The sequence below is a fragment of the Chinchilla lanigera genome, unplaced genomic scaffold (genome assembly GCF_000276665.1).
Source record: "Chinchilla lanigera isolate Chin_1 unplaced genomic scaffold, ChiLan1.0 scaffold00002, whole genome shotgun sequence".
Taxonomy (NCBI): domain Eukaryota; kingdom Metazoa; phylum Chordata; class Mammalia; order Rodentia; family Chinchillidae; genus Chinchilla; species Chinchilla lanigera.
This window is the reverse complement of record NW_004955403.1, coordinates 23,532,813-23,604,901: the sequence shown is the minus strand read 5'-3', so window position 1 is coordinate 23,604,901 and position 72,089 is coordinate 23,532,813. Positions and strand designations below refer to the sequence as shown.

Below are 72,089 nucleotides of genomic sequence, written 5' to 3'. Positions count from 1 at the left end.
CTAAAAGCAAAACAAACAAAACCAAACAAAACCCCTGAAAAAACAATTCTAAAAGATCAAAGAAATAAAAAACAGATTTTCTGACAAGAAAAATAAAATGGGTAGAATTTTAGCTAGTTTACCTCTCTCTCTCTTTCTCTCTCTCTCTCTTTCTCTTTTTCTCTCTCATGGAGGGAGGGAGGGAGGGAGAGTGAGAAGTAGCCAAATAAACAAAATCTGACATGAAAAAAAGGCATTTCAACTGAGTTCACAGAAACACAAAGAAACCTTAGGAATTAGTAGAACAACTATATGTCAACAAACTGGAAAACAGGAAAAATGGATACATTTCTGTTAAGATCAATATCCCTGATGAACAGAGATGTAAAAATTCTCAAAAATACTAGCAAATCAAATTCAACAGCTCATCAAAAATATCATTCACCACATTCAAGTGAGATTTATTTCAGGAAAGCAAGGACGGTCTAATATATGCAAATTGATAAATAAAGTAATTATATCAACAGAGTCAAAGATAAAGCGTTATCAACATCTCAATAGATGCCGAAAAAGCATTTGATAAAATATCAGCACCCAAAAGCGCCTGCCTGGCAAGTGCAAGGTCGTGAGTTCGGTTCCCGGTACCGGTGAAAAAACCAAAAAAAAAAAAAAAAAAAAAAAATCAGCACCCTTTCATGATGAAAATATTTTAAATATTGGGTATAGAAAAATGTACTTCCACACAGTAAGGCTATGTGTGACAAATTCAGAAGCTACATTATACTGAGGGAAAAAACAAATCAATTTCTCTAAGATTAGGAACAAGACAAGGATATCTACTTTCTCCACTGTTACTCAATATAATGTTATAAATCTAAGACAAAGAACGAAAGAAAGAAATAAAAAGAAATAGAAAAGACTCTAATACAAGACTCCAACACTTCACTTTCCAGGCCTTCCAAACAGTCAACAAAGTAACGTTGGAATTAAACTAAATAGTAGATCAAATGGCATTAACAGATATGTTTGCCACAGCTGTGTATTTCAAATAGGGAAGGAGGAAACCAAAATATTGTTTACAGATGACATGATCTTATATACAGAAAAACATAAAGATGAGAATGAATGCAGGCAATTTGCAAGATACAAAGTCAGTATAAAAATTCAGTAGCTTTTTAAAGGCACCAATGAAAAATTACTGAAAAATAAATCAAGAAAACAACTCCATTCATAAAAGCTGTAAAAACAAACAAAAAGACCTATAAGTACACTTAGCCAAAAAAGTGAATAATGTCTATAATGAAAATTGCAAAACACTGATAAATTGAAGAAGACACAGAAAAAAAAGCAAGACAATCCATGTTCATTGATTGGAAGAATTAATACTGTTAAAGTGGCTATACTCCCCCAAAGGAAGCTACAGATTCTGTAATGTTCTATCAAATACTAATGACATTTTTCACAATAATAGGCAAAAATTCCTAAAATTTGTATGGAGGAACAAAGGACTCAGAGTAGTCAAAGCAATTCTGAGCACAAGGACAAAGTGGTAGCATTACCCTACCTGGCTCTAAACCATGCGACAAAGCTCAACAGGAAGCCAAATAAGGTGGTGCCAAAAAACAAAGACCAACCAACAAATAAATATACAGCCCTACCCCCAAAACTGGACATTTAGACAGTGGAGAAGAACAGAGAATTCAAAAATACAGTCAACTCATTTATAACAAAAGCAGCAAAAACATATGTCAGAGAAAGGAAAGATTCTTCAACAAATGGTGCTGGGAAAACTGGATATCCACACAAGAAAGAAACTAGACCTCGGGGCTGGGGATTTAGCTCAGCGGCAAAGCGCCTGCCTTGCAAGCGCAAGGTCGTGAGTTCGGTTCCCGGTACCGGAGAAAAACCAAAAAAAAAAAAAAAAAAAGAAACTAGACCTCTTGCTCATCATATACAGAAAAATCAACTTAAAATGGATCAAAAATTTAAATGTAATATGCAAAAATATGAAGCTATGAGAAGAAAATATACTTCAGGACACTGGTTTGGGCAAAGCGTTTTGGTTATGACCCTAAAAGCAAGGCAGCAACATTAAAAATTGACAAAAATGGCATTAACCTAAAATGCTTCTGTGCAGCAAAAGAAATAATCCACAGAGTGAAGAGATGAGCTACAGAACAGGAGAAAAATTTGTAAACTACTCAGCTGACAAAAGATTAATTTCTAATATTATTAAGAAACTCAATAGTAAATAAAAGAGAAACAAACCAACTAAAAAACAGGCAAACAACTTGAACAGATAATTCTCAAAAGGAATTACAAATGACTGATAAGGCATATGAAAAATTGCTCAGTGTCACTGATAAGCAAGGAAATGAAAATCAAAATCCAGAGCCTAACCCCACTGACTATTGTAAAAAAATGCTGGCAAGAGTGTGGAACTCACACACCATTGGAGAGAATATAAATTAGTGCACCTTTTATAGAAAACAGCAGTTCCAAAAAAAACCAATCAAGACTAGAACTACCATATGACCCAGCAGTCTCACCACCGGGCATACACGGAAAAGAAGTAAATACACTGAGATACATCTGTACTTCATGTCTACTGTGGCACTAGTCACAATAATGAAGAAGTTAATCAAACTAAGTGTCTATCAACTGATGAATCGATAAAGAAAATGTGATATATATGTGTGTGTGTGTATATGTATATATGTAAATATTTTGCAGCCATAAAAAGAATGAAATTCTGTCACTTGCAGCAATGTGTATGGAACTAGAGGCCACTGTATTAATTGGAATAAGTCAGGCACAGAAAAATAAATGCTATATATTCCCATGTTGTTATCAAAAATGTAGAAAATAGGATGGTTACCATATCCTGGGAAGAGTGTGAGGAACAGAGAGGGATGCTAGGAGGGTGGTTATGGATGCAGGGATGTACTTGGATAGGAGGAATAATTTCTACGCTCTGTGTAGCATAACAAGATAACTATGAGGTAATAACTAACTGAATTTTCAAAATAGCCAGTAGACAAGATTTTGACTACTCCCAGCATAAAGAAAATATCTGAGGTAATGGACATGTCCATTACACCACTCTAACTATTACACATTATATACATGGATTGAAATATCATCTGTACCTGATAAATATATAAAATTACTGTGACAAAACTAAAAAATACTCAAAAAAGAAAAGATAGACCATGGAAAGGATTAAGAGGTTTGAAGCTTTGTTTTTAAAAACATACATTTCTATTGTATTCAGTTTCCATTTACTCCTTGCCAAGAAGATGAGAAAACTAGCATTCTATTTCCTTTCACATCCACTCCCCACTTTTTATGATATTTGCTATTCATATTATTTTCATATTGCAGTTTTACAATGTTTACTTTCTGTTCTGTAACCAAGACTCCCACAAAGCTTTTCATTTAAACACAAAGATGGGATATTCTTCTCAGAAATACTTTCGGCCTGAATACTTTACTGTTAATGGTGTCGCTGTTCAACAATTTTATCTGTATTGTGCACCTGCGGCAATAACCTCCCTGTTCAACTCATTGAGACAACTTCCAAATTCAAAGCTGAAATAGGATTCTTTCTGCTAACACCAAGCCAGAAATATGGATCCAAAGGAAAGCTAAATTTAGTAAAGTGATACAGTAAATAAAAGAATCTTAGGAAAGAATGATGGGATTTATGTATTTTCCATTCTCCATCGCTTCTTGCTTTGGCCACAGTATACTTGAGTAACTACTGTGCTTCTTCTTGTCATACATACGGCTTGTGTTTCGCTGAGCAACTTGTCCAGTTTCGCGTGCTCTGACACAGTGGGTTCACATCCGCTTAGAGGACAGTGGATCTTTTTGCAGTCCACACAAAAGCACCCTGTGGGGTGGTGGCAGCATTGTCCAAGACCTCTCATTTCCTCAAAACAAGTTTCTGTGACACAACCTTCAGGTTTGTCCATCTCTTTCCAACAGACGCTCCTCCCTCCCTACCCTGAACATAGCCATAGAAACACATAGGCATTTCCTAGGTCTTTTCGTATTTACATATGGACTGGGGGGAATCAATAAGTATTTTCGGGATTTTTACTTACTTCATTGCTTCTGCAAGTCAGGGGCAGAGTTAGGAGCCAGGCAACAGTTTACCTTGTCCACGCCTTCTGTTTGTATTTTTGGCTCCCACTTTCCTATTGTACGATTTAAGGTGCCCATTCCTTTTTTCTGGTGTTGCCGGTGATGTTTTTGTTCATTTTATAGCATGTTTGTTGTTATTGTTGTTGGATTCATTTGCTACTCGGGAAGGAAGTTCTGGCATATCCTATTACTCTCAAAATCTTTCCCTGAGAGTCTGGAACAATTTTTATAACTTAATAGTCCAGCCTCTTTGTTATTGCTATTGCTGTTCCATGTGTTAGTGGTTTATTCTTTCAACAGCTTCATTCCTTCAACTACTCAGCGTCTCCTTCCTAGTGTGTCCCATTGGAGGTGCGACAGACGCAGCAGTAAATAAGACAGACAAGACTTCTGCTTTCACAGTTCCTACACTCAAGGAAGTCAATTAAGAAAAACAAAGGAATCAAACAAGATTCCTTTAAAATAGTGATAAATAACACAAAGAAACAGGTGCTGGGGACAGTTTTGGAGGGGGTGAATAAGAAAGCCACATCTGTTTAGATAAGGCTTTGCTGAGAGTCTTAAGAGATAAGAAGGGCCAATTGCCTGGACACCTGTGGGAAAGATTCTGCGCAGAGAAAACAGCAAGGTCTGGAAGCAGAAGAATGGCCTGCGTCTGAGGAACAGAAAGAAAGCTGTAGCTTAATGAGTCAGTGGGACTCAGTACTAGAAGAGGATGGACCGGAAGAGGAGCTGTATTATGAAGGATCTCAAAGGCCAGGCTGAGGCGTGTGACCAGTTCTTTAGGTGAAGTGGGAGGCTTTAGAGAGTGTCTGTCATGAACATGATTTGATCTGACAAAAAATGTACAAAAGTCAAGCAATCACATAAGAAAGGATCCTAAAGGGGGCGACTGTGAGAGATGAAGGCGTCTTGGACTACAGTGGTGGGAGGGATGGAGAACAGTAGGGAGGATTCAGGCAATATTTTGGAGATAAAGCCAGCAGCATTGCTAGAGGACCTGATGGGTCAGAAGAGAGGGAAGAAGAATGTTTCCTTGGCCTTTGGTGGGAGCAGATGGAAGAATGATAGCTATTTACTGAAATGTAAAAGAATGACAAGGGACACTTCTTAGGAGAAAAAGGTATTTTTGATGTTTTAAGATTAAGTTGTCTATGTCCCTCAGACAAAGGACTTCTATCTACAACATACAAAGAGTTGAAAAAAAATCAGGCCCTCCAAATTCAAAGACCCAATCCAAAAATGGGCATCTGAGATGAACACACCCTTCTCAGATGAAGAAATATAAATGGCAAATAAATACATGAAAAAATGTTCAACATCATCGGTCACTCAAGAAATGCAAATTAAAACAACACTGAGATTCTATCTCACCCTGGAAAGAATGGTTATCATCAAGAAATCAACCAATAACAACTGCTGAAGGGGCTGTGGGGAGAAAGGAACCCTACTCCACTGCTGGTGGGAATGTAGACTGGTGTAACCACTGTGGAGATCAGTGTAGAGATTCCTCAAAAAACCAGGACTGGAGGTCCCATTTGACCTTATCCCCCTTCTCAGTATCTTCCCAAAAGAATTAAAAACATCATACCACAGAGATATTTGTGTACCCTTGTTTACATCAGAGCAATTTATAACAGCTAGACCTTGGAAACAACCCAAATGCCCATCAACTGAGGAATGGATAAAAAGATGTGGTATTTTTATATAATGGAGTACTATTCAGCTATAAAGAAGGATAAATTCATGGCTTTTATAGGTAAAGGTATGCAACTAGAGATCATACTTAGAAGTGAAGTAAATCAAACTCTCCTCTGTAAACACTGTATTGTCTCCCTAGTGTAAGAAACTGAAAAATTAAATAAGAAACTGAAAAAATAAATCTATAGCAGATATTGGGAAAGGGAAAGAAACTCAAAAAGAAAGAACAACTGGGATGGGTGAAAGGAGAAAATAAGGAAGGGGAATGAAAAAATACATATACAAAAGATAGATAAGACAGTTATACTACTGACTTCTTTTAATTCATTGAAAAAAATGGTTTGTGCTTATATTGTTTGATCAATTATGCATGCCTATATCTTGAATCTGAGCAACTACTTTGAAGATAACACTATACAATATATTAACCATTGCTAATCTCCTATTATCTTGCTTTGAAATTCTGTATTTTTTTCTCTTTAGAAAAGATTAAGTTGTCTACTGGACTTCAAAGTAAAGATGTCAAATAGGCAATTAGATACATCAGTGCCGAGTTCATGGGAGTTACAGTGAACCCTTTACTGGCCAACATGACGTCACTGCAGGGCTGGATAAAGGCAGTTTCTGTGGGAAGACAAGCACAGAAGCCCAGTGAAGTATCTTGGGTGGAGAATGTGAAGAATTGCAGCCACTTTCTCTAGTTTTATTGGGAGGTCATAGCATGCATACTAAGGTTATACGAGGATTGGGCGCATAGAGACAGTTAACAAGGACTTCTTTTTTAGCCATGGTAGACTGCAAAATGCTTATTTGCTGTTGGAATTGTACTTTAAAGAGGGAGTAACTCTGGAGAAAGATGGAGGCTAATTACAGAAGGTAAGTACCTGAGAATTCCAGAAGACATGGGTCTGGAGGAACTGGTTTTTGGTTGAGTAAGGGCACTCCTTCCATTGGAACAGGAGGAAGGCAGACAGTGTGGCTACCTGCGCAGATGGTTTGCCAGTGTGGAGGTGGAAGAGGAAGGAGGTTTGGTCTGGTTGCTTCTACTTCTTTTTGTATAGTATAAGATGATAACCAGCAGGACAAAATGGAATTTTAACATAAATTTTTTTCATTAGAGACTAACAGCTTATGCAAACTTCCTTAGGCCTGGGGTGTAAACTGCCACCCCCTCCTCAGCTCAGCGCAGATGAATGGATAGAATATGCAGGTGCTGGCCCCGGGAGCTTGGGATTCAGCTCTGTTTCCAGAACCTAGGGAAGAGAAAAGGGCTGGCAGCGACAAGCCAGCCTGCAGAGGTCTGTTTCTTGTGTGCTCTTTGTTTCTTACTATAAAAGGCCTGTGCACACCTGTACAAGGTGAGACTGATCTGTGGCAGTGAGACCCCTCCATCTCTGAGGAGCTGGCTTTGAAAAAAGCCTTTTCCTTTTACACTGAGATAAATGCCTGAGAGTACGGATCTCAGTGGTCAAAAACAAGACCATGTTATGAGTTGGGAAATCGTGCTGGGAGATACTGGAGGTTTGAGGAGACCAAGAAGAGTGAAACAATATCTCTGAGAGACAGACGGTGTGGGAAACAGTCTGTTGGGGTAGTAAAGTGCCAAAGAGCACTGGGTGCTCACGTAAGTTCACAGTATGACTCACAAGTGACTTTTTTCTTCAGCAATATTCAGATGATTCAACGCAGAGAGTAGGCAGAGAGCTGGATTCACCTATTTTTAAAGTCATTAAAATAACTTGTGTTCTTTCTTCAGCTTCATAGTCTTTGGCTGCTACGTACTTCTCCAAAGGAAAGGTAATCTTAAAATTCAACAATCATTACAGAGAATTAAGTTCTTCTTGAAGCAGAAGGGAAATCTTCAGAAAACCATGAGACGGTGTATAATCATACTTTATTAAGCCCCTGCTAAACATATCATATTGGGAGGCATTGGGAGAAAGTGAAAAATGTGGTTCCATAACTGTCTATTAGGAATGTAAGAAATGCTATTCTTTTGTTTGTTTGTTTGTTTTTCCAGTATAGGGAATCGAACTCACGACGTTGCGCTTGCCAGGCAGGTGCTGTGCCGCTGAGATAAATCCCCAGCCCCAAGAAATGCTATTCTTATATTTGACTTAAATTCTCTAGCCATGTCATATTTAAGTGACTAGGAAAGTTAAAAAAGAAAAAAAGATCATTGTCAGTGGAATGGCTTTTGAGATAATTAAGGTAGAGATAAAGAAAATTTATTCCTGAGCCTGAAGAAAATTATGTCGTGTTCAACGTACACAGAAAGTATTAAGTGCACAATGTGGTAACAGATCTGGGGGAACACGAGTTTTTAAAATGCAGCATGCTAATGACTCTCGGGTTCAAGGATTTGTAATTTCTCAGGCTGAAACACTGACTGCTGTGACAACTTGGCAACTGTTTCGAAGCTGTGTGAGGTGTGGTACGATCTGCGTGAGGCGTTACCATGAACGAGGGATGTGAACTATGGGTGTGAACCCTGCCTTCACTGCAGTTGGACGGTCTTCGTTGCAGGTCAAGTGCTTACAATACACGGCACAGTACACGGCCATAGCAAATGATCCAAAAATATTTAGTCTAATCGCTATTGCAGAGGTGATACGATGATGATTTGGTGACTTTAAAATTTCTAGTTAAGATGGAGGGGAAAGACCACTGCCCAGAACTGTCCACTGCTTCCCTGAATGAAACACAAACCCATATATGAAGAATTTCCCCGATTTCCCTCAGATCCCTTCTAGCACCCTTCTCTGCTCTCCTTTTGCTGCACTAATTGAAGGGTTCCTCAGGCACGCAGGGCACGCTCCCTCCTCAGCGTCCTAGCACTGCCGCTTTCTGCCTGCATCATTCTTTCTCTGGAAATCTGCAAGGATTCCTCCTCTACCTGCCCTGCTCTTTGTTCAGATGTGGCTTGCTGAGTCCTGCTGAGTGAGGTTTTCTCCGATCACCCACCCTATGAAAACTGTGCACTCTCCACCCACCTCTGATGCCCTACACACTCCTCAGCCTCTTTCCTTGCTTTACTTTTCTCCACTGGTTATTCCCACCTTGCCCACGGTAACATCTTGCTGTCTGTTCCTCCCAGCAGAAGGTAACTTCATGTGGGTCGGATCTTACATATGAGAATTCTTGGATCCCCAGCACCTAGAAGAGCACTGGATATACAGAAGGTGCCAGAAACATTTGTTTGGTACATGACCTAGTGAACGAAGGCCTGGTTTGAACCGGGTGATAGAAACAGGACACCGGTCATCCTCATTTTCAAAGGCACCTCTCATGCAATTATGTTAACTAACCACTCTTACCTACATAAATAATGTGAGCAGGGGCTGGGGATTTAGCTCGGCGGCAAAGCGCCTGCCTGGCAAGCTCAAGGTTGTGAGTTCGGTTCCCGGTACTGGAGAAAATAAAAAAAAAAAAAAAAAAAAAAAAAAACCCAAACAAACAAATAAATGATGTGAGCTATTTATGCCAATGGAGTCAATATTCTGATGGTTAGTGCTCAGAATGGATCACTTGTAATAGTCAAGGACAGCAGAACAGCATGAGGAAGGCACACCTCACTGCCTTTAGTTGTAGGCAGGGCACCCTTACCACCCTTGGCCGCGCCTGTCTTGGGTCACCTAGCTCTTTTCAGAGAACCTGTCCTGTGCCAGACCCTGTAACTCCCGCTCTCTAACAAGAAAGACTGCAGCTGACAAACACATATGTATGCCGTTTTGTAAGTAACTTCATTTGCTATAAATGCTGGCATTTCTCTCCTGAGCCTTAGCTCTCAATGTTAGAAAACATACTTTACCAAATTGAGGCATTTCCATCCCTTTTTCCCTCAAGTCCTCTGAGTTTAGAAGTAACTGCGGGCCTATTTCATGTCTAAGCTCTCTGTGAAGACTCTTCCTCCCTCGTCCCTTCCCCTCCCAGCTGTGCAGCGAAGCCTGCAGGTCCCCACGAATGGAGAGGGCAAAGCAATGGTTCTGGGACTGATCTGCTGCCCCCACCGAGATGTTTCTCATCCTGGTGGTGACTGAGTGTCCAGCTGTCTTTTATCTGCTGAGGTGTGGCTGCTCTGGCCTCGTTCAGGGACCTTGCTGAGCCGTTTGCGAAGGGTCTGGATGGGTGAGGGTCCAGAAATCCTGTCTCAAGTCCCGGCTTCTTCTAGTTCGTCCCTTTCCTCCGACCCTCTCTGCTCTGCACTACTGCTATGCACCCACCTGGCAACCGGGCTACTCCTTTGGCTCATCAGTCTAAATGCCACATCTGCTGACATGCTCTGCACCCCCCTGGCGTGCCCTACTGTACACCAGGCCACGCTGACAGGTATGCAGCTACCTTGGGCTTCTCTCAAGGAAATGAGACTTCTGCTTCAGTGTCCTCAGATCCCCCTAGCTGAGGATTTACACACATCTTAGTCACGGACGTGGAGCTTCAAAACTGAAGCTCTCTGGTTTTTCCAAACACCTTCACATACACTATCCTACTGTCCTCACATATTTACTGTAAAAGTAGTTTTCAGTACATACCGTTTTAGTGGCTTTTCAAAAACGAACAATTCTTACTGGGCATCCCGAGAAGCAGTAAAGTGGTTAGGATCTGTGCCCTAGAGAACCCTGTTGAATGCTGGCCCTGTCCCTTGCTATCAGTGTGGCCTTGAGAGCTGGTTACACAACAGGGCCTGTTTTTTTTCTTTTGTAAAATGGTGGTACCATTGCCTGGAACTGTTCTGTGGATTACACGAGCGGTCCATGCACTGCTTAGAACAGTATCTGCTAAGGAGTACGCGTCCTGTTGGCTGTTGTTGGCACGACAGTAATGGTTACTGGAGGTGCCAGTCGGGCCGGTGGGTTCAGGCGATGGGCCAGTGGCCTGTATATTGCACAAGGCAGAAAAACACCACTGCGTGGGAGCCGTGGCCTTGGAGATTTTACCTGTCTCACTGCCGCCACTCTCCTTTACACCCTCCGAGGAATTTAGGATCTTGGACGCTGAAAGAAGAACTGCGTCAACGTCATCCTCCTCCTCGGGATGCTTTTCTGTAACAGAACAGAGCGGGCTTCTGGCTCTGCGGGGAGGAGCCCTGCGGAGCCGCTCACAGCGGAGAGGCCAGGTGCGGAGTTTCGGGTCGCCACGCTCTCGACGGCCACCCGAGGGCGCGCTGGAGCCACGCAGCGCCGCCAGGGCTGACAGCCCCGGCCGGTGCTCCGCGACTGAGCAGGCAGCGCCGCCCCTCCGGAGGGTCCGCGTCCCCGACGACCCGGGGAGCCCCGCGGGCCTGGCCTCCTCGCTGCCCTTCGTCTCCCACGCGTCCCCACCTCGAGGGACAGCTCCTGGGCCGGCTCTTACCAGGGCTCATTTCTGCTGCTCAAGGTCTATCAACTGTCCTGCCCCACGCATTCCGCTCAGTGGCTTCACTCTGGGGCATCCCGTTGCCTGGTAACCGGGTGCCCCCCCCCGCGCGCCTCATCCCCGCCCCTCTGCGCGCGAAGGTAGGGGTGGTGAGGAGGGGGAGGGGCGGGGTGCACCCCAGGGTCTAGGTCCGCGGGCTTCAGCTGTGCGAGACCCCTTCCCACCAGAGCTGAGCCTGGGACAGGCTTGTCCCTCCACCCCAACCCGGCCACAGCTCCTCCTGGGCACCCCCCGCACCCTGCGCCCCCCGTAACGTCTCTTGGTCATTTAAGACAGCGCCTGTTGGACAAGAGCCTTGTGGAGAAGGGGAACGCCCCCATCACTTCCTTATTTCATTCCTCTTCTTTCAACCCGACCTCAGCATTTAGGAATTTGAAGCTCACAAGACCAATACTGTCAAAGGGCTTGTTTGCCGTGGTTAAGAATCCTGGATTCCGGTGAAAAACGTGCAATAACAGTGCATTAACATATTCACGTTAAAGCTGCCTTCGAGTAAAGTCTTTCATTCGTCCTTGATCTCCTGTTTTCTTGAGTAAACTGCTTACAAAGGAGGGGATGTCGCGTTAGAGACCAGAGCTTCCCTTAAGTGGTCGGCTTGCCCGTATCTAGGCCTGTGGCAAATGAGTATTTGTTATTCCATAGAAATTACCTGTGCATTTAAATGAGATGACTTAGTCACGCTAGGTAATAGAATATGAAAAGCAGATGACAGGTGTTTGCGGTGTCAAATTCAAATTTAGCTGGTATACTTTAATTTTAAGATACTTTTCAATCAGTTCATCAGTCAGAAAAGTGTCTCCTCAGTAAGGACAGTTTATTCTAGGTGTTACATCAACATAGCCTTTTGATTATCAAATTCATTTCTGTTTTGGAAACTAAATCAAAGTATCAGTTAAACATAATTTATTTGTCAGAAAACTATGGTAATTAACATATAAGAAGCTCATCTATGAAAACAGCGAAGTTGTAATATGAGTACATTTGGAAAACTGTTTTAAATCACAATATTGCCTGTGAGATGGATGGCACGCTTCATAAGGGTCCCTTGTTATGGGCCGCACCGGAGTCTGTGTGGTGACCCTGTTATTTGGTGAGAGAATGTGGACATGGTGAATTAATATGTCTCCAAAACAAATGGGCCCAGACTCAGGAGGCATTCACTGCACTTGTGAAATGTGGAGAAGTCTTATCTGATTACTTACGGCCACTTAAAACCCTTGTCACCTAGTACAACCTGTGCTTGACACTACCTCTCTTCTGAATTTAGTAACAGTGACCTAATGACTTGGCCTCGCTCGGCAGCAGTTTACTTCCGTCCAGCCGGAGAGCAGGGGTGGGGAGGGTGAAAGCAGGCAGGACCGGCCTCCGGCCTGCGCAGTAGTTACCCAGATGGCACCGTGAGCAGCCACGCTAGATCCCACACATTCCAGAGAGATTCCACTAATCGTGTTGCCGATTTTTCCTGTGGTTCTTCCTTAATTTAAAACATTCAACTATTCAAGCTCAAATATCAGGCAAAGGGATATATTATAAAGAGATGGCAGGACAGCATATTGTCTCATTTGTGTATCAATTTTGTTGATGAACTTGGGAAACTTCTAAAAGCAGAAGAATTTTACAAGCTTTCTCAGTAAATGCAAATAGAGGCGATTTATATATTGTGAAGTCCTCACTGTATTTTATTTATGAAAGATTCTGGGAGAAATTTAACAACAATCAAAAAAGTATAAAGAATGATTTAACCTTGATTCCATTTTTCAGAATTAACAGTGATTATGCCATTAGCATACTTGATTTTTATTTATTTAGAAAAAATGAAGTATTACAAAGAGTTGGACTCCCTACCATCTCTTATCCTGCTTTTCTTTCCTGAATTCCTTCCCACAAAAAATCATTTCACAAATTTAGAATACAACTTTCCAGCCCATTCTTGTGCTTTAATAGCTATTATATGTGCATTCATGGATAATGTATTGTTCTTGTCTATTTTAAAAATTTTCATAAAAGGTATAATTTGTTTTGCTCTATAATATCCTCTTTTTAGTTAATATTTTCATAGATATTTAATTCAGTCATACAGATAAGCTTGAGAACTTTCTCAGTTCTTCCATTGCCTTTTGGTCTTCATTTTTATTTTTTTAAATCTTGAAATGATTATCAACTCATAATAAAGTAGGAAGAAAAGTATATGTTTCTTTCCCCCTGAACTACTAAGAGTGAGCTGCTGACATGACATCCCATGGCTCCTGAATATTTTGGTGTGTTGCCTGAGGAACATTTTCCAACATGAACACAATATAGCCACCAAAATCCAGAGATTAGCTAATGCTCAGACCCCATTCAGGTTTCACCATTTCTACCAACAATGTCTTGAATAGCAAAAAGATCTAGCTCAAGATCTTGTATTGCATTTAGCTGTCATGGCAAGTCTGCTTCAATCTATTTCAGTCTGAAGAATTTCTTGGTCTTTTTTTTTTTTTACTTCATGACTTTGACACTTTGGGAGATTTTAAGGCAGTTATTTTGTAAAATGTTCCTTCTTGTGACCTTTGCTGTTTTTTTAATGATTAGGTTAGGATCATGCATCTTTGTCAAGACTGTCAGAGGGGCTGCATACTGTCAGTGGCCCAAGACTGGGATCTGTACTGTTAGTGATGATATTCACTTCATGATGCAGCTAACGTGGCATCTTACAGGCGTCTCCTCTGCAAAGCTAATGTTTTCTTCCTTTGCATTAAATAATTACTGTGTAAATATTTTATTCCTTACCAACTTTCAAATTGTTTGCTTATTTGTAAATATCTGTGTGGTTTCCTGTGTCATTCAATAGGTTTCTACAGATTATCCTATGTTGCAAACGTTGTTTACATCATTGTTCAAATTCTCCTAATTTGGCCTGTGACAGTTTCCCTAGCTGACTTCTATACACTTTTGACATGTCGTCTTCATTACTGAAGCATCTCTTCGTTTCCTTGACTCAACCACATATTCCAGGCTCCTCTTACACTTTCCTTGCCCTAGCCCTGTGATCAGCCGTTTCTCCAAGGGCCTCATGTCCTAAGAGGGGAACGGTATTTAGAACCCACGGTGTGGGGATATGTTGCTATTGGAAGGTAGCTGCAGGCCATCTTTGTTGCCAGGGGCAAGGGTGTGTGTGTGTGGGTGGGTGCATAAATATACATATACATACATTTGCACACATTTACATCCATTTTATTTCTATATCTATCTATAATGAGAACTATAAATTCATGATATTCCTGAAGCCAAACCAACATTACAGTATTCTTTCTAGTTTTCTCTTTTCATGTTTATAATTTCTTTTATAACAGTGAAAAACATGACTTCCATTTTCCCTTATGGATTTACTTATTTGGGCAAACCCTCTTTAGTTTTTTTTTTGGAGACAGGATCTTGGCAGGCTGGCCTCAAACTCACAGAGATCCTTCTGGCTCAGCCTCCCGAGTGCTGGGATTACAGGCGTGCGCCACTACACCCAGCACAAACCCTTGGCTCTTATAAACTTCACTTTCTCCTCTCTCCTACTTACCTGACTCTGAGCTGGCTCCTGGGCTTCTCTTCTTCGTAGACTCTACCTCCACACTGCCTGGGCTCTCTGGCCCTGGGCCAGGCCTGTCTGTGAGAAGACTTCCTTGGCTGTGGCACCAGTACTGGCCAGAGCCATTCAATGCTCCCTGCTCTCCTTACACGGGCTTAGATGCCCGAGGCCAGTGCTCTGCTCAAGTGGACGGTCCCCTTTTTTTCCTTGGGACTGGATGACCATAGTTTCATTGCAAAGTCATGAATCATCCTTTGATATTTTTTGCTAGAAGCCTGTGGCTTTACTTTTCACATTTAGAATTGTTATTCATCTGAAATGGATTTTTACATAAAGTATCACGTAGGGACCAATGCCCATTAAAAATTATGTCTGAAGAAATATAAGTCCGTCTAATTGATCCACCATTGACTGTGGAGTCTATACTTTCTCACACCAGCTATATTTTTAAAAATGTATTTTTCCTATGTGTACTCTCCCTGTATCATCTTGACCCTCAAGTTACTCACTGCCAAATTGCAAACATCAGGTAAAGTGATTATTTGCTTATCCAGAACACAAGTTAGAATTAGCTAAGGTAAAGGTATTAGCTCAGGTAAATAGTACACTAAGATCCCCTTTAGACTTCAAAAATAAGGAAAACTCCACTCTCTGAGGCGACCGGGAGAAACCTGCTCCTTTGTGATTCTCCCAGGCTGTTTGAATGCAGTGCAACGCGCAGTACCTCCCGGCACTTAGGTTCCAACACATCAGCAATGAGGGGTCAGTGATGCTGAGGTCCACCTGTCCTTGTTCCTATTCCATGACACTGAATGCTTTGTATCCCATTTGAAACAGGTAAACGAGATTTACAATCAAAGCACAGGTGTTAAATTTGTCTCTACAATGTAAATATTTCTCCAAAACTTATGTTTTTGATAAAGTGTTCTTTCTTATACTTCATGGTGTTGAGAATTGTGGAATTTCTCAATGTGAAACAGTTGTTTTCCAGACTGCACAGGGGAATAGTAAAACACAGGAAGATTAAGAAACTTTTCCAGATTCTTTTAAACTGTCCAGTGCTCTACTTTGCTATTCTGAAAGTTTGGTTTTGCCCAAATCAGCTTATCAAAAATTTTTCCCATAACAAATTAGAGTTGTATGAAGTAGGTTACCATTTCACCTGAATTTTGCAAGCATATAAAAGAGGTATAAATATATTTAATGTTAGAGCTAGTGGTATATTGATATAGGGATGATATATGACCACCAAATAATCCAATATAAGGAAAATATTATAACTCTCAATCTGCTATCAAGTTTGTGTTCTCTGAAATCAAAGAATGCATTCAGGGAACAATGGAGGTTAAGAGCAGAAAGTATTTATTGAGGAAATAAAGCTATATTTATCAGGGAAAGGAAGGGTCTTCTAAGGGAGACGGAAGGGGTCCTGAGTGGGTTACCAAGGACCTTACTTCTCAAGGGAATGTTATAGAGCGAAACCATGAGATGAGGCAGGTCTAACAGGGGATAAACTATAATTAACTAAAAAAACTACAAGTGCAGTTGCTTAGGTAATGTTGATCCAATGGGGAATTACAAGAGGGTGTGAGGTGGTCAGAACTATAATCAACTAACACGTAATCAACAGGTAAGATTACGCGTATAGTCACTTAGGTAACATCCACCCAATGGGGAATCACAAGAGGGTATGAGTAGGACAAAACTAGGGTGAACCAATAAGTCTAGGAGTGTAATCACTTAGGTAACGTTGATTAAATGTGGATCAAATGGGGAGGCAAGTCACATAGCAAGCGTGCCTTGGAGGGACAGGGACTTCTCCTGATAAGGGGTTTTCAGTCCCCCACCCAAGGTGGTCCACACCTACTTAAGAAAATCAGTCACTGCTGTTCATCTGTATGGGAAGTAGGTCTAGCCATTTTATCTTTTGTCTTGAGGTCAGACCTCTACCCACAGCTGTAATGTACCTGTACTGGCTCTTTTTGAGGGCCTAGTCCTATCCAGTTGCCTATAATATTTCTCTTTTATTTTGTTTTGAGACAGGGTCTCACTATATGCAGGCTGGCCTTCAACTCACTATGTAGCCCAGGGGTGATCCTTCTGCCTCTGCCTCCTGAGTGCTGGGATTACAGGCATGTGCCATTAGGCTTGCTTTTTCTTTTGTTTGTTTTTGTTGCCTGTAGTATTTCTAACTAGCTTAGCTGTCTGTAATAATATCACATTTCACCTACATTACCTTTTTTGTGCTGAGACTACTCTTATTTCATTCCACCTCACTCATAAAGACAGGAAAGCATACTTTGTCAGGAGATGTACTTCTTAGGTACATAGATAGATCAGTTCACTTAATTCCTTGGAAAAAGCCTTTGACTTCTTTTGACTGCAAAGTTCATTGCAGATGGAATTAAATGGAATGGAAGATGGAATTAAATCTGTGCTACTGAGTAAAAAAAAGTCTGTACATCATAATATTTCAAAATCTTCAGTTTCTCCTGAGAGATAATCTGCTTTCACCTGTTGATGAACAGCTGCAGGTTTGAGGATCTGGAACAAGCACAAGAGCACTGCACAAAAACAAGCCGTCAGATCTATTCTTAGCAAACCCAGGCTAAAATGCTTCTGGGTTTTCAGCTTCATAAGATCTTTTTTTAAACCTGACATCACAAGATTATCGCTAGTCAGAGATGAAATCTACAGAGGTCTGCAAAAGTGACTAACTTACCCTTTGGGCAGAGTACATTTGGGAAATTACTCTAAGGCTTGTGTTTTGGTCCAGAGGGGACACAGAAGCTAATGACTTGGGAAGTCCTGGGTGGGTGAGGGGCCGTCCTTCCACAGCTCAAAGGCTTGACCCGAATGCAAGCACCCCTCTATCTAGTCCTCCTTAAGTTGCCTTTAGTGTAGATTTTAATCAGATTCCATCTATATAAGAGCATGAACCCCATAAGTCATTCAGAGTCACCCCCAGGTTTTCCTCTTAAGTAGTTGACTGCTGCTTATTTATTTATTTATTTATTTTGTTTTTGTTTTGTTTTTTTTCAGTACCAGGAATTGAACTCACTACCTTGAGCTTGCCAGGCAGGCGCTGTGCCACTGAGCTAAACCCCCAGCCCCGACTGCTGCTTTTTAAAATAATTTACTTAAAGGTGAGTTGGGGATCCTGAGAGCGGGGTGTTGGTCCATTCTACAAAGTTTGATATGCTAAAGAGCTGGGCACAGAGAAGTACCAAGGCAGAATAAGCAGCAGGTCCTAGGGACAGGGATATTTTTTAGGATGAGTTCAGAACTTGAGCATGTTTGACGACTGAGTAAGAGTTACTGACAAAGAGACTGAGTGGAAAAAATAAGTTAAAAAGAGCAGTGGAAGAATAGAGTATTAGGTATGATTTAGAACAAGAAGAAGACGGGAGTGGCAGTCTCTTGAACCTGTGGAATTTTGGCCATTTGGTAGCAGTGACGTAGGCAAAAGCAAAAGCCAACATACTTACTTTCCGTGTAACAAGGGCTTAGGTTAGAACAGTAGTTAGGTGTTTACCTGCCTGAACATATTAAAAAGCAGCAGCCTCTGCAGCCTCTTCCAGGCCAAGGAATGTTCAATTCAACTCACAGTACCTGAGCCCCTTTGTCTCCAATGCCAACCTTTTTCTGGCTTTTAGACACGGGTGGAATTGCCCTGCCTCAGGTCACTTTGCTCCACACCGACAATAATGACACATTTGTCTTGCTGTATAGAGACATCATTGATGTGTACTGCCCGTGGAGCTAAGGCATTTTAAATAACAAACTCATGTTCCTTGCTTGACTTCTGTTATGAGCCATAGCATGAGTCAGAGGGGGCACTTATGATTAGGGAACAGCAGGTTCTAAGCTGGACCAAAAACTTGGCCACACTGACAGAACATCCGCACGGAACAGAACGGCCAGCCAACTTAACACTGCTGAAGACAATGCCAAGTACAGATCCCTGAATGTTCAAGCTGGGAGAGGTCTTAGAGATACCCCCTCTGTCCCTCTCATGCAGACAAGAACGCGTGGCTGGGCTGCCATTAGAATCCACCTCCTCTCCAGAGCTCTTTCCGTGACAATCATGACATCATTATTTAATGACATCATTGCTTAATTTTTATTATTTGACACTACTTTTGCTAGCACTCATGGGAGAAACAATTTTGACTTTACGTTAATGGTGATATAATTTAGAGAGGAGGAATTCTAATGATGTTTACAATTCATAGGTTTAAAAACTTCCAAACTATATTACCACTAGGGAATATTAGTGAGTTTAAATGCCATTTTTCCCTTTAGTTGTTTGGTTCTGTACAAAAATTAAGCTCTCTGAAACTTTTCTTCATTAGTAAAATATTTATTTGGCAAAGCTGTTGTAAGGATTAAAGTAAGGTATGAATATTACTAATATATGATGCTGGAGTTTAAGTGAGCATTAAATTAATAATCTGTATATTTCATTAAAATATATATAGCCAGTGTGTAGCTACAGTGTTATAACCTATGGTGGCTGTTATTGCTATTCTTTTCTTTCCCATTCTTTGCCTTTATAATTATATTTCTTTGCAATCATCAGTGATACATTAGTAGCCATCAGTATTGTAATCTTTGAAAGCAAGGTGCTAAAATAAAATAACTATCACGTGCAAACCAATATGTATAGCAGCATTATTTGCAATAGCCAAAAAGTGGGAACAAGTTGTTGAGCCATTGAAAGATGACTGGGTAAACAAAACATGGTGTATCCGTACAATGGAATACCACTCCGCCTTTAAGTGGAATGAAATTCTGTTACTTGCTGCAACGTGAATGAGTCATGAAAATATGAAGCCAAATGAAAGAAACAAGATGCACAAAACGACAAAACCTGGAATAGGCATATTCAGAGTCATAAAGTATGATGGAGGCGACCAGGAATTAGGGGGGATGCAGGAATTATTATTTGATAGGTCTGGAATTGCTGTTTGGGGAAGATAAAAAAGTTCTGGAAAAAGGTATTTACGATTGCTGTACCACATTATGAATAATGTACATTGTATTCTTGAAAGTGGTAAATTTTATGTTACATATCTTTTTTTTTTTTATTTTTTAATTTTTTAAATTTTTTTGGTTTTTCTCCGGTCCCGGGAACCTAACTCACGACCTTGCGCTTGCCAGGCAGGCGCTTTTGCTGCTGAGCTAAATCCCCAGCTCCCATATCTTTTTTTTTAATAGCAGAATATATTTATTGAGGGAAAGAAAGCTTCTGTCTGAGAGAGGGACAGAAGGGGGGCCCAAGTGGGTTGCCCAGGAACCTGTCTTTCCTAGGGACCTTATAGAGCAAAAACCATGAGGTGAGGTGGGCCCAAGGTGGGGGAAAATGGGAAATCACAAGGGGACATGAAGTGGCACAAAACTATGGTCAACCAATAAGAATTGTTCAGGTAAAATTGATTAAATAAGGATCAGAGGGGGAAGCGAGTCACACAGCAAGCGGGCATGAATACAGAACTGGGGATTTCCTGTAGGGGGTTGGGTCAGTGACTCTTCAAAGCGATCGCTACCTGTTTAGAATATCAATCCCTGATGTCCGTCCCTAGAGAGGTGTGTGGGTGCATTTGTTTAATCTTTTGTCTTGAGGTCTGGCCCACAGCAAGTACATCTCCATTTACAAGGTATCTTGTCTTCCATACTGGCTCCTTTGACTTCCTGTCCCTGTCTGACTGCCTATAATATTTCTATTTATATTTTATGTATCTTACCACAATGAAAGAACACTAAAAAAAAAGAGCAAGAAAATAGAACTCTTTACTGATTTGAAATAGGCTTTACAAATAATCTTGAACTAGTTTCCGAAAAACTACACTGGAGCAAATTTGTCTCTTGTAGATCCGCCCTAAAGAATAACTAAAGGAGTTCTTCAGGAAGACGCACACACGGAAATGCAGAAGGGAATGGAGAGTGGTGGGAAGGGCAGAGATGTGGACCTGAAAGCAGTTACAGGAGTCTTTGCTGTATTATTTTATTTATATGAAGTTCAGGCTCTGGCAAAACTAATTTTGCTAGAAGTTAGTATAGTGGGAAGCTTTGGGCTGAAGGGATGTGAATAAAAAGCACAGAAGGCAGGGGGTGTGAGGGAGATACCGGCTCTTTCTCTTCAACAGTGGGTAGTTAGAAGGTTTGATTCACTTTGTGAATAAATTCATTGTGCTGTATGTACACTCATAGTGTATACATTTTTCTTATGCTCTAATAAAAATTTTTTTTAAAATGGGGCCAGGGTTGATGGAGCACACCTGCAATACCAGCTACTAGTGAGGCTGAGGCAGGAGGAATTTGGCTTGGAGCCCAGCCTGTGCAACTGAACGAGAGCCCATCTCAAAACTAAAAAAAATCAAAAGGAGGGGGGAAGTAGTTTACTGCTTCTGGGTTCAATTCCCAGGACTGCAAAACAAACATTAAAAAAAAAACTGAAACTGAACTATGCTTTAATCAAATAATTCTTAAAACTCATTCTAAGTAGATAATAATGAACGGATCTTCAGGTCTGATCCATAACAATACACTACTGTTAACTTTTAAGACGGTGCCTGGAGTTCCATTTGCTGCTCTGCATTTCCCAAAGTGCCCTTTCTTGCTAGCTGTGGCCGCCATGAATACATGTATTGGAGTGTAGGTACTATAACATCCTATTGTTACCAATCCATGAGCACACACACTTGGAGCTCTACAGATTTAAGCAGATCTATGATTTATACAGATCTATACAGATCTTAGTATTCCACGTGTCTGAATAAATCACAGTATTTAGAAGAGTATCTCAATTTCTGGTGTAATCTGTGAAAGTTAGAGTCAAATCAAGTAGCTGAATTGGGTATTGAGACTGTGATCTATTTTGTTCTATTCATAATACGGTGTTGTCTGAAAGCAGCTCTGGGCCTAGCACTGAAACATTTTCCCTCAACCAATGTATCTAAAATTCCATGCCACATTCCTCTAAGGACTGTCCCTAGAGCAAAATACAAATATCTTGCTTAACTGAGAGCAGTAGAAAATTATTAGTACTTGCTAGCACAAATTAATCTGTTAGGTTAGCTGGCAAAGCAAGCATTAATCAGATAAATCGGGATCGAGGACAAGAAATCGGGACAGGGAAGGACGGAAGGTTTGCTGCATGAAGCGGTGTTCCTGAATGGTGCTGTTTGGGAACTTTGGGAACTGGCAGTAACTGGAGCCCAGGATGCAAGAAGAGGGTGACTGTGCAGCTCTGAAGGGAGTGGCAGAATCGTGATGCGACACTGGCCGGGTATTCTCCACACTTTAGAGAAACACAGGTGTGTGCACACCTTGGGACACATACGTATACTAGATAACATACACATGCTGTGCTCGCTAACTTGCATATTTCACAATACAAGGTAGAATGGGAATCTGAGGTAGTTTTTAAACTTAAAATATAATTTTGCTCTGGGTGCAGAAATAAATAAACTGGGTATACCACATCTTACAGGTACTTTGTTTTCAAATCAATTACATGAGGCGTTCTAGCCAGCGTTAAAAAGTGAATTTGTGCCAGGTGTGGTGGCACATGCCTGTAATCCAAGCATTCAGGAAGCTGAGGTAGGAGGAGCGCTGCAACTCTGAGACCAGGCTGCAGAATGAATTCAAGGCCAGCCTGAACCATGTAGTGAGACCCTGTCTCAAATAATTAAAAAAAAGTCAATTTGTAAGAGCAGACAAAAGACTATTTTGCTATATATATTTTCCAAAAGTCTTAAGACTCTTTTAATATATATATATAGTTACAGTTATTAAAAATTCCTAAATTGGTGGGTGCTCAATAAATATTGAATGCTCTCTCCAACGAATGGGGCCTTGAGAACATTACTGTGGCATAATCATATAGGTCAAGCAGACAGCTTATTTACTTGAATTATACTGAATTATATGAATGCCCTCATTCCCTGTTCAGTCTTCTTTTTTATATTTAAGGTACAGATGACAAAGCAGAAATAAAAAACGTTAGGTCCTGACACCGTAGTAAAAAGTAACAGTTGCAAGTTGCAGTTTTCCTTAGGATTGAAATCAGATCTGTTCAAAGACAACTTCACAAAAGTTTGCAAATAAAGTTGTTAATAGAGAGACCCAAAGCTCTGCTCTGCATATGTAGGAACGTTTCCATGTTGGGAAATCGGGAAGGTTTTTCTTATGTGGGGATGAGTAAACTACTAGTGGTTCACACTAACTGTTAAGCTTTGTTTGACTCTGCTTACACAGGTGCAAAAATATGTGATAACCAGAATTGGTCTCATTCAATCAATCACCCTAATGGTAGAGTGTAATAACTGTCTTCATATGTTTGTATGAATAACAGGTTAGTTAATCATGAATCCAAAGCTCACAGAAGCTCAGTTCTTAATCATGGCTAGTTTCATTGATTATCGTTAGCTTTTAGGAGCTTATAAATTTCAACACAGTGACTAGGTTTGTTTTCTAAGGAAATGTTATTCTCTGAGCTAGAGCAAAACTAGCTGGCACTCTTTCTCATAAATTCTTTATAGAATCTAATTCTTGACGTGAATTCATTATTGTAAAATAAAATGGTGCATAGGGGGAAATACTGCTTTTTAAAGAAGTTTATAATTCCTTTCCATTTCAATACTAACATTTTCATTTTAAAACAACTTACATATCACATTCATTTCCACTTACTGACTCCACTGTTAATTCTTCCACATGTTCACATTTCTAGATTGAATTCTCCAAAAAGGGGCTCACTTCCCAAGCTGTAGTCACATAGTCTAAGTTATCTAAATTTGAGGTTAGAACTATTTCATTTTTACTAAAAAAAAGTTCTTTTCTAAACCTGAAATCAAAGAGTTAATTATATACTCTGCTACATATGAAATATAATTTTAAGAAAAATACCATCTAATGTCTAATACACATTGTACATGTGTATACAATATAATGTTTAACATGTAGATTTCTCATGAGCTGTTTACTCTTAATTCATCCTTTCTCAGTAGCGTACATGTGTCAGTCACTCTGCTTCCAGCTTCCGGTTCAAGGACACTATTCCTCCTTTTCCAGATAATATAAACTCACTGGGAATGTGAGGGCATGTGTGTGTGTGAGGTATAGCAGGAACAAGGGAAACCTCAGGGGACTAAGTGCTTTTTAAATAGCTTCTTAGGGTAATCCCACTTTATCCTCTAGTCCAGCAGTGTCTGGTGCTTTTAATTCTCTTAAGCTTTTAAGATTCTTTGAGTAAATCGGGTTGGTTTTCCATTTTCTCCTTTGCTATTTTGGGTTTTAACTTTCTTAGGTTTTCTAAGTCAGTTACCATTCACTTGAATGTTAGCTTCCAAATTGTTAAGTTTCCTAGAACAAAATTCTGAAAAATAACCGTTGAATAAAAATTATTGTATTTTGGATGCATTCATATCTTTGATCTCAATAGTTTCTTATTTTATTTTTTAAAACCTCTTCTGATAAATTTATGTTTTGGTGCAGCACTGCCATCTCAAATGCTTAAGAGGGCCAGGGAGGCTCCTTTCACTGGGTCAAAACTCTGGGAAGTTGGGAGTCAGAAACAATGAGCTAGATTTGGAAGAACCGTGGCACAATGAAGCTAGTGTCACAGTGGGAGCAGGACTCTTGCTCCAGGCTGGTGGGGTCGAGAGGCCTGTGAGACAAGGTGGTGAAGAGAGGGCCCCAGACGGCCCTCACCTCCACACCCTGCTGGTTCCCCGGGGTTTAAATTTCTAAGGGACAGTTTCAAAAGTTCCCATGCATCCTTGGTGAGGAACACAGAAAGTAGGTGAGAGTTGTAAGTCACGGGGCCACCTTCGGTGAGAAGAGGGTAACTCCAAGCAGAGCCTTCCTGGCAGAGTGTCTGGGCCAGAGGACAGAGGGTGTGCAGTTCTGTGATGCAAAGGAGTCTCACTCCTTGGAGGGCTAAGAGTTCTGGAGTGGTAGAGGGGGTGTTATTGCCTGGCTCCAACTATACCAAGAAAACAGACTTCAAGTAGAAGTCTGGAAACCAGCAGCTCCTGTTTCCCTTAGAAGGTCCCCAAATTGTCACCTTGGGGAGGAGGCAGCACTAGTAAATCACTGAGCATGAGAGACAGTCTGATAGACTTTTGGCTGAATGTTTATTTCAATGGGAAAAAACTATGTCAAACCAAAATAAAAAAAGAGTGAATTTCCATTAATTGGCAAATTTAAATTCTCCTACAAGCAAAAAGTTTTACTTCCTTGTAATGTCAACATGTTGGAAGGCTGAGGCAGGAGGATTTCCAATTGAAGCCCAGCCCAGCCAGGGAAACCTCGTCTCAAAATAAAAAATAAAAAAAGAGGCTGGGGTTGGAGCGCAGTGTAAAGGTTTTAAATTCAATCTCCAGTGCCACAAGCAAACAAACTAAAGAAGACATATTTCTTCAAATATTTGAGTTGGATATGATTGAGCCCTCTCATTGAAATGTTGTTTAACTTAATTCATTGAGTGCCACTTCTTTAGATATTTTAAAAATGTTTTATCTATTTATTATGTTTTTTGCATACAGTTGCTTGAATAAGAGCCTAGAGAAATCCTGAGAATTTCTCCTCGACATGCACTACAATAGTTAAATGTTAGAATATACGACTGGTATTTGGTACAGTATTTCTACAATTGTAAAAATCAATTTGTCAAGGAAAGACAATGAACTTCCCGATATCTTGTTTACACATTGGGTGGTCATACTACAAATGTAAATTGTGGCATGTGACATACAAAAATTATTGCTTTAAATGTCATTATTGCTATCATCAAAGGTAAAAAGAATTGCAATACATAGCTAAACACACATTTTCTTTAGAGAGCAGACATTTGCCCACATTCCCTGTCCTTGGTACACAGTGTGATAAATGAAAGTCTAAAAGCCGTGGCTGCAGCGTTGGCGCCCACAGTTTGCCATCCCTCGTCCGAAGCCATCCACACCCTCCTCGTGCAAGTGTGCATGCGTGCGCGCGTGCGAGCGTGCGTGCTCCCTCCTGCAAAGGACCTAAGCTTTCGGATACAGGGTGACTGTGTCGTAGCCCTCTGGGGGCCTCGTGCGGGCTCTCGCGTGAGTCTCACAGTACAGCTCCCCCTCCACGAAGAAGTAGCCCTTTTGCTTGAGGTTGAGGTTGCAGTCTGCACACACGAAGCACTCCGGATGCCGGTACTTATCCCGCGCCTTCACAACTGCACCCCTGCGGGGAAAATACGCTCAAGTGAGAAAGAGAGCAACACAAATGACGCAGAGGGGAGAGCACTGCGCCTGAGCTGAGTCAGCCGTTTCACAGTCGCGGGGGAAAAACCACCACCAGCTTGAAACTGCTCACTGCCGTGGAATTACCAGGGGAGTGGAAGGGAAGCTAAGATAACCCCCGTGTTTCTCTGACGCTGATGTGTGAAAATGTTTCAGATTCTCGAACAAGTGGTTTATACAGAAAGAGGAGGACCCTTTGCCCAGTTTGTCTGAAAGAGGGATGTGCTAGAGACTAGAAAAGGAGTCTGACGTTGATCCAGGTGTGGGTTACACAGTTCAAGGCCCCTTTGATGGGTTTCTTTCTTGGTAGCCCCGCCTCTGCTCTCTGGAGCTGAGAAAGAATCCCCAGGAACTGGGTGGGCTTCGGAAGCAGTTTACTCCAACTTGGGAACTATAATTGCTTTTGGTGACATCAAGAACTGTTGATCTTTTGAGGTCTTCTCTACTGCCAAGACCCCTGCCTCGCTTTCCCCTTTCTGTCCCACTTTTTTTGCTTGGTTCTGAGGAGCTTCCTCCCTCACTTCCCTCCTGTGCTGTGTCCCGAATAACCCGGCAGATGCTGCCTCAGTTTCTGAGCTGAAGGTAGAGGAACTGAGGAAAGAGGTGGCGAAGCAGCCCTGCGGGACACACGCTCCAGTGAGACTAAATTCATCTGGTTCATTTGAAGATCAGAATACCAGCAAGGCTATCTGAACAGCAAGTGTGTGGAAGTGGACTGTATTTTTAGAAATTATTTTAACATCTGTGTGATCTAAGAAACTGGGTAAAAATAATGCTGTGATTAATAATTTGCAGGCTCCTGTTACGTGTTTCCCTGGTTTGTACAGAAAAGGAAGTATTTGAAGATTGTACATTAACAGAGGGCTTTTGGGGGGTGCTTTTTAAGGTGGAATCACGATTCCTGGAAAGTTTTAAATGCACATTTGGGGCAAGTGCCCCCCAACCCCGAGAGTATACCTGCAAGTAAAGTCAGGATTGCTGATCCGAATTGCATGCCAGTTTGGGTTTACAGCTCAGGAATGTTGGTCAAAATGGTTAAATGTTGTGAAGATTCTGTTTCTAGTTGATGAATAGAAATTTAAGTTTTTCATAATTGCCCTTCAGTGTAAATCTTAAAGTAGGAGAAACGGAAAACCTCCACCAAGCCTTATAAAGTGAATTCTGGGTTAAAAATGAAACGTACACAATGCCACTTCCACACTTGTCACAGAGTGGCATCCTCTGAGCACCGCCGCCAGCTCCACCGTGGAGTTTGGTTACCGGAGCCCTCACGCTGCGAGTCCCCGCAGGGCGGTCATCTGAAAAGCAAACAGTTTCCATTTATGGTGAGGGAACAGCTGGCTCCAGGCTGCACCGTGCTTCTATTTTCAAGCGTGCACTTTAACCTAAGGAATTCTGAAGTTGCATCTGCACTATCATTTCCAGAGGAGTGGGATCAACGGAAGCAGCAGAGACTTGGTTCTGATATAGTGGCTTTTAAAATAGACCTCCTTAAACATTTGGTTATTATTGGAGGAAACTATTACAAATGCTCAAAGCAGCGGAGGGTATCTTTCATTTTCATTCTCACTGTGGAAGATATACATGAGGCTTTCCTTTTTTTCTGTTTTGGTGGAACTGGGAGTTGAATCCAGGGCTTTGTGAGCAAATGTGAGCTCCTCTTTTTAAAATTTTATTTTGAGACAAGGTCTTGCTGTGTTGCTCAGGTTGGCTTCAAACGTGTGATCCTCCTGCCCCCACCTTCAAGTAGCTGGGGTTACAGGTGTGTGTGAGCCACCACACGGGCTCACCTTTACTATTTTAACCACTTTTAAGTGTGTAATTCCATGGCGCTAAGTACATTTGCAGTATTACTCAGCCACTATCAGCATCTACATCCAGAACTGTTTCATTGTGCCCAGAGAGAAATTCTGTACCCATTAAATAATAACTCTCCATCCCCGCCTCCTCATGGTCTCTGGTGATTTCTATTCTTCTTCCTGTCACTATGAGTTTGTCTAGTATAGATTTCTCATATGAGTAATCCAAACAATATTTGTCCTGTTTTGTCTGATTTCTTTCAGTTAGCATAATGTTTTCAAGATAGCTCTGTGGTGCAGCATATATCAGAATTTCATTCCTTTTTAAGGCTGAATGATAGTCATATATATCCCATTTTGTTTTGTTTCTTCTCTCCTCTGTCAATAGATATTTAACTGTTTTCTACCTTTTGACTCTGTGAATAATGTGAACATTGGTGTATAGAGATCTGTTTGAGTTCCTGCTCTGGGCGCATACTTAGGAGTGGAATTGCTGGCTCATGTGTTACTTCCATGTGTATCTTTTTGAAGAACTAGCATTTTGCTCTCCCCAGGGGCTCTACCATCTTTACACTCCCATCAGCAGTGCACCAAGGTTCCCACTACGCCTCACATCCTCGTCAGTACTTGTTGCTTTTGTTATTGTTACACACATTGTTATGAGACACTTTCCATTTTTCTGTTATCTTTAAATGGCAATGTAGATTTAGAGGTGAGAAGTATGGGTAAGCATGTAAGCCCCCCAATCAGTAGGAATGGACCAGAGGCTATGCTCTGCCTCTTAGGGTCCACATGGTCTTGTACAAACCCATTTTCCCCTGTACATCAGTTTCTCCTGTGTTAAGGAGGACAATTAATAGCTCTTCACTGTGCTATGGTGAAGATTAAACGATAATACATGAAGTACTCTGCACAGAACTCAGCACACAGTGTGCATTCATTATGGTATTTTTTAAAAAGTTTTTTTTTAACTTTGATGTTGATGATACCCTAAATGTAGGGGGAGACTGAGCAAGTGTACAATGTATGCTAAAGATTAGCTCTTATGATTCATAAACAGAGGTACCCTTGACTGCCATGGATGGAATTTGTCTTTGTTGCCTTTTAATGACTATTTGCATTTTGTGACTACTGGAAGATGTCCTGGAGGCTCTTTCCTTACTCAAGCTACCATCCTTGACTACTGATTGAAAACAGTATTTAGACTCTGGTCCGCAGCGTGCCTGCAGCATCCCTTTCCTCCACCCTCCCACTGGCCTCTATCAGTGACGTGAGAGCAGATGCATGTGCGTGCTCACCATCATTCACCAGCTCCTGGAGCACCCTGAAGGAGCCCGACTGGCGAGGCTGGGTGGGTTCATCCCGGTTGTCATGGAGCATCCGGTACACATCTGACTGGGGGGGTGCTGAGGCCACGGGTTCACTGAGAGACAAGGGCGGCAGGTGAAGCATCGCCAGGAGTGTGGAGAGGCATAGTCATCACTACATTTACAGCAACGCTGAACAGGGATTTACTTTCAAGTGAATATTGTAATTAAAACATAATATGAATTCAGGTAGGATGCCTTAAAAATGTCATTGAGAAATAAACCTAAAGATCACATCAGCACTATCCATTTGGAACAAAATACTTTGGAAGAAAACTAACAAATGATTGTTGAAAATGGTAATTTAAAAAATAAAACAAGACTTGTGCCTTATGACACAATCATTTTGTGAAGAAAACTAACTGTTCTCAGAAAAAAGACAACATACACATGACAGTGCAGGAGTTAACCCAATCTGATTATTGGCAGACATGAAAATTGTATTTTTTTTTTGGAAAATTTTAATAGATTTGCTTTATTTAGATAAACTTTTGATATCAAACTAGGAGGAAATTGCTTAATTGTATATTTTGTGTGTGTGTGTTTTTGAGATAAGGTCTCGTTATGCAGTGACCTCAGGCTGGCTTTGAGGTCACTTTGTAGCCCAGGCTAGTCTCGAACTTGCAATGATCCTCCTGCCTCAGCTTCCCAAGTGCTGGGATTACAGGCATGCACCACCACGCCCAGCTGCTTAATTATTTTAAAAATTAATTTCTTTTGTTAAGTCCTAGAAATAACAAAGATATCATTTAACTTAAAAATTGATAAAATTCAATTTGTCAGTGTTTGAAAATATATGGAAACTTTTACCAACAGAGTCCTTCAAAAAATGTACACATCAGGAAAAGAAAAATGTGTATAAATATATTAATACTAAATTTATTGAGACATGATGAGATTAACATGTTACCTTTGTCCTTTACAATTGCAAGAGGTGCTCAAAGTGGTGGCTATTAGCTTCTAGACATTTATTAGTATGGCAAACTGCTGAAGTGTGCATACTTGTTTTGGTGGATTCTGTATGTATATATTAGATTGATTATCTTATATTTCTGAAATAGCCATACTAAAATTCATTAATAGTAATGACAGCAGCTTTACTTAACATGCTTCCCATAAGTACATCCATAATGAATAAAAATGCTACCATAATACCACTTTCTCAGGCACTAAGTACTTTTTACTTTATGTTATTTAACTGTATTTTTTAGAAGCAATAGTTATCGGCATATACTTTCAGTATCTATATATATGAAAATAACCATTTTGTTTATATGAGATACTTTGAAAAATGACCTAGATACATTATTATTAACTCAATGTATTCATCTAGAGATATTTTTATGATACTATTACACATTACTCTTAATCATCACACCAATTTATAAAAAGTGTTTCTGCAATATTGAAAGTAATAGGATTTTACTCCATAATAAATCTTAAATGGAAGATCTTGGTGGCAAAAGCCCTTGAGGCAAATACTCAAAATAAAGAAGAAAAGTCAAAATAAAGATCAAAAGGAATTAAATGTCCATATTAATAGACTGAGGTATTTATTTATCTGTAAAACTATTCAAGACAAACATTTTAAATGGAAAAATAATTACCTCTCCACACATTTCCTTTGAAGACAGACACGGTATCATAAAAAATCCTCTGACCCTCCCAACTGCCTTCCCAACTTTTGACCCCCAAAGACAGACATAGGAGATGCTAGATTATAAATCACTTATGAGAAGTACTAAATCAGACATTTGTAAAATACAACGTACTTTTAAACTACACACACATTTCGTCATTGTATGATTTCATTATATTGCTATCTCCCACATTATTCTACGTAGATAATTCCTCAAATTATCATCAGGTCTCGATATCTGCAATAAACTTTCAGTACTTTTTCTTCAAAGATTTTCACATAACTTTCTTTCCATTAAGACAATGATAAAGACACACCATGAAAGCTGACATTGCCCACATGTTTAGTTAATATGCCCATGGTTCAAAAAAGACTCATATTACCTCATAGAAGGTGCTTCCCCTAGAGCTGTTGAAACCTGACCCTGAAGTGTTTCCATAATATTGTCATCTGAGTACAACTGCATAGGTGTATTAAACTGAGCATGTACAATCTTCACACCGGGAAGTTCCATTTCCAAAGGAATGTTAGGGGCCATCTTAGCAGCAACTTTCAAGTCACCTGGACAAATTGTACTAAGAGTACTGACAGAAGAAGGGGTGCTACGTCCACTGCCACCATCAATACCGGAGGGCGTGCTGCATCCACTGTGTTAATGACCACGTTACACAGAGATGACACAAGGAACCAGAGGACACAGAGAAGAAGTACAGAGAGGTTAAAAGGAATTGAAGACAAAAAGTCAGAGGTAAATTGTATTGAACTAAAACACTGCCTGGACTTTGTTTTGAAAAAGGGTGATGTTTAAAAATTCATGATTGAAGAAAGTTTAATAGAAGTAAAAGATGCAGGTGCTATTGCGTTTGTTGGCTCTATATACTAGGTGACTGGTAAGTTGAGGGTCACTTACAGAAAAAGTTGTACAGGAAGTAGATGAAATATAACTATCCTTACTTTTAAAAAAATAGGCCTAGTAACTTTATTGGTGACAATATCACCAATAAAATTACACTGACTGGGTATCATTTTGTATTTTTGGAAGTACAATACTTAAAATTAAAATATGAATAAATGATTCTTTACAAATGCTAAGTGAATGTATAGCACAAAGTTTCAACCCAAGGTTTAGAGGAACATTTTAAAATAAGAAGTATGTTTCAAGAATACAGTTGAACTTTAACTGAATGGTAATTGGCAACTTGTAGGCGGTAAGTTAAAGATTATATTTTAAGGCTATTTTGAAAATACTTTATGCTATGGCTTCCCTATTTTTATGTTTATTCTTTTATTTCAAAAAACTGTTGTGTAGCTTATGATAAGATCTAGAAACAGTCAATAAATACTTGTTACCTTGAAAGTAATGATTAGAGAGCAAAAAAGGTAATCTCAGGCTATTTGGATGCTACCATCAGGCTAAGCTATATTTCCTTTTCTATAGGTATTTCATGTAAATTTGTTGGAGCACACATATATTTCCATGCGTATTTCTCATTTTCTTTAAAATAATTAGTTGTAAGGATTTATTAAAATATCAAAAAGGCCAGTCATGCAAATTTAAGAACTAAGGAGATTTCATATTCTATATGAAACTGGATAGGAAGCTAGTCACAAGTGCAGATATTTATTTGTACTTATTTATTTATGCTAAGGATTGACCCCATATCCTCATGCATTCTAAGCACTTGCTCTATTTCTGAGCTACACCTCAGCCTGCTACATGCATTTTAAGTGCAGCATGAGAGATACATTTTGCAAGAAAATGGAATATGCTAAGAGATTTTTAAAAAGCAGTCATTTAAAACAAAGCAAAAAGAAATATTAATATTACTGTAAATCTCTATCATGCCTGCTAGTTAGTATTACTGTACACTTAAGACAGAGAGTAGATCTAGATGATGTGTTTACCTCAGAGTCAATATTCTCTCAAGCCTGACCCAACTTAGCATTTACTCTCTAAGGCTACTAATGTTAACCTCAGTCCCACAGACAGCAAAACTGAGAAAAATAGCGGGCAGTGGTGTTTTGTATCTTTTTAATTTATCAGTGTTGCAGCCTGATTAGTTTGTACAGCTTCTGTTTCTAAATGGATTTAAAACATTAAAAAAAAACTTTTGTGTTACCCATTTCATTTGCCTACACAGCCTGAATAAGGGACTTGCTCTTTTATTTACTGGCTGTTGAGAATCTGTTTGAAACTCAATCTGTGCACTGGTTAAATGACATGACACACTGCCAAGTGACCTTATTCACCATTTTTGGAGGCTCAACATTAACTTGGCTCTCCAACTGACTTCATCTAGTAAAAGCACAGAAGTTAATTTTTAGATGTAGTACACTTTAGTCCGGAGAATGTTGATCTGATCTAACTGTAATGAAGCCTATTAAATTGAATTTTAGGGAGTTGAAATACTGAATTACATCTTAGGACACTCTGAGCTCAAAATAGTGAACAAATTCAACCACCATTTAGAATTACTCTGATCTCATTACCAGGCAGATGGATACCAGCATCACTCTAGAACTTACAGAAATGCCTTATTTTGTGACTGTGCTTCGTAGTCATTTTCTGTTATTAGTATTCTTGTCTACCAGCATGTCTGTTAAGCAAGAGCTGTATATTCTATTTCCTCGTTCCTTTACCATTCTATATAGTGGCTCATGTCTATTTAGAGGATGGAAAATATACCCTAAGCCAACAAGAATGACCTTTTATAAAATTCTGGGACAATTTGACATGATCTCTTGATCTTTTATAAATAATATAGTCTTCCTGGACTCCAGTCACAGTGGTTATCACTACAGGTCACCACGATCTGTTCCTATGACTTAGAAATATAGGAAATAATGAGATTTTCTGAGGTGGACTCAGCAATTTAGAAAGACCACTTGTAAAGCTGGTGATGCACTCAATTACTTCATGCCCAGAATCATTCAACAGAGAACTGACTTCTCTGGAGGTGTTTACAGACTTTTTAGGGTATACTTCTAGATAGAACTCCAAAAAGTCACACAGGGATTGTATTTCAGTATTTGGATCTTTAATGGCTTGTATAAATTTTTAGTTATAGCCTCAGCTTTAAAAATTTACCCATAAAAAGAATGCTTCAGTTGTGATGGAAGCCAGGGCGAGTAGCAAAATATCAGGGAGATTAACACAGTACAAATTCAGTATTTCAATTTACTTCTGATTAAACAAGTTGTCCATTAATAATTCTGTAGTAGTTTGCATGTAGCCTTTCCAGATTCTCCCTTGATGAAGAATCATTCTGAGAGAGTAAGAAGTTCAGAAACTAGAGCAAATAGTATGAGGGCGCAGAAAGAAAGGAAGGATTGGAGAAGCTTTGTGATTCTTTAGGATTAGTGCACTGGCATCTTTTTTTTTTTTAAAGCAAATCCTTTCATTCCTCTTTCCCTTCCTCCTCTCTTACAAATTCAGCTTTGTAAAAAAGATGCCTTTAAATGACAAAGTTGTGAGTGACTTGTCCTTATCACACTTTTAAGTTAAAATGAAAACATAAAAGAAAGAATTATAGACATAGGTTTCTATTTCTCTGAATTTTTATCAAATTAAATGTGTTTAACAAAGGCAGGATACATATTTCTCTAATGCATGCCTTTATTCAAGCACCCTGAAGTCTTATGGATGGGAGTTAATGGATTTGTAGTCATGTTAAACTCAAAAGAATGCAAGTATACTAATAATTTTATGATGCTTCTTTGGGAACGTTTTGTGTGTGTGTGTGTGTGTGTGTTTGTGTGTTTGAGACAGGGTTTTGCTATGCAGTTCAGGCTGGCTTCAGACTCACAGCAATCCTCCTGCCTCAGCCTCCCAAGTGCTGGGATTACAGATGTGCGCCACTATGCCTGTCTGAAAAGGAATTTTGCTCAAGAGTAAAATAGCCCTTTAATATTTAATGTGACATTATTATGTTATTGAAGTTGTGATAGTTCAGGGAAGCACCTCAAACTAAAAAAAAAGGGAAAAGACGCAGAGGAACACAGAATGGGAGCAAGAGAATGAACAAAAGGAAGTAAAGAGGTTGGTGCAGAGTTGCAAGGACGAGGGAGGGACAGTAACTCCCAGCCCTTCTCACCATACACCGAGGAAATATTACTTGGTACATCTAGGATTTTGTCCCAGTGCACGTTTATTAAGTATTTATTCCTCTTTCCTGGCCTCGTTTCTAGGTGTGGGGAATGTGGAACCAGTCAGACAAGGAGCCTGCAGTCACTGAGCTTACATTCTAGGGCAGGGGTGGCATGGGGTGTCACTCCCTTCCAGGCAATGTTCTCTTCCACTGGAATGGAGGAGAAATGGAATGTTCTTCCATTCCAGGGCTCCTTCTGGGTCTGATATCACAAAAACTGCCTGGCTTAATTTGAGACAATCTTTTAGGTCTACTCTAGCTTCCTGAAAAGTCTGCACAAGGAAAGCATGTATCAAGTGATGACTCAAGTGACCCACAGCTGGAGTCATAAGCTTAGGTGTCTGAGGGGAGGGAGAGTCACACACATGTGGAAACGGGCCAGCAGCTACACTTATGTGTCATGGCCATTTATAAGCCCCATCTAAAGACAAGTAAATTTAAAAAATTAAACAATAGTGTTAAATAAAACAAGCTTGTAAAATTAGCCTGCTGTTGGCCACGAGTTTGGAACTGGATATAATTTATTACCCACTGTTCCTAATCTGGTAGGATCAAACTTCCTTTTTCTAGGCTAACTCAGTGGAAATCAAAGCAATGGGTTTGAGGTTTTCTGAAGTTGCTATTGCCCAGTGTAGCAGTACAGGGCATTACTGTAATTTCTTATTCTGTAAATTGAGGTTAAATTTCTAGAGATATATGAAAAAGATCATCTAGAAATAGTCATTTTATCTGGTTGATAGACAAGAAACCAGACTTGGTTCATTAGAATTACAATTTTATAGCTTTGTCCATTGGGGTAACCAGTATACTTGCTTCCTTCCTAACTGTTATTTTATACTTATTTTCAATCAAGTGAAAAAGTTTCTTTACAAGGAGGCCTCTTTTATTTGCAAGGATCCATAAAAATGAAAATTTATTTTTATGTAATGGCTAGAGTTAACGGGATTTGATAGTCTGATGAGAAGCAGGTACTGAAGTGGGATGACTAGAGTGTCGAATACATAAAGAACACCAGCTTTCTCACGTGTGCCCCGTGGCCTTCCTTATGCCTGACTGAATTTGGTTTCCATTTCTGTCCCTGTTGGAAGGGCTTTCCTGACCTGGGTTGGAGCATATCTGCCTGATTCAATGATCACTGTGTTCTGGATAGAATCTCCACAACAGCAGGGTACTAGTTAGAAATACACATGGTCACTGCACACAGTTTCACAGCTCTGTAATTTTGTCTCTATTTACTCTCAGAAATGGAGGTGATTTGGCCCTGTTCTCTGCTAAGTGCATTTGCTTCTTTTTGCTTTTGAAATAAGCCTCACAGTGTCAAAGTGCATTCCAAACACCTAAAAGTTACTTTTCTTGGTGATTAGTAGGAATTGATTAAAGGAGCATGCACATCAAACTTCACAATCTCAGGGTTTATGACCTGCTTCGGCCTGGGATTATGAAAGGTTTGGGCCGAATATTGTGCTTGTGTTCAAAGTAGTTCACATCCTGCGAAAACAAAGGGTTAAAGAAGTCCCTCAGTGGAAAAGCAATATTTTACAACAAAGTTAAATGAATGATAATTGTACAGAGAGAATTATTTACCATTAACTATTGACATGACTAAGAAGGGTGATAACGGAACTAGAGTGATTTTTTCTTTTTATCTAAATGCTCAGGAAGTGGCGGATCAGGCTGCAGAACAACTAGAACTAGCATGTTCTAGGTGCTCGTCTTTAAAAATAAAAATCTAATAGTGCCTTCAGGAAAATAAAAAGAAAACAACAAGAGCTGGACTTCTGAAAGGAAAAGAAACCATTCTATCACCATCAAGAACACACTGGGCAGAACCCAGAGTCCAATACTTACTTTTGAGGTGAGCTAGGAAGGAGACCCCGCAGCTGTCCGTGAAGCGCGTCTTGAATATTGCTAGTTGAATAGAGCCCAATTGGTGAGTTATAGGAAGCGCTCACTACCTGTCTTTTGTCATCAATGTTTGCTGCGGCAACAAAAGGCTGGGCCCTTCTGTTGTGTGCGGTACCAATGGGTTTGAATTCCTGTACAATGGCAGACAAAATACACACAGCCACAGAGTGCACACGCCGTTAAAGAGCAGAACTAGCGGCACTGCTATTGTTAATAAAGGCATCTTTACCCCAACACCACGTTAAAGGCAAGATTAAGGGAAGAGTTAGGGATAATTCTTTCTACCACTCTCTCTGAAATTCACATAAGCTTTATTCATCTACCAAATGCTATGATGCAAAGGAATTGAGCTTATTTAAAATATTCCAGGGGCTGGGGATTTAGCTCAGCGGCAAAAAGCGCCTGCCTGGCAAGCGCAAGGTCGTGAGTTCGGTTCCCGGTACCGGAGAAAAACCAAAAAAAAAAAAAAAAAAAAAAAAAATTCCAGTAGGGTTCACACATTGTATCTCTTGTCTGCCCCCCATTGACTTCATCTAGTAATTTTAAGAAATTCTAATGACTCACTTGAGTATTGAAAATTTGTGTCAGAAATGAGATTTATGGCTCAGAAAAAAATTATTACACTTAGAATTTTTTCAGGTAGAACTTACATATGTTTTCTATTAAGGAGCAGAAAAAAATTTATAAAATTTCTGCTATTTCTTCAAACAGAAGGAGAATGAGCATTTATAAATAAGTATATAGAATTTTTTAACTAACCTAGGTAAAATTTCTGTTTTCAGAAAGTACCCACAACAGTAATCCCAGCACTTAGGAGGCTGAGGCAGCAGAATTGTGAGTTCTAGCCGAGTCTGGGTTACATATTAAGATTCTGTCTCAAAAATAAAAAACAAAACCAAAAAAAAAAGAGGGAAAAAACAGAGAAAAAAGTACTTAGAAAAGAGTTCAAGGTAGGCATCATGTTAATTTTTGATTAATAAAATTATGAATGTAGGAATGACATGTAAAAACACTTTGCCTTCTGATGATTTCATATTGTGTGGTTAAAGAATTTTTATTTTACTTATTTCTAGGAGGAGTAAGTCAGTAAGTCAGAGACACACAATGTGTGTGATTCCAAGGAATTTCTACTTTAGCAATAGGACCACACATCAGAGTCTCAAACCTTGAGTTTGAAACATGCCTGAATGATCTAAAACTCTGTACTATTATTTTAAGTGTAAAAGTAGTGTTTTTCAGTTTTGAATACATGTATAATTTTATATAAGCATTAACCTTTTTTTTTGTTTGTTTCTGGTCTTCTAAGCAACACATAAACACACAGCACCAGTGGAGAATGCTACAGTGCACACGAGCTGACTCTTCTGAATCTAACCGGCAAAAGCAGCACAATTAATCCTTTAACAGCACGTTCATCCCCATATTCACACCACCTTCCTGGACTTCTGTACGTGTGCTACCACTGTTGCAAACAGATTAGAAATAGTACACATATGTGTGATTATTTGAGATGTTACTGGGAAGAGAAGATTTTCTCCAATTATAACCCTGCAATATTTGTGTCGACATCATGTTTTTCCTTCTTGTCATTACAGGTGAGTTGAGTTGTGGGATGCTGCGTTTCTGTTAGAGAAGAGACTGTAAAGAAGAGAAGTAGAAGAGGGAGGTGAAGGAGAAAAAGGAGGAAGAGAGGAATAAAGAAATAGAGGAGGAGGAGGAGGAATAAATAAGAAAAGAGACTCCTTTTCTTAGAGGCAGGACCTGTTTTTCTTAGAGTTTCTCGTGCCTGAGAACGTGAGCAACTTTCTGTAAAGGTCCAGGCTGAAAAATGCTTTGTTTTTGCTTCTCTGGAGCAGGGTGTCCTTACATATATCCCCTCGTTCATCTTTCTTGCCTATGGTGCAGTCTGTTTTCTGTAAGTAGTTATGACGGGGTAATATTGGTGCAGATCAAATACGAGCCTATTGAGTCTTTTCTCCAGCTACCCCAAATCTTGGTATCTGAGCATCAGTGATGTGATCAAGAGCACTGTCAACCTGGGACAATGTGTGTTAACAGTCTTGCGAAGCTGAGAAGAAAGTTTGAGTGGAGTACAGTTTAACTCATGAGTCCACAGTGTGATCAAGTTGATTGGTATCTTATTCATTTGAATTTTTCCCGCTATAGTAATGGCTCACTGCTAAGGAGCTGGCTGACTGGCTGCAGAATGACAAAACAACCAAGTGTAGCTTTAGAAATGCTCTAGCTTTGAATTTCAGAACATGTAAAAATGTATGCAGCCAAACATTTACATAGTGGCCCAATCTGATTGTTTTCACTGATCTAATAATGAACTTGAATTAGCTGTGTTTTATGAGTAACCATTATAATTAGCCATGATTATTATGGCATGAAAAAAGTGAAGTGGAAATTATTTTAAGTAATATCAGTGGTCATGAGTCAAGCTTTTGTAATTCTTTTTGACATGAAACAGACAGAAGGCTAACTGCCTAATTTTGTTTTGGTGGACTGTGTATCTTTCAGGCTAATTAAAAAGTGAATCAGGTAGGATTGAACTGCTCAAGCTTTGTGGAATTCAGCTTCTTTAAAAAAAAGGAAGAAAACAAAGTAATGAGGTGCCTTAAAAATCTTGATAAAAAGAATTAAATTTAAAATAGTTTGTTAAAATAATATGATGGCTTTATTGGAAAAAATTGCTGTTTTTATTTTTTCTTAGCCTTAAAATGATGCATCAAAGTGGATGGTGTTGTCCTGTAAGTGAGTCATCTTCTCTGACAATGTTTGTGTTTCACAATATCTAGTGGTATTTCTAAATAGCAACACACAAATTAATCAGTTCCAACCTTGTTTTTTTTTTTTTTTTTGCCATTTTCAGTTTTGGTTACATACACTGCAAAGGTCAAAGCTGTATAATTTGTTAAAAGAAAATCCCTCCACTTTCTGTTTAGGGCATAAAGGACATCTTTCTGATACAGCATTCAAACATTTTTATGTAAGCTTTGCAAAGCATTAGTTTATTGGATTCCAGAGTCATTCCCTGACGTACAATGGAGTGTATACAGCAAAAGTAAACAAGAAATTTAAGCATGGCACGAGGAGGCGGCATTCTGTCCAAGCATTATATCACTGCTGATAGTCAAACAGAATCAAAAGAACAAAACCAGTCAAATGTTTACTGCTCTACTTTAATTCCTTTTAAATTTTGTTTGGAAAATCAAAAGTAACAGAAAATACCAGTAAAAATTTTATATAGCAGTTAATACAGTCCAGCTCTTGTGTTTATTCTACCCAGGAAAATATGGTTTTGTCTTATCTCTTAGGAATTCAAAAAGTGATCATTCAAAATAACAATTAAAAAATATTTTTCAATGCTAGAAGCTTATATTAAGGAATAATATTTTACATTGATGAAATGGTACAGCTGCCAGAGTAAAAGCTACATAACTTGACAGAAACCCCTTGACACTGAGAGAATGCAGCTCTTTTTTAAAAATTTTTTTTCTTGTTTTTTTTTCTGGTACCAGGAATCAAACTCATGACCTTCCACTTGCCAGCGAGAATGCAGCTCTTAACGCTGGCCTCCCAAGTCCTTGAAATGACTGCAGCAATGACAGCACTCAAAGACCTTCACCTTCAATTTCTTACTTGGCGAAAAACTCAAGACTCAATTTGAGATAAAGACTCAAGTTCTTACCATTTCAATCAGAAAAAGTATGTTTGACTCATAGTTTGTTTTTATTTCCCTATTACTTATATTTTTTTCATATACCAATGGTAGGGAAATAATAAAAAAAAAAAACTATGTGAAGTGAGTATATATTGGATCAAGCCACAATGGAGGAATGCTTTTTGTTTTATCATCTTTGGAATTGATAAACAATGATTTCTTCATTGCATTAATTCCTTAGATGAAAAATAAAGTCACCCTTGAAGTCACCTTTCTCCAGGGCTCCACTTCAACTGTCTCCCATATCTCAGTGGGTGGAGTTTGGGGAAATGGTGATTATAAAAGTTTATTTTCTGTTGGTTGCTTTTGAGTTATCAGAACATTACAGATTAAGGTAATCTTATGAAAATAAACTATGACTGGGTTTGTAAGTACACTGGAGTTATCAACTTTTCTATTACAAGGATGCAGTTTTTTATGTGAAAATGATAACAGCTTTCTTGCTTAGAAATAAACTGTTTCTGAAAAGCATCTTTTCTACTGAAAGAGGTACATTGTATTTTGAGTTGTTCAATTAACGTTAAACAAAATTGAGGGTAGTGGTTTGCTTGAGAATGTAAGCTTTGAAGAAGGGCTAGCAACATACCTTCTGTCTAGAACAATACCTTATGTAGAAAAAGCACATACTCACTAAAACAGTGTCCAGGATTCTATAGAAGGAATTTTTTCCACTGTTTGGAGTTGATCTAAATAAGGTCCTTTTTAAGTCTAAGATTCAAGTCTAAGTTCATAAAATCAAAATTTAAATGCTTAGTGATAATATGGTAAAATGAAAAAAAATCTATATATTAAAACTTTATATCAATTATTACTATAACTGTGTAAGATTAAAATCCCCAAGCCTGAATCTATACATAGGGGAAAAAATTCAGAAATATATAGATTAATATTTTACATATGGCTAGATTTATATGGTAGGATGTTGTATTTTCAATAAAGAGATAATTACTTTTAAATAGTTTAAGTTTTTAGTTTTATACTTTGAAGATGACAATATGCAATGTACTAATCATTGTTACTCTTGTTTTGAAATTTTATATCGTTGTTTTATTGTTTATTTTTTTCTTTAAAATAAAAAGTTTTTAGTTTTAAATCAGTTTAATTTTAAGTGAAAAAGTATTTTATTCTGAAAGCAAAAGTCATAATACTTACAAATGAAAATCTGACTTTAGATGAGACACAAGAACTCAAGTAACACTCATGCATTTTACTAATTACCTACGATGACATTTTAAAGCGTCATATATTAATGGCATCTGTTGCTTACACTGACACACCTTTGTTATCCAGAAAGTTTCTCTATTTACAGAGTTCTCATTAGGATTTTAAAAAAAATATATATGGCTTTGTGTTATTTAAAAAGTAATCATAACTTAGCTGTTCTCCAGTCTCAGTTTATAGGTTAAATTTACTGTGCGATCTTTGTCACTACATTTTTTTGTAGTTCATGTCATAAGATTTTCAGATAACAAAGGATCCACTGAAATTTAGCTATTTTGTACAAAGAATGTTTGCCCTGAAGTACCAAGTTTTGTGAACTAGTCATACAAAAATCTGGCCCAAGAGTCTCATGAGGAGTACAGAGTATTCTGTCCGTTAGAAGTATTGAATTTGCTCTTATCTTGAAGCCCATTACACACTGGTCTCATGAAGGAGATTCCAGTAAGAATTAGTCATGACCCAAAAGAATGGAATTTTCAAAGGCTCCTTCTGATTGCTATAGCCCTTAAACTAATCTTCACCCTTTTATAGTATCATAAATATTCATATTTTTAACTCTCAAATCCAGGACATATGGGCTAATATACGATTGACAAAAGATTAGAGTATTTAAAAATGAGGACTAAGCCTTAGAATCCAATTCTTAAAATAACCATAGCTATAAATCAATGCCCACTGATGTGCAAAAGAGGCCTCCTCTAGAGGTCCAACTTAGGAACTGCATTTAACCTCCAATTACTGAGGATGTTAGCCTGTCTTTACAGGCTCTTATCACTGCCTAAGACCATCACGAGCTTCATAAATACTTTCTGAGTTACAGACGGGCCAGGGTGGGAGACACAGCCGTGATTAAGCATCACTGGGGTTTGGTACTTTGATCAAATCTGTCTTGTTGGTCCCATACTTTACATCTCATATTGATGAAATGGGATTTCAAATTTTGAATGGAAAAATAATTTGCAAAAGGGTGCAGCACAGTTTTGTATGTGTGCTGTATATAGATGAAGAAATGCAGAATTCCATACAATTTGTTCTGCACATTGCAAGAATTTAGGTAGTCAATAAATGCATGCATAAGAGACATTTACTTTTACCTTTTTTTTTTTTAAAGCACCAGAGAGTCTCTTTTTGTCTTGCGTTGCTTCTAAGTGATGAACTGATGCGTGTAAGAGGGAGAAGGAAGGTTTTATACAAATGATATACAAGGACAAAGGGATACACACGAGTGATAGCTTTGCCTTGAGAGACTTTCTTTCGATCTTCCAAATGTTGATTAGAGGCGTTAGTATTCACTAAGCCACCTACTATGCCAGAATGAGCCACCGTAAGTTTTCAGATCACAAACCACTATGTTTATAGATTAAATATTCTTAATCCCCAAATCTGAAATTTGAAATGTCTCAAGATGCGAACTGTTTGAGCAATCAAACTTTTTGAACACTGATGCCAAAAGTGGAGAATTGTATACCCAACCTCAAGAGATGAGTTGCACTTAAAATATAGGTGCATTAAACTACTGGGTAACATTACTATGAGGCTATGAGATATATCTAAAAAATTAATTTCATGTTTAGAATTCAGTCCCATTTTCAACATCTCTCATTAACATATATGCAAATATTCAAAAATAAAAACAAATTTGAGAACCAAAGCACTTCTGGTCCTAATCATTTCCAGGAAGGGATCTCAACCTTATATCCATCCCGTTCATTAGACCATCTGCTTGTTACCTGACCTAAACCTCCCGCTCAACTTCAAGGTCATTGTGGTAGTCCAACAACTGGACGGGAGGGCAGAACAGTTTTTGAGAACTGATTCCCAGACTGGTTCTGGCCAATGTTGGAGAATTCACTCCCATCTTTCGAGCCTCCAGATTCTTTCCTTGAGTGTCTACAATGAGTTAAGTGTGAGAGAGGCAAAGGAGAAAGAGCTGACACGTGGTTCCTGACTTCATGAACGCTCTTTGTCTTGCTCACCCCCTCTGGGGCCCGTTTGATCCTCCCTTTGCGCCTTGTATTGTTTTAGGTTCAGTCTGTACCTTCCCTCCCATCAAAAGTCTATTACAAGAACCCTACACTCATGCCCTTTGAAGATGACCCAACATGCTTCTTCTGGGATGACTGTATTTTAACTGAAAATACAGCTTTGATCCAATGTAATTTGTAATGACCCATGTAATAGTAATAAGGAAAGAAGCCCAGTTATGATATAATAGTAGTGAGTAAGGACGCCCTCATTCTAATACACGGCAACAAGGATAGGAAGCCTTATTACATATGCAGCTTCTTACCTCTATGTCCACAGAGGCCATGCTTTCAACTTGGAGTAGAGGGTACCTCATTAATGAGGTCTATGAATATCTGTGTAAACAACTCAGTGTACCAAGTTTTTTGCTTGTTAATGTTACCTAAATCTTTGAGAATCCCTGTTAAATACTTGTACTTATGTTATTCTACATCTACGTAACCTATTAAAAATGTAGAGGTTTACAGAGACAAGCAGAAGGCAAGAAGGACAAGTTCAGGAATTGATCCTGAAAGCAGGAGCAGTGCCAAAGCATGAATTGCAAATGTTTTCAGGTCATCTTTTTAAAATATGTAGAAAAACTATTCAGTGGAAATATCTAATCCCCTAATAGGAAAACTGGTTTCAAAAGGGATATTAAATTCACATCTGTACCTCTAAGGAGAGTTTCTAAAGCTCTGTTTTTAATTAGATTTTTCAGTCTATCACAGTGAGGCTTGATTTGACTCTTTTAGACTTTTTGAATATAGACTTGGTCAGATAAGCATCAGATTATTAGATTAATTAATTCATGGGTTTGAGTTGCCGCAAGGGAAAATCCTTTATCTGCTGTAATTCAGCTGCACAGGCAGAATATCTCATGATAACATAATACAAATCTGTTTTGTAAGGTAAATTTCATTATAGAATGCCAGAATCGAGAACTAAAGGATGTAAACTAAGATATGGGTGAAGACTTTGAAGTATCAAGGTTCACAGTAACTGTTAGATTAGAAACACCTGTTTTAAATGGGTGAGCTTATTTTTTGTTTTGTTTTGTTTTAACAACTTTGACTTTTTAGATTACCTCATAGCCATCTGGCAGAAGTCCACTGTAAGAAATGGGAAAAGCTAGCGGACTCTGTAGATTTAGCTAAATTCTTCTTGATGTGCACATTCTTGTCTTTTAACAAGATGGTCCCTTAGGCATACTTCTATTTTTTCTCAGTGTAAGAAAACACGAATCATATAAATTAATCTCAGAGTACAGACAGACCACCGCTTCATCAAGTGACTTGCTCCAATTTTTATGTTTGCAACTTCGTCCTTTTGGAAGCCTCTCCATAAAGGAAAAGGAAATACAATGTGGTTATGATTTACTCAAGAGTTCATACCTGTGGTTCTGCCTCTAAGTTGATTTTGAAAGGATGAGCCTTCCCATCTTCGGAAACCTGTGGAGACCATAAGCGAGTTTCTGCCCTGTAAATAAAATAAAGTTCGTAAACTCTAAATTCCACCGGTACTTCCACATGTAGTGTACTTTAATTTCCCAGTATGTTTGTGAAAGTACTAGGAAGCCTTACTAATTTAAACAGAAGGGATTATTTTTTGCTTATTATTCTGCGTTTTCCCATCCAATTATTCTTACTTGTTTAATATCCTTTTAGGGAATCTAGAATGCATCAAGACTAACCAGAATACACTGGGCAGTTTCTGGAGAAAGTAGGCCTCCATGTATGTGATAAATAGCGCAGAAGAGGGAGATTCTGGAAGATCACCCTTCAGGTACTAGGACGCAAACTCCTAGGCTTCCCCTTCTTCCCTCTTATAGTACCCGGGCCACCAGAGATGACATGGAGGGACTGGCCGAGGGCATATCGCTGCTGGCTGGAGGAACTGCGCTTTGCCTAACATTTTCCTTGCATCTGTCTGGGACGCTGTGGCTCCTGAGGGACTATGTGCTTGGGAGAAGCACAGATTACACATAAATAAGAAAAGACTGTTTCACCCCACACCATCAGTGGATTGTCCACAACAGAGATGGTAAATACAGTAGCAACAGCATAAACATGCAAACAACCACTGTAACCAAATCGTCATTTTCATGATTTGGTTTTAGATCAGGGCTTTGATGACATGAAATTGGGTTAAATTTCTTTTTTTTTTTTTCCATCAGAAATGTCTCAGTAGCTATTACATTTCACGCACATGCATTCTCATACCTTGTGATACTATGGGCTGAATTCTGTACAAAACAGCCAATGACAAACAGGAAATTAGCAACCAATTCTAACATGATCACATTTGGTTAAGTGAAGAGATTCTTTTAGGAACATCTTTGCATTTCATTCCATTCTTTACCACAGTGAGAACCTCAGAATGGCTAATCATATTCTGTGTTTACATAGCTGATGACTATTTTCATAGTCAATTAACTGAATTGGTAGAGAAAGAAAAAAATTCACTGGGCCTCTTTCACTATTTTGACACTCCAGAGAATTCTTTCTCAAAGATTTGCCCAGAACTACTAGATTGACTGGCTGTAGCAAAGAATAAAGTGTATCAATATATAAAAGCCAGCAAGAATTCTAGGCCCTGTCTCACTCACTCACACTAGGAGGATGAAACCAGTTGTATGCAGTTCTGGCTCAGGTTCTCTTGCAAAACAAATCAAATTTAACCATCATGAAGGAGCACCTGTCGATTTTGAGGCACAGCTGGTGTGCGGCTGCTTTAATCCTGTCCTGTGCATCAGCATGAGTCATGGACTCTGTGCCAAAGCCATCAATAGCCAGGATGACATCCCCAGGACACAGGTGGGCAGCTGCCGCCTTGCTTCCTGGAGTAATCTGGAAGAAATCAGGACACTGTTTAAAAACCAGCACTTTGCAACATCTTGAGTCTTGTGGCCCATATTTTTTTATTTTATCCTGGTACTACTTGTAACAGTCCATTAGGCAGGAAACCTTAAACCGAACAAAATCACTCCTAATTTAGCAATTGTGCTAATTTTCCCATCTTGTTAAATCATTTTGTTTCTCACCATATTTCATATACCATTGTATCTTCTACTGTCTTTTAAAAAAATCTTCCTTTTCTTCCATTCCTTTTAAAACCCTCTTTCTGAATCATATTTTCTTTGTTTTAAAGAAATAATCTATGGGGCTGGGGATTTAGCTCAGTGGCACAGTGCCTGCCTGGAAGCGCAAGGTCATGAGTTTGATTCCTGGTACCGGAAGAAAAACAAAAAACAAAAAAAAAAAGCACCAGAAATAATCTTCAAGTTATGTATTTATTTATTTTTAACAAACAGATATCCATCTACAAAATAGCATAAGAACAGTACAAGCAATACTGAATTACAGACAAAATAGTAGGAAATTAACAATGGTTGTATTATATATTGATATCTTCAAAGTGGTTTCTCAGGAAAACAGAGACATACAAGATTGATCAAATAAGTAATCATTAACTGTTCCTTTCCGTAAAGCAATAGAAGTCAGTAGTACAACTATGCTAGCTATTCTCTATATACATATATACATAATTTCCCCTTCTTTCTTTTCTCTTTTCCCTCATCCCAGTTGCTCTTTACTTTTGAGCATTTCCTTTCACTTCGCAATGTCCATCATACCTCCTAATTTTTATTCACTGTTTCAGGTTCTTATACTAGTGAGACAATGTATTGCTTATGCATGGAGGTCTGGTTTATTTCACTTATGAGTATGGTTTCTAGTTGTGGCCATTTACCTGTAAAAGCCTCGAGTTTATCTTTCTTTATAGCTGAGTAATATTTATTATATAAAAGTACCACAATTATTTTATCCATTCCTCAGTGGATGGGCATTTTATTTATTTATTTATATGCTTCCCAGAATTCTCCATTTGGGAATAGAATTTTACTACATTTAGGCAACTGTCATATCTAAATTATTTTAGTATATGTGCTGCTGAAGCAAGCACTCAAATTTAAATTAAAATTGCGTTAGCATCCTGATAATGTATGACCTTTAACTTCACATAAGAAGGGTATAGTGGACAAAATGTTTGTGTCCACTCACCCTGTCCCCAATTTATATATTAAAATCCTAACCTTCAAAGTGATGGCATTTTCAGGTCGGCCTTTAGGAGGTAATTAGGTCAAGAGTCCCGAGCCCTTATGAATGAGTTTAGTAACTCATAACCAGAACCCAGAGATAGCTCTTTACTATCTTTCAGTCATGTGAGGGTACAACCAGAGCTTAGCTGTCTGCAACTTGGAAGAAGGCCCTCCTTGGGATCTAGTCATGCTAAGATCCTATTTTCAAATTTCCAGCTTCTAGAAATTATGAGAAATAGTTTTCGTTTGTTTGCTTATAAACAACCTAGTTGATTGTACTTCGTTATAATAACCCAAACTAAGATTAAACTTAGCCCAAACTAAGGCAACTAGGGTGTAAAATCTGGAGGAGGAGTCATTCCTGCACTAACAAGAAGCCAGACTGTATACAAAACATAACTTTTCTTGTGCTCTTTGAGAGCTGAAGTCGCAGGGCAAAAAATCTGGACTTTAAGGAAAGACAAGGTGTGAGTATGGGCTCCTCTGTAATGGAGCATCAAGGAAGTTGTGGGCCATCATAGTAGCTGTTAAGAGGTAATTCAGCTAAATAAAAAAGCAAATAGCTAAATATGACATTTTGGGTTAGCCTGGCTGTAGAGAACCCATGAGAACCATGGACACAAGAGAAGTCCGTATTCATTCTTCCTATCTTCTGCATGAATGAATAGCAGCTGGAATAAACAGAAAACAACTACCAAGCTGGTAGATTTTAATTAAACCTGCTAGTAATTATGTTAAATGTAAATGGTCTAGATACATCATCTGAAAAACAGTCAAACTTTGTCAAACTGTGGAAAACAGCAAGATCCAATTTTTTTGATGCCTACAAGGAAACTCTCATAAATTTTTTTGGAAGGAAGAGATGAAAAGAATACTTAAGGATATGGGGAAGATATGGTTTTCCATATTTTAAATGTTTAGAAATAGGAAATGTGAAACATTACTACTTTGAATATATAGTTAAAGGCAATGATTCTTTTCAGCACTATTTCTACCCCCAACTTTTGGGTAAATCCCACCTATTTGTGTCTAGGTCTCACATGACATTTCCTGCCTGGTTCTCTAACATTGTTTTATAGCCGTTCTGCTCCTTTTTATCCATGGTGCTATAGCCATTCGGCTTTCCTTTTCGTTCCTCAAGTAGACCAGCCTTGAGCCCTCTTTGGGGCTCTACACGTACTGTTATTTCTGCTGGAAACACTTCCACTCTTCACCTAGTGGCTCCTTTTCATCTTTTAGGACCAGGTTCCAGGGCTGCATTTTCATAGCGATTTAATATGTTTGCTTTCAAAGCCGCTCTTAGCTCTACTAATACACTTAATTGAACTTAAGATATATTACACTCATTCCTGATTTACAAAAGCTTCCATTTCTTCATGAAATCAGTTATAATTTTATGTTTATTGAATTGTGTATTGTTCATCTTCCCAAACAGACTGGTAGCTCTTAGAGACATGCATGATATATATATAGAAGGTACCTGACTTATGATAGTTTGACTTAAAATTTTTCAAACTTATAATGGTACACAATTGACATATGTTCAGCTAAAACTATACTTTGAATTTGGGTTTTTTCTGGGCTAGCCATATGAGAGAGCAACATTTTCTCTCATGATGCTGGGCAGCTCAGTGAGAGACAGTCTGATGACCACGAGGGAAAACAACCGATGCTCCGCAGTGCACTGTGTTGTTAAGCTACGGTGGTCAGTAAGTTGTGTGTACTGAATGCATCTTCAGTGTACTTATAATGGGCTTCCTGGGATGTAACCCCAGTGTAAGCCAGGGAGCATCTGTATTTTTAATGCTTTACAATGTGTACCCCTGTGCTTAGAATTAAAAAGTGATAAATTGAAGAATGGATGCAAAGGGCATTTAAAGCAGAACTCAGAAAACAGAAAGAGCTAGTTCCTACTGCTGAAAGATTAGAATGACATATCATTGTATGTTTGGAGTTAGAGAAGAGTAACGTACAGGGCTTTATTTAAATCTCAAACTGCTCCAGAAACCTAGATTGTTCTTAACGCTTTTCTTGAAGATCAGTCCTTAATTCACTTTTTCCTCTATTTGCTTATTCTAGCCATCTATTTTATTTAACATTACGATTCTTAGGGAGGTCAAAATTCATTTAAATAAAATTGCTGAAAGAATAAATTCTCATGTGTCTCAGGTCTCCAGTCTCATCACTAAAGTGCTTATTGCACCGTGTTTCTGTGATCAGGTCACTGTAGTGATTATGATGACTTTCCGATAGGAAAAGCGTATGGAAGCCAGGTGAAGACAAATGGGAATTACTACATCCTGGCCTTTGGGAGGCATTGCATAGCTGTTTTCCATATAAAAATTCTCCCAGATTTAGAACTATTACAAGAATAAAAGTTTCCATCCTCAGTGTAGCTTTTAGCAATAGAATAATAATAATCTTTAACTTTTCTCTAGATATAGTACAATAAAACTAATACATTCTATTTTTAAACTTTTGAAACCAGCATAATTTGTTTTTTGAGTTAGAGCACAAGAAAGTGTGGCTTAATATGCTTGCTTTCAAAGCTGCTGTTAGATCTACTAATACACTTAATTGGACTTAAAGTATATAACACTCATTCCTGATTTACAAAAGCTTAAATTTATGTTTTCAAACTCTGGTTAGGAGGTAATATTGTGTGTATGGGTCTACACATTTTAAGCAAGATGTTAGGACTTAGATATTGAATATCCAAGTAGTAGATATTGAACTTACATATTGAATAGATGATTGAATGTTAAATACTTTAGATGTTGAATACTACTAAAATCTAGTAATACTATAAATAATAAATAGTGTCATATTGATGAAAAATGTCAATTTGCAAAGTTTTTTCTCATGCTTTTGTTCCCATAACTCTGTACAACAGGAAGAACAACAAAGACTACCTGTGTTTTCAGAGGAGGACAGGTCTCTAAGTGACCTGAGGCTTTCTGGAAAGCTGAGCACAGTTGTTGTGGTGGATTCACTAATAGTCAGCTTGTGACATGCAGCTGAACTCAATCAGCACGGTCCTGGGTGTGGAAGGCCCACCTGAGGACTGTTGCCAACAGCATAAAAGGAGAACTGGAGGGGAAGATGGGAGGCAGTTGATTCTAGTGGAGAAGTGTGTGATGCTGGTTTTCCTGATATGAACTCGGCTGTTTGCATCATAGGAGAAGCTCAGGACTTCAATGTCAGTGAGGATGGCTGTGGTTCTTTTCGGGAGAGCTCTGGTCCTTATCTTGAGCATTGCTTCCTGGCTCCAGTGCAGATCCCTCAGCCTGCTGGCACAGATCCTTCATCCCTCTGGTACAGACCTTCTAGCTTCCACCACTAACCTTTGGGTCTTCCCAGTGCATATCCGTGACACAGACTTGCATGAGACATTGTCAAGGGCTCTAGGCCTCCAGTTGGACTCATGGAGGACATTGCCATGGGCTCTAAATCTTCAGCTGGACTTGTGTAGGGGACTGCTGGATTCTTTGAGTCTCTAGTGTATGGACAGATCTCCTACACTCTTTTACATTTGACTTTTTGGGTGATTATTAGAAAATAATCCTATAAATTATGTGTCCTGTATTAAATCTATTCCCTTGCAAACCCTGACTACAACAGTTGTAGAGCTGTCACTAGTGTTTCACAAGTCCACTTGGGAAGTTGGTTGACAGTGATGGCCAGCATCTACTTCTGACTTTAAACTCAGCCTGTAATCGCTGTCTCTGGGCCTCCACTGAGAGGGTTGATAAGGGAGAAATAAGAGATACACAGAGAGAGAGATGAGAGAGAAAGATAAAATACACCTCTAATTCTTCCTGCTTTTCAAGTTCAGCTGGGCTGATCAGAAAATGACTGTCCAATTTTCGTCAATTAAATCATTTGTTTAAACAGGACTATATTTTTGCCAGAATTTCTTTATACTATTACTTTATTACATTACAATAGTCATAGTAGTCCTCACAGTTTACTATTACTATGTTTTCCCAAATTAGAAGAGGAGAGAGATGCAAGAAGCATAGAGTTTTCCAATGAATTATTATTCAGGTTAATTAGTGTCTTAAATATTGAAAGCACTAGCAGGGTAATTGGAAAGGGCACTGCAATCAATCACTGAGCACTATGTTTTCAGACTTGTCTGATTCTATGAATCACCTGGGTCCTCGCTGAACACAAAGACTGCAGCCCTATTCCAGATGTCTGGAATCAGGAATCAAAATCTCTAGGAGACAAGCCAGGGAATTTGCCTTAACAAATGCTTAAGATAATTTCTATTTTTCACTTTAACCTATAACTTGAGTCCACTCTTTGGAAGAACAAATTTAAAACCCAGATAAAGCCTGTACAGTATCTTATTTACAGTGGGAGTAAGACAGGGAGTCCAAGACATGCCTCTAACGTGATTCTGAGGTTAAGAATACAAATGGAGCCAGGAACTGGGCATGGTAGCACGTGCCTATAATCCCAGCACTCGGGAGACTGAGGCAGGAGAATCATTGCAAGTTGAGGCCAGCTTGGGCTACAAAATGAGTTCAATGCCAGCCTGAACCACATGTGGGACCCTGACTCAAAAAGACAAAAAAAAAGAAAAAAAAAAAAAAGGAGCTAAGTACAGTGGTGCATACCTGTAGGTGCACCTACTTGGGATGCTGAGACAGTAATATCACTTGGGCCTGGGGCTAAAGGCCAGCCTGGGTACCTGAGCAAAATATTTCCAAAATAAATAAATACATATATAAATAAAGTGATTGAAATTATGGAGCAAGTCAAGCATACACTGGGCTGCATTGGGGGCATGGATCAAAATCAGAGAAACCCCACTGTTCATTTGTTCTTCATTGCCTACCCAATAAACTCCACATGCTTCACCTGGGATCTACAGCTACCTGGTACCTGACTGCAGTTGCAATCGCTAGAGCTGTATCTCGTATCAGTTACGGTGGAATATGTATGCACCCTGGTGTAGGTAGTTCTAAGTTATCTGAGTGATTCTACTGTGTAGAAAGGACTGAGAACTATTATTTTATGGTTATTGCATTATTATTAACCTATTCTCTTTCTGAAGAGAACTGTTCTTTTAATTCTAAAGTAGTCTTACAAAATAGTTATCTGTTTTAAGGAGAGAAAACTGATGCTCAGGACTAAGTATAAGAAACTTACGAGATCACACATCCAGTGCGAAACTGAAATTGCCACCTGGTTCTCTCCCACTAGCCAGGGTGCCCTCCTGAAGGTTCTTGCTCCCTCTGCCTCCTCCTACCCTTCTGGCCATGCTTTTCTGGTAGAAACATGCAGACTGTGTCATGGAGGTTTATCTACCTGTCCTTCCTCTGCTACAGACTGATGAACTTTTTGGGTAGAAATCCATCCCCTTATAATAGTGCCCCCCAGAGCCTTTCCTATACAGGCTATTCTGTATATTATAGATTTTTGGTGGATGTATGAGTGTTATAAATATATAAACCAATGCTTCCCTGTAGACAACCTTTGCTTGCACAATGACATATGTGGTTTTAGTCACATCAACATTTCTCTGATGTTTGTTTTAGCCTGGAAAAGGATTGCATTCAACTGTGAACATTCCTTTCTAAAAGTTCAAAACACAAGTATAATTTATATTAAGCACTATAGTTTTCTGTGTTAAAACCAAATGAATTACACTTTCTATGTGGGTACCTAAGAACATTTAGCATTACTAGTTAAAATGATCTTGACCCTCAGTATGCTCTGAATAGGAAAAAGGGAAGAGTGAAGAGGATGAAGAGGAATGGAGGGAGAAAAGACAACTGGCATGAGATACGTGCAATCACTTTATGTCATGCGCACAAAAGAAGCTTGTGCCATATTCCATACTGGAATTTTGTGACAGCAAATAATCTGTATCTTGTCCATGGGAATAAATTCATTTTCTGGATAGTTCAAAAATGAGGGAGGAAGGGAGAGAAAGGAGGAAGGGGAGAGGGAGGGAGAGAGCGCTTAGAATCTTCTTGCAAGAAATCAAAAGCTCACCTAAAGACACAAACCTTAAACATTATTCTATGAAATACTTAGGACAATTTTATATGGCGTTGAAATAACTGAAATAATTACTCCTTCCATTAAACCAAACATCTACAATTTAAACTGTATCTCGCACAAACTATAGCATGCTTATTGCTTAGGAACTGCTAGTGTCTGCTGTTTGATTTACTTTACTTTTGATGGGTGTGTGTTTTTTAAATGATTCAAAGTTTCACTAGGCCGGTTAATTGGTTTATGAACAGTTGTGGGGCAGATACCCTTGTCTTAATTATGGATAGAGACCTTCTCTCTTAATTTTGTAAACTGCAGCTTCACTTGGTGGAGAGATTTACATTTGTACCTTTCCATACACGTTGGTTGGAGTTGCATTGTCAAGAAGAAATGTTAACAGCTCCTTGACTTATGATGAGATTACATCTGGATAAACTTCAATTTTTTTTTATTTTAAAGAGAAAAATAACAACAATAAAGACAAAAACAAAACTTCTTTACAAGGTTCAATAATCTGTAAGTTGAAATGCATTTAATACGCGCAGCCCACAAAACATTATAGCTCATAGCAGCACAGAGAAAGCCTCAGGTGCTCACTCTCATGATCATACAGCTGACTGGAAACTGTGGCTCACTGCAGTGTCTTGCATCTAGAGTGTAGCATGTATATTACCAGCCCACGGACATTTCAGGCTGTGTTGTAGCCCATGGTGTGTAGTGAGTGTATGCCACTTTCGCCTCATTGTAAAGCAGTACCATCACTGGCTGGGGATCATCTGTAGCCTTCATTTGTATAGTGTAAAGCAGGAAGCATAACAAAAACTGACTAAATTGATCTGAGGAAATAACATCTCATGAACGGAACATTTTGTGACATTTAGTGTACACACTGATTTTAGATTCTTTGAATACTTAAGAACTTATCTGAAACAACTAAAAAAACCACAATTATCATTTATCTTTATTGTGGGATATTTTTGAGAACAAAATCTTGTATGTATTTATGAAAATAAAGTTATGCAAAAGTGAGCAATTTAGTCAGTCATTCATATTGTGTCTGTATTGTTTTACAACACATCTGATATAGCAGACACTGTGCTAGTGGCCCCCAAAGCGGACAGTTCCTGCCTTCAGGTAGTATGCAACCTAGCGTGGCACAGATATACTTTAGCATATGTGGTACAAGGTGTGAGAATAAGGAGAGGTGATAGTCAAAAGTTATGGTAATCAAACCGATGAACGATTATTACTAGAAGAAGGCTTGGAGAGTAGTATTTGAATAGTTTCCACAGGCATAGAGGACCGCAGGGGTGGGGCAGGTAAAGAATCCTGGGGAAAGCGATATATATGTCAGGAGCAAAGCCATGTTAGGGCACTGATAAGCGGCCCAGAGTAGTGGCACAACTGCTCATGTACGCAGTGAGGGAGGAAAGGGTGACAGAAGGAAGAGGTAGAGAAGAAAAGAGGTGGGGAAGCCAAGCTGGGATGGATGGTAGAAAAGCCATCCACGCCCTGCTAATGGTCACACGTTTTACTCTGTACCTTCTGGTGATGCCAGTGAAGGATTTTTAAGAATGGGAGACATGGAAAACTCCTGCACATTTCAAAGATGGCTGCTAGGAACATGCAGGGGGAATAGGAGAGAGGAAGTAAATGTCTCAGTGTGCAGTTATGAAATCTTGACTAAAGACAGTGGTCAAAAAAAGAAATAGATCCTAAAGAGGATCTAGAATCCATATATGAATTGAGGGTGGAGTTTTGGACAATAGGTGGAACTGTTTTCATGTGGCGACTTCAGAAAACCAACTGGATCTGGCATCAAATCCTATCCCCCACTGCTTGTCAGGTTACTGTACCTCCTGATGCCTCATTCTCCTCATCTGCCAAAGGGCATCCTCTCACAGGACTATTGTGAGATCTCAGTGAGTTAGTGAATAGAAAGGACTTAGAAGAATGCATTGCAAGCAATAGAGTATCATCACACACTTATCATCTACTCATCACTCAAAAATAATATAAAATTTTAAAATAGGGTAATTCTACTACCTAATAATTATAAATAAAGTTATTTATAATTTAATTATACTTAATTATATTGGAGTAATGCCTTTTAATCTTCTAAATTACTTTCAGCACTCTTAGAGTTTCAGTGGAAATATTCTTAATATTCTTAAGTGTTTACTGATTTTTTAAGGCAAAAAAGTTCAAGTGAGTATATGTTCATTTATTCACGGAGCATCTATGATATACCTGGCTTTAGGGACACTTGGTATACAAAACAGGTATGTTTTACCAGCTCTTCTGGAGTTGCAATAACTGAATAGGGATACTCCCATGAAATAATACTGCTTACCCACTATTATGGAATCAAATGTCCAAATGAGTGACAAACTAGGTATGAATTAGAAATTAGAAAGGTGGAATTGGCTTTTGAAACAATTGTCATTATACCAGACAGATTTACCAATGACTTCTATAGTCCATCTGTGGATGTAATACTGCTTCAAGATAAACACTGGTTATAATATCAACAACTCAAAATTTTGAACATATGATTAATTATACTAACATGTTACATAGGAAGAGCAAAAATATTTCTTTTGTAAATTCCTTGAAAGGTTTTTGGGATGAAATTATTTCTTTAGGATTTAATCTAAATATGATTTACTCTTTGTGAGGACTTAAAAGCTCATTTCATTTAATATAAACAAATGAAAACTATACTCTATAAACTTAACATAGTTCTTACAAGAGATAATGGAAACTGTTTTCTCTGGAAAAATCTATAAAAGGAATTGGTTGGCCCAGGTCATGGAAGCATATTCTGCTTCATTTTCTTAGGAACATTTTGGGGGATATGTTAATTTTTCATGTTTTATGTGAAAATACATGTCAGATGTGTTTATGTTTCTGAAAAATGTAAAACAAAGCTTCAAATGATCCATGGTATGCGTCTGTGTGATACACATTTTGAGATATTTGAAGCGACATTTGTTCTCAACTCTCATAGGCATATAAATGTACCAGCAATTAAAGATACTATCTTGTTCAAAATCTGCGAGAGATCAGATTATAAAGTATACATGTATAAGATATTTTATAAGCAGCAAGAAAAAAGAAAATTAAAGGATAATATTTTGAAAGTTTGTGCCTTTCAATTAGGTTTAAAATACTCTATATGGGGCTGGGGATTTAGCTCAGTGGCAAAAGCGCCTGCCTGGCAAGCACAAGGTCATGAGTTCGGTTCCCGGTACCGGAGAAAAACCAAAATCAAAAAAAAAAAAAAAAATACTCTATATGTGGTAACTGAAATAATAATTTTCTATTAAGGAAAATACTTGTGTTAGAAAAAAATAACAACTAGACCAAACAATACTTTAGAATCAACTCTAGAAATTTGCTGGCAGGCGAGAAACCCTGAAGTTTTATTTTTACTTTCTCTTTTTTTCTAATTAGTGCTTTGGAGAACACTGAGTAAGGCAAAGTTTGGCTTCGGTATCAAAGTATTATTCTGAGTTATTAGGCTAAGAGGTCGTTTTCCATCAGGTACGCTAGCGCTCTGGCACGACTTTGTAGTGTGAGTTATAGGTAACGATTCCTAGGCCAAGTTCCCAGCTTTGGAAAATGTTTATCTAAAACGCCTGGAAACCCAGGGATACACATTAGTAATATTTTCCCTGTCTGGGCTGATACGGGCAGCTCCAACTTGGCCAGCTGGGGCTGTGCCCTGCGAACAGCGCCCTTGCTGAAGTTTTCGTGCAGAGAAGAGCAGCTCAGATGTGCGCCTGGCTGGAGACAGAAGCAGCCGTCAGTCTCGCGCTTTCCTCCCGCTGCTGCTCATCCGCTCGTTACTGCAGGGCGGTGCGGGCGACGAGCGCGAGAAAGCACCCAAGGTCTCGCAGCCCGGCCCGCTCCGGGCGCGGGGAGACCACGGGCCAGCTGGCCCCTCTTCGGAACCTCTCTGGCGAACAGGCGGGCGCACTTTTGAGTTGACTTCGGTAAATCTGCAAACTGCTCTGCATCCTCCAAAGCTCACCGTGTCAAATCGGGGCTGTCCCTGGAACTCGGAAGCCCAGGACCCCCAGCGCAAGGTCCTGCGCGCCCGCCCCGGGCGCCCGGGCCACTGCTTAGCACCCATCGCGCCTCCTCGGACGCCAGAGTCCTCGCCCTGAATGAAGCAAAGGAAAGAAAGGAAAACACCTACCCTAGTGATGACCAAAGGCTGGTTGAAGTCCACGCCCCCCGAGAGCCTGAAGCCCCAGGGTGCAGGGCCCGGGAGCACCACGTTCTGGGGCATGCTTCTTCTTCGGGCGGGGCGCCGAGGCTCCCGGCAGCGGTACGCAGCGAGGGGCGGCTTGCGCACCGCGAGGGTCCCGGAGGGAGGCAGCCAGCTCCGGCCGGGGCAGCGTCCCAGCGGGGCGCGGCGGAGCTTTATCCCCGGGCGTGACGTCAGGCCCGCCGCCCCCGCCCCTGCCCCGCAGAGCGCTCCAACTTTGGAAGCGAGGCCCCGCTGAGCCGAGCCGAGTGCGGCCGTCACCCAGACCCTTGCGCGGCGGGCGCCGAGGAGGAGGTCTCGGGTTACAGCGTCCAGCACCCGCTTAAAGTCACACCTGTCCCCGTGTTCATCGTCCGCCTGGAGCTCAGCAGCTCACTCCTGCAAGTTAAAGGCGGACAAACCACAGCCGCTGTGCTTTCAATGAAAACAGGAGGCGAGCGCGTCAGTGCATCGAATTACTTAGAGTCTTGAGCGCGTTAATAACTTAGCTTGCTTTGTGACCGGCCAAATTACATTTATAAATGTATTTAGAATTTAATGTTTGAAACAAAGGGATCCAAAGTGAAAATGTCGCTCAAACTCATACTCAACCCTATGACTCACCTAAGAGTATGCGTGAATGGGTGAGTGATCGATACACTCGAGACAAAAGTGTCAACGATTTTGAATGGCGTAATTGTCTTCCTTGGATTCAGCATCTAGACATGTTTTTTGGGAGCGCGGGTAGCAGTAACCCAGGAGTTGAGGCTGTCCTGTGTAGATGCTGCAGCCAGCCTGAGGATGCCCAGAGGAGTGTGAGGAGGAGAGCAGGGGCATCCCCGAACCGGATGCAGTTGCAGAGGGAAAGGAGGCCAGTGAGTGTTCACTGAGCCCTTTGTGGTCCAGGTGTGAGCGACTGCTTCTCGTGAGGCTCTTAGTGCATCCTGCAGAGCCCAGCAGACTGCTCTTGTTAGTTTCACTCATTTTCAGGTGAGCAAATAATTTCTTAGAAGCTGAGTAACTTCCATAAGATCATAGGCCTACTTAATAGTATAATAGAAGTAAAAAATCTAGGTCTGCCTGACTCCAGTGTAAAGGAATAAAGACCAGGAGAGTCTGAGTAGGGTCCTGCTGGAACCTCATATGCGATCAAGTGTCCTGGTGTTACGGTCAGACTCTTCTGACTTCCAAGGAGAGGGGAAAGCGTAAGGGAAGAGAAGTATGAAACGCTTTAAAACCCTGAGACTGATGACCTTGGACTTCATGCCCAATAGGGTAAGATATCAGTCCAGAAAACGAGGGTTGCAATATATTTTTAGTAAAGCAGTCTGTTTAGACACAATTTTAAGACTGATGCAGAAAAGAGGAAGACAATTTAGAAAGCTATATGCAAAATGGGCCAGTTGGGAAAACGTAAGTGTAAAACCAAAATAGGTACTACTTCGCCTGCTGCGGTGGATTATAATGCAAGTCCCAGGGGAAAGGCATTTATCTAGATATAGACATTTTCCAATGCCCACCTTATGTTGAATTATCAGGGAAATAAGTGTAATGTTGATTTTGCTTATTTGGGCTGGCTGTATTATTGTAGGACACATATCCTCTCTCATCGCTGGCTGAATCTACATCACACACACACACACACACACACACACACACTTAGGAAAAAAAACCAGGCAAGTTATTTGACATTGTGTAATTGCCATCATTGATTGTCCATACCTTACTTCACCAGTTGGCTTATAGAACCAGCTGGCTTTATGATACTTTTTCTTTACCTCTTTTACTGTTCATTTTGGCATCATTTAGATATAGGCAAAGCTGTACAACATCAACATAGAACCTAACGAGCTCTTCAGGCTTTGCAGTGAGTGTGAAAAGCAGGGCAATGAAATGTTGGTTTTCCTACACCCTATGTTCACTACTATCAGAGGTGCAAATCTGGAAAGTGTCCAGTGGGGACCATTGGGGTAGAAGTGAGAACAGCAGTGAGGCAGTTTCTAAGAAAGAGATGGCCTGGCCCTAGTTACTCCTAGGCATTCTTGCTTTTGGTTTGCTTTTGTTCTAAGAGGCTGTTTTGGAACTTTCTTTTACTTTCTTTTTTGCTTTTTAGAGGAAACAGTGGGGGAATTTTATGCAATGATGGGATAAGAATGAGAATCAGCTCTCTTTGGGAAAGGTGTCAGGGAAAACTGAGAGAAGAGGATGCTGGAGCTGGATCTTGAAGGCTTAGTAAGAGTTTTCTGATTGGCTAGAACTGGGACAGGACTTCGAGGCAAAGGATTCAAAGCAGAAAACTGCATAGGATGTGTATAAGTATGCAAGGAACACATGGAAAATTATGAAGCAGTAAATAATTTGATATAGCTACTGGTTAACACTGGGTAGAGACAGGAGACAAGGACGCAGTAGACAGGGGCCAGAGCAGAGGGGACTTTGTGTGCATGGCGTTCTAACATTTGAGTTTAGCCTATAAGGAAGTTTTTTTAAAGGGCTTTAAGCCAAAGATATAATAATCAAATTTGTATTACAGGAGATGGGAGGTTGAATTGAAGTTGGGGGAGACAGGGAAGCAGGGAATCCAGTTAAAAAGCAGCAATCCAAGGGAAGTTGTTGAGGGGGCAATGGGGATGCAAAAGAGCAGGCAGAAATGAGAGTTGTTAAGAGGTTCATTGGTGTCATCTGGCGCAAATCCCACGGGGCATTAGGCAGAGTTTGGAAAGTTGGATGGCTGTCCGATTTCTGTGTTGGGTTTTACCCAGACTGTGGAATTTTTAACAAGGAAAGAATATATAAGAAGTACAGCAAGGTATTTTTGTTACAGTCATGGAGTGGTGGATTAGAGCACCATTTTTCTTGTAGTGATTTTGAAATGCCTGTAAAGTATCTGTACCATACAGTGTCCTGGTTGAAAGACTAAGATTTGGAGCCAGACTGTCTGAGTCACCCTATAGCTACACTGTAATTTCTGAGGGATCTTAGTGCAAGTTGTTTAACATCTTTGTTAAAATGGTGATGATGGGCAAGGAAGACAAATACCACATGTGCTTGGTCACACGTGGAAACTAAGTAAGTTGAGCTCATAAAAATAGAACAGAGTAGTTGCCAGAGGTCGGAAATGGGGTGGTGGGTGCAGAGAGATACCGGTGATTTGTTATAAAAATAAAGTTACATAGGAGAATAAGTCTTGTGTTCTGTGACACAGTAGGGTGAGTATGGTTAATAATTATTGTATATTCAAAATAACTAGATAAAAGGATTTGATTGTTTCCAACACAAAGAAATGATGTATCTGAGATGATAGATATACTAATTGTTCTGATTTGATCATTATACATTGTATATATACCAAAATATTACAATCTATCCCAAAATATGTATACATAGTTATCCTGTGTCAATTAAAATAACTCAAAAATACAAGCAATGGTGATAATCAGAATACTGACCTCCTAGAGTTATAGTGAAATTTGTAAGACTTAAAAGTATCAGATGCTTAGAGCTGTACCTGGCCATGCCACGTGACTAGAATCACTGCTCTTGTTAGTATTTGTGCTAGTAATATAGTAAGCAGTTATATATATATAAAAGTATAGAAACTGGGTTTGAGATGAATATGCTGAAATTGTAGTAGAATCTGTGGCTGTGGATATTAGGCATTGGTTAAAAAGTGTTTGAAAAATTTGTTGACATTTTTCATTTGAAGAGGTGGAGTATATTTCCCCTCCCCTTGAACTTGCATAGATGTGTGACTTTCACATTTCCAGGGGAATGAGTACAGATAACACTATGTGACTTCTGAGGGTAGCTCAGAAAAGATAGTAAAGCTGTGGCCTCGCTGGTTGTGATTCTTATTCCTAAAGACCAAAGTCCGCCGTGCAGCTGGGAAGCCAGGCGGCATGGAGATGTCATGTATTGCAGCACTATTGGTAACTCCAGACCAGGCATCATAGGTGAGTAATGATTCCTCTTTCCAGTCTGCCTTAGACCTCTAGGAAGGCTATGGCAAAATACCATAGACTAGGTGGCTTAAACAAAAGTCTTATTTTGCACACTTCTAGAGCTTGAGAGGTCCAAGATGATGGTGCTAGTAGGTCTGGTGTCTGGTGAGGCTCCTCTTCCTGGTTTGCAAATGGCCTCCTTACTGCATCCTCAGAAGAAAGCTCTAATCTCTTCCTCTTCTTATATGAACACTAATTTTATTATGATGGCTCCACCCTCATGAATTTATCTAAACCTAATAAGACCCTACTTTGAGTATCACAATAGAGGTTGTAGTTTTAACATATAAATTTTAGGGGACACATACATCTAGACCATAACACAGTCTCCAGCCTGTAAGTCACCCTCAGCCTCTGAGTATTCTCAGCTCATATTCTGTAAGGAGAGAGGACTCATCTCCACTGCACACTTTCCAGATTATTGGTTCACAACATTGTGGATGTAATAAAATGGTTATTTTAAGGTTCTAAATATTAGAGCAACTTGTTACTCAGCAGTAGTAACAGATACTAGATGAACTTGCTCCAGGAAATAAGGCAAAGGGAGAGGAACAGATACTTAATAGCTAGATGTCAGGAACAGTAGCATTTAAAGGGCAGGGGAATACGAACACAAAAGATGATTTTTCCTCTTCTAAAAAGTTTAAAGAAAGTGGTAGCATGAAAGACAAGTGAAGAGAAAAATTCAAGGAGAGAAAGCAGATATCACAGGGAGGTGAAGTTAAAGTTATGCCTACTAGATTCAATAAGTACAAAGTTCCAGAGGTCTTGGAGCTCTGCAAAATATTGGAAAGGCAGACTGCTGTGGTTTGGGAATTATCAGAGATATGAATATAGAAAATCCTTTCAAGGCATTGTTAGTGACAGGGAAGGGAGACTTAGAATGGTCCTCTGAGGGGTATGCAGTTGAAAGAAAAAGAATTTCAAAGATGGGAAGGGAAGAGGATGTTTGTAGAAATCAGAGGAAAGAAAACAGCAAGGAAACAGAAGAGGGATGTTCATTAAGCAAGAAGAGGATGTACAGATCTCAAGGGGAGAAGATCCCTTGTCCTCTGAGCACAGTTGGAGTTCCCATAAACCAAGAGGTGTTAGCAGCACAATAATAGATGATTTGGCTCCCTAGTTCCTTTTATATTCTACCTGCCTGTTTCCAGCCCGGAGGAACTTGACCATCTCTTGATTCTCCTCAACATCTCCACAACACTTTCTACCTCTCAGAGCACTTGCCAGATGAAGCATGGCCACTCTCTGAGGTAAGAACCTTCACTCATGATTCGTTGTCTCCAGGGTACTGCAAAACTTTGCTAATGAAGGGCTCGGAGGGCTGTCATTCTCTGACATGTGCCACAAATGCTATTCAGATTTGGTTTCTGCGTTGCAAAATAGTCATTTATAGTGACTGCTTTTCCGAAGTTGTTTTTTACACAGTACTTTAAAAAATTTCTTACCTAACTCTCTCCATCCCCTTCTTTCCCCTTCCTCCTTTCCTCTATGTCCTCCCTACCTCCTTTTCTTTGTATCTTTCAGGGAAGAGTATACTGTGTATTTGTTTGAATTTGATTTTCCCTTATCTAGCTTAATTTTTATGTGCATTAAAAGAAATTGGGTGCTTATTAGAAATGCAAATTTCTGGACTCCATCCTTAAGACATTTGAATTTAGTTGCTGGGGTCAGAATCCATTGTGGGTGGTCTGTGGATCACACATTAAGAAACAGTGGTTCAAATGAACACATAGGATTAGAGTGCTTTCTACTGGGTCTTGTGCTGGCTTCTCTTTCTGGAATATTTATTTTCTTTATCACATCCTACTCTCTCCACATTTTCTAGGAAGACTCAATTGACCATCTGCATCTACATCAACTTTTCTCCTTATGTAATTTATTTATTTACTTTGTGGATGGGCTGAAGTTTCCAACCTGGGGCCTCACACATGATAGGCAGGAGCTCTACAGTCAGACTCTACTCTAGCCCTTAACTCTTATGTCTGGTCGATATAACCAGATTTTGAAATTAGCTATCCTCCATTGAGCCAAGTGCCTGGCAATGTGATAGAGGTTACATGAAGGAACAAGGCATGGATCTAGACTTTGAGAGGCACTTTTTGTAGGGATGACTTTCATGTGGGTTTCTCTACTTTTGCATTCCTGATCAGACAGACATTAGCCTGTATTTCAGGGAAAGGGCTATATTTTCCTGGCATCTACCACAACTGCCCCCTTAGTACCGAGCACAAAACTCAATAATTGGTTAGAAGTCAGGCATTATCTATAGGTAGATACAGGTGTTGGTCCTGAGCCTTGTTGATTGGGAAGCTGATTCTTCTCAATTCTTCTCTCACCTATGTTCCTACCAAGAAGTACCTTCCCTGACAATTGCCATTAGCGCCATTATTTATGATTCCATCTCCCTCAGCTTCACCCTGCTGTTGCCGTGTTTGCATGCACTTTCTGGCCTGGCTGCACAAACTAACTTGTCCAAGGGCTTGGGCAGCCAGCCAGTGCTCCCAAGCCCTTCCTTGCATTGTGTCTGACTTCCTCTTTGGTGAGAGCCCATGTGATTTTTAAGCTTTGGAGGCTTTGGGCCCTTGTGAAATCTCTTCTGGAGAATCAGCCACACTCAATTCCATGCTTTTGTGCTTGCCTTCAGTGCTGGCAGAAGCCTGTATTGTTTCATTCTCATGTCGTCACACTCCTTGGGACTGTGATGGTTCAGCCCAAGTTCATTTGGTATTCCCCTATGCAGTGTTACTGACTTTCCCATTGTTTGCTCTGAATTAACTAATAACAGTCAAGGGAATCATTACTGTGCTGGGAAACACGAACTGGGTCATTGTGGTGTTAGCAAAAAATAGGGGCCTCTACAGGGCACCTGATCCCGTTGCTGCAGTGGCTGCCATTTTAATATCAGCGTTTTGCTGATGTTAAAGTTGTGAAGACAGAGTCCTCCACCTCATGTGAAGTTGTGAAGACAGAGTCCTCCACCTCATGTTGTAGGATTGGGGGACTTTTAACCTATTTTCCCATGTAAGCAGCTTATCTGGGGCCTTTCCATCTTTACTGGATGGTCTCCCAGTTGGATTTCAAGCTGAATGAGGGTGTATTTCTTTTCTGCCACTGGCAGGTTGAGAAAAATGCTTCTTTTTTTGTGGAGTAATTATCTTACTTTGGATAATTGGACTTGATTGGAAGAGCTAGCAAGAAGTGTCAGGCAATGTGCTAAGTTTTTAACATGTTAGCTGACTCTAATTCTTAAAACAATTCCTCAAACTAGGTATTATTGTAGGATACAGAGAGAGTGAGAATATTAGGAATTCCTGGTCTGTTGTAGAGCTGGATTCCAATCGAGTTCTACCTTTTTCTGCCCCTCCTTGAATCTTCGACTACTTCATGCTGCCTCTTAACAATGCATATTGGCAAAGGGTTATCAACCCTGGAATTCTTCTAAGAAGCTCTTTTGCCAGGTTAGTGCATTGCTTTAAATCTGTAAAACACCAGTGGGTCCGTTCATAATGAATTTTCATTCTTTCAGGAGATGAAGTCAGAGTTAGAAAGCACTGTGGAGACCTCCTCTGAAAGTTCAGTTGATCCCACTCAGCAGAGCCGGGTAAGCTGTTGTTGGGGTCCTCCTACATTTCTGCCTCAATGTGTCTCAGAAAATCAGAAATACCTGACCTCCATTTGAATGGTACCTTACTTACTAGAGTTAGCTGGCCTCAGATTCTCTCTCTACACTCTTTTTGTGTTTTTGACAACACTGGAGCACAGTTGGAAGAGGCAGGGTGCATATTTATATTATGGAAACACAGCTGAGCCTATTCTGCAGTAACAGAGACCATGTGTTCTGGGGCTTTTCTATTTGGAGTCAGTTTATCATCACTATAAAAACATTTCAAATGAGAATGGAGTGGATAGAAACCCTGGGGAGTTGTACAGGGAGCTCTTGGCTAGGATGGCTTAATGCCTGGCCTTGGTTTAGTCACTCAGAAAGCTGGAAGTGAAGCACTCATGCGAGCTCTTAATCTATCACAGACATCTTGGCCTTCCCTGAGCACTTCCACCTGCTTTACCAAGGGGACCCATGGCTGGTCTCTTAACAAATAAAATGTGTGTGTTCTGTATTAGACATGTCAGTTAAGTCGAGAGATTACTGAGTACCATATATAGTCATCTTAGTGGACTCTAGTTTTTTTCTTTAAAAGATCTGTAACCAATGATGAAAAGTGGGGATAATAACTAATGACTATTTTATATAGTTCCCTTTTAAATTATATGGAAAATGTTATTCTAGAACAGGGTCTGAAACTCTTCTTAAGAGGGAGGCGCATTCTGGAGTAGAAGGATATTAGAATTTCTGCTTTGATTTCTCTATCTTTTTGTTGGCATTGGGCAGGAAATGAGCATTTTTTAGTTTACATCCTGGTCATAGTTGGAGAGAAAGTCTGCTTTCTACAGGAAAGCCAGGGGAAAGGAAAACACACTTGCAGAAATACTGCTAGAATAAAGACATCACTGAGTTTTGGAAATGGATTTGATAGTCATGATGTAAATTAAAGTCAAACTCGTTGAAGGCTCCGGGCCTGGGGTATGCTTTTACAATTGTGCATCCCTTGAGTCCTGGCACACCAGGATCTTATAGATTTTGTCTGATATATATCAATAAATACTGATTCTTCCCTGAAAAGTTTCTTTCATAATTGTCTATTATATGTCACCCACACATACCATGTTTTGGAATCTTATTTTCATTAAAATCCGTGGCCTTTCCTACTTGATAATGAAGTCTGCCACCCCAATCAAATATATACATCCTTCCTTCTCTTCTCCCTCTCTCTTCTGTCCCTCCTTTGTTCTTTCCCTTCCTTCCCTACTTCCTTCTTTCCCTTCTCCCTCTGCTTCCTCCCTCCTTTTTTTCTCTCTTCGTTTTGCTAGATGTGAGATCCAACTTTTACTCTCAGAGAAATTCAAACTCAGATTGTCCAGAATCCAAATCTGCTTTTCCCCTTCTCTCTCCTTTGTTCTGCAAAGAGCACCCATAACTGTCCCTCAGAACTCAGACTCCAGCTGTCCTTTACTCCTCTCCTCCAGCACCTTGAATATATGGCAGGAGCCAAAACTCAGGGATCACTTTTATATTACCAGCTGCATTCAAGCCCTTGTCTCCCTGTCAACTGTTCACAGTCTCCCTGGAATAACTAGGGAAGTTCTTTTCACCTCTTTGTTTGCTATTGGCTTCCCTCCCTCCAGTTCACTCTACACACTGCTGCTACACTGATTTTCCTAAAATGCAAGCATAATCATGTGCCTTGCCTGTGTAAAATCCTCCAAGGGCTTGCCAGTAGCATTCAAGGTAAATATCAAACTCCTTAGCTTAGGTCATGAGGCCTTAAAGATCTGCCCCAAGCTAGTTCCATCCACTACTCCTGAGCAGGCACCTTTCTGCACCTGTCTAAAATATCTATGGTTTACAGAACTCACTGAACCACTTGGTGTATATGTCCTTGACCACAATGCTTCTTTGCTTTGGGATTCATTCATTTATTAAAAAATTTATTTAGGGGGGCTGGGGATTTAGCTCAGCGGCACAGCACCTGCCTGTAAGTGCAAGGTCATGAGTTCAATTCCTGGTACTGGGGGAAAAAAAATTTATTTAGGGAGCATATGTGGAATATTTATTCTAAGCCAGTGACCAATTCCAATGGGGAGACAGTAGTGAAGATGAATATAAATGAGGGCCTTCCACCATGAAGGTAATTCTAATAGGTGACGACAGTACCCATTAGACAATGAGTTTTAGATAGTTCTAAAAGTTGTAAGAGTAATGATCCAGGGTGATCAGATACTAAGTACTACAAGGTGTATGTGCATCTGCAGAGGGTTCTTACACAGGATTCTCTAGAAGGTTCTCCCAAGAAGGGCTTATAAAACAGGGATCTTTGCTGGGCATGAAAAGTCATGAGGTCTGAAGGGAGAGCAGGTATGAAGTCTATGTGTTGAGAATCCACTTAATGCTTTCAGAGGGGGAGTTTATAAGAGCCATGTGCCTGAAAGTCAGAGATTGAGGCAATCAAAGGAGATAAGGAGAAAGAAGCAGGTCAGTTAATATTGTGAGACCTTGTAAGAATGGCAAAAGTTCTAGTTTTTAACTTAATCTGGGTGAGTAAAAAGTTTTTTTTAAAAGAACAGGTGTTGTCAGGGTGTGGAGAAATTGAAAGAATCGTATATTGCTGGTGGATATATAAAACAGTTCAGCCACTGTGGGAAATGTTTTGGCAGTTCCTCAGTCAGTTACCTCATCTGTTACCACATGATCAAGAGCTCGCTTTTAGGTACAGACCCAGACAGGTGTTCAAACAAAAGCTTGTACATGAAAGTTCATAGCGGCACTATTAGCATAGGCAAAAGGTGGAAATAATCCAAATATCCATCAACTGATGAATGGACATACAAAATGTGATATATTTTTGTAGTGGAATATCAGCTATAATAAGGAGTGAAATATTTATACATTTTGTAGCATGGATGAAGCCTTGAAAACATGATGCTAAGTGAAGAAAGACAGACATGAAAGGCCCCTGTTATATTAGTATGTTTATATCAATATCTAGAAAAGGCATAACTGTAAAAATAGAAAGAACATTAGTAATTTCCCAGGGCTAGGGCTGGCAGTGTATGTAGTTCAGTGGTAGAGAACTTGCCTGCATGCTTAAAGTCCTGGGTTCAATCCCCAGCAAAAACAAAACAAAACAAAACAAAACAAAACAAAACAAAGCAACAAAATACCCAGAACAGATTACAAGATAGTTGCCAGGGGCTGGAAGGTTATAGGAAACAGAAAATGGCTACTGAATGCGTTTCCTTTTGGGGTGATCAAAAGGTTCTGGAGCTAGATGGTGCTGATTATTGTACAAATTCCAAATGTATTTCATGTCACTGAACTGTACACTATGAAATGGTTAAAGTAGTAAACTTTACATTGTGCGTCTTAGTCATCTGGAGTTGCCATAACAAAATACTATAGTCCAGGAGCCTTAAACAGAAGAAATTTATTTTCTCACAGTTCTGGAGGCTGGAGGATCCCAAATGAAGGTGCCAGCAGGGTTGATGTCTGGTAAAGGGTTTCTCCTATGGTTGTAGATGACCACTTTCTTGCTGTGTGTGCCTCATATGACCTTTTCTCAGAGAGTGGGAGGAGGAGGAGGAGGAAGAGGAAGAGAGATAGAGAGATAGAGAAAACAGAGAGAGAGAGACAGAGACAGAGAGAGACAGAGAGAGAAACTAGCTAGATCGCTGATGTTTTCTCTTCTTAGGATATTAATCTGTTGAATCAGGGCCACAGTCTTATGACCTCATTTAACATTAATTACTTCCTTACTGCAAATACAGTCACATCACTGAGGGTTAGAACTGCTTCAACATATAAATTTTGGGAACAAAAATTTAGTTCACTGTATTATATATATTTTACCACAATAGAAACAATCATTTTTATCTACTGTGTAGAGCATTATTGGAATAAAAGTAGGGAGACAGTTAGGAGATAGGTTAGTAATCCAATTATGAAAGGATGGTGATTTGAATTAGGGTGGTATTAGAGAGGAATGCATGTTTTTTACCCTTCTTATTTCCACATGGAGAGATTTCACTAATATAATTTCTTGGCTTCTCAGTTCACCCCTCATTCACTCTTACTGGTGTGTCATTGGTAAGTGAAGGCCATTGACCTACATTTCTAACTAGGCAGAGCTAATTTATTAATTATTTATCATGGCTGGGCATTCTATTCTTCTGCCTGCTTTGAGGCCCAGAGTAGGATACTAATCCTGTTCTGCACACCCAAACTTTCTACCCAGAACACAGTCAATGCCAAGAATGGGGTGTTCTGGGACAGGGGCAGAGAGTAGTACTAGCAAGTTCAGATGATTACAAACTAAATTGTTTCTCCAATGAGCTTGGCCATAAGGGTACCATTTTGATTTGTACTTCCATGGCTCATCTAGCTTCTTCCACAGAACCTTCAAATCTCAGTGTTACTTTCTTTGGGAAGCATTCTCTGACCATCCCCATGCTCCCTGTGTTTTGCATGCTTCTCCTCTGTTTTTCTGCAGGGCTCTGTGCATTCCTCTAGCTTAGCATATGCCAAACAACGCTGTGATCACTTTTTCTGGTAGAGATAAAGTCATGTGTTCCCCATTCACATTATATTACACTGTCACAATGCAGTGGCTCTAAAGACAGTAAGCTTCTTAAGGATAAGGCCAAAATTAATCTCTTTCCATTTCTCATTCTTGGTATAATGTCTGATACACAGTAGGTGTCCAATAAGTGTTGAATAGATAGCTCCAACAGGAAATTCCATGTTCCTGCCTCATCCTTCTTTATAAAAGAGTCAGACAATAGAAGGGAGCCTGCAATATTCTCAACTTACTATCAAAAGTTAGCTTCGATCATGGAAGAGATTGGATCCATAGATCACATATAGCTACTCAACTTACAGAGGATGTCCAGTGAGGCAACTGCAGTTCTTTCAGGTTTTTGATAAATTTGCTATTGTGATTGTTAGGTCTGGTGTGAGCGAGAGACAGAACAAAAGTAAAGAAAGTCTTTATTGCTAACACAGAAGGGCTGCTAAAGAGACACAAGGACCCTCTGAGAGAAGAAGCCAGGAACAAACAATTTATTGAGCTGGGTTGAGGGTGGAGTTGATGGGGTGGTCTAGGTGGTGAGACAGGTCATTGACTGGGCAGGGGCTTTGCAGGAAATGGGAAGTTGTGGTCAGGCTGGGTGGAGAAGAAGGAGGAGGTCAGTCTGGGTGGGTGTTCATTTTCAGGCCCCTTGCCATGTTGGATTGCTGCCAGGATGACTTGGCAGATTTTTGTATGGGCGGAAACCCCTCAGTGATGTGTAACTGGAGTTTGTAATCTTCTCTGAAAGCTTACTGATTTCCCCCAGTCATGCTTCTTAGTGATTGCCTAAAGGTTTATAAAGTACATCAATGTATTTTCAGTTCTTGGGATAGTAGAAGGTAGTAATAACCTTGGAGTCACTTCTATTTTAAGAAAGTTGGAAAGTGTACATAAAAATCGTGTATTCCTTTCGGTGCAAAACTGATCTGTTATCAAGATGTCATGGCTTTGGAGGTTCCTCCACCCCCAAGCGGCAAGTGGATTTTGCTGTCTGTGCTCATGTTCTCATCTGGGCTTCCTGTAATGGGACCTGTGTGCATCTGTAGTTGTCTGGGCTCATCTGTGGTCTGAGGATGTAAGATGAATCAAAGTCAGCTTGTTAATACTGTATTTGACTCCTTTGATTAGTGTTTCTTTTATCTCCATTCTCCAGCTAGGAAAATGACTTGTCAAAGATTACAAAAATTCCTGAAAGTTAAACTGTAAAATGATTTAAAAGCTATTTTGAGATATGTTAAACATTTTAAAGAATGTTGGTTGATTATGCATTTCTTAAGACAGTGTGCTGCTCAAAAAGATAAGAAAAATAGTCTGAATATTGTGTTAGTCTGCAAGTGAAATGTAAATAATGAGCTGTACATTTCCCTGGCAGTGTGATACTAAAAGAAGACAAGACTAAAAAGGGAAATTAACACCCATATGTGTCACAGAGAAGCAACTGCAGTGACTACCTGCCATTCATGAGGCGCATGGTAGTCTATTTGGTGATATGCTCCTTTGTTGCAGTAGAATGCTGTACTCTCTCATTAAATTTAGCCCTCTAACAACTTATATCTACATAGTAACACAGGGCTTCATTGGAATCAAGATGCCTTTTATCTAAATACTTTTTTTGAATGTGGATGAGATTGTGATTGACTTGAG

At 39.6% G+C, this 72,089-nt stretch overlaps 2 protein-coding genes and 1 long non-coding RNA gene across 5 annotated transcripts in view; 1 reads left to right on the top strand and 2 right to left on the bottom strand.

Moving 5' to 3' along the window:
• Positions 1 to 11,292, bottom strand: part of Ccdc110 (coiled-coil domain containing 110) — a 23,350-nt gene extending 12,058 nt beyond the window's left edge. Inside the window, exons 1-2 of the mRNA XM_005373462.2 lie at positions 11,182 to 11,292; positions 10,767 to 10,871 (exon numbers count right to left, since the gene is read on the bottom strand). Of these exons, the coding sequence (XP_005373519.1) occupies positions 10,767 to 10,871; positions 11,182 to 11,191 (115 nt within the window). The 5' untranslated portion in view covers positions 11,192 to 11,292. The remainder of the gene's footprint in view (positions 1 to 10,766; positions 10,872 to 11,181) is intronic.
• Positions 11,293 to 24,926: 13,634 nt separating this feature from the next.
• On the bottom strand, positions 24,927 to 58,611 carry Pdlim3 (PDZ and LIM domain 3). 3 transcript variants are annotated; one of them, XM_005373451.2, is made up of 8 exons: positions 58,211 to 58,476; positions 46,593 to 46,744; positions 45,290 to 45,374; positions 36,459 to 36,526; positions 31,274 to 31,537; positions 29,183 to 29,307; positions 27,269 to 27,383; positions 24,927 to 26,026 (listed from the first exon to the last, which is right to left on the bottom strand). In XM_005373451.2, the coding sequence occupies exons 1-8, from the start codon at positions 58,301 to 58,303 to the stop codon at positions 25,837 to 25,839; spliced, it is 1,092 nt and encodes a 363-aa protein (XP_005373508.1). In that variant the 5' UTR covers positions 58,304 to 58,476; the 3' UTR covers positions 24,927 to 25,836. The 3 variants fall into 3 exon arrangements, with proteins under 3 accessions (XP_005373508.1, XP_005373510.1, XP_005373512.1); XM_005373453.2 differs by lacking the exons at positions 31,274 to 31,537; positions 36,459 to 36,526 and adding an exon at positions 36,887 to 37,074 and having other exon boundaries at positions 58,211 to 58,611; XM_005373455.2 differs by lacking the exon at positions 31,274 to 31,537 and having other exon boundaries at positions 58,211 to 58,493.
• Positions 58,612 to 63,241: 4,630 nt separating this feature from the next.
• Positions 63,242 to 72,089, top strand: part of LOC102023217 — a 10,269-nt gene continuing 1,421 nt past the window's right edge. Inside the window, exons 1-2 of the long non-coding RNA XR_259199.1 lie at positions 63,242 to 63,515; positions 65,792 to 65,866. This is a non-coding gene — a long non-coding RNA (uncharacterized LOC102023217). The remainder of the gene's footprint in view (positions 63,516 to 65,791; positions 65,867 to 72,089) is intronic.

Coding starts and splice junctions, on each gene's coding strand:
- Pdlim3 (XM_005373451.2), bottom strand. CDS start 58,303: ATGCCCCAGAACGTGGTGCTCCCGGGCCCTGCACCCTGGGGCTTCAGG. Junction 46,745..58,210: donor AGCCTTTGGTCATCACTAGG/GTAGGTGTTTTC, acceptor GATTTCTTCCAG/ATTACTCCAGGAAGCAAGGC. Junction 36,527..45,289: donor ACTTAGAGGCAGAACCACAG/GTATGAACTCTT, acceptor TTGTTTTCGCAG/GATGTGAACTACTTTGAACA.